General features: G+C 42.3%; 2 protein-coding genes, 1 non-coding gene and 2 pseudogenes across 7 annotated transcripts; 1 reads left to right on the top strand and 4 right to left on the bottom strand.

The window, feature by feature from the left end:
- Positions 1-4,920: 4,920 nt before the first annotated feature.
- Positions 4,921-20,588, bottom strand: AMACR (alpha-methylacyl-CoA racemase). Of its 2 annotated transcripts, XM_069555941.1 has the most exons (5): positions 20,093-20,588; positions 17,267-17,410; positions 13,190-13,350; positions 9,664-9,850; positions 4,921-5,673 (listed from the first exon to the last, which is right to left on the bottom strand). In XM_069555941.1, the coding sequence occupies exons 1-5, from the start codon at positions 20,337-20,339 to the stop codon at positions 5,264-5,266; spliced, it is 1,149 nt and encodes a 382-aa protein (XP_069412042.1). In that variant the 5' UTR covers positions 20,340-20,588; the 3' UTR covers positions 4,921-5,263. The 2 variants fall into 2 exon arrangements, with proteins under 2 accessions (XP_069412042.1, XP_069412043.1); XM_069555942.1 differs by lacking the exon at positions 13,190-13,350 and having other exon boundaries at positions 20,093-20,458.
- Positions 16,648-16,791, bottom strand: LOC138422046 (U2 spliceosomal RNA; annotated as a pseudogene).
- Positions 20,589-24,654: 4,066 nt separating the features above from the next.
- On the bottom strand, positions 24,655-57,277 carry C1QTNF3 (C1q and TNF related 3). Of its 4 annotated transcripts, none has more exons than XM_069555943.1 (6): positions 56,736-57,277; positions 49,018-49,129; positions 46,513-46,667; positions 40,908-41,037; positions 28,322-28,421; positions 24,655-26,776 (listed from the first exon to the last, which is right to left on the bottom strand). In XM_069555943.1, exons 1-6 carry the CDS (start codon positions 57,036-57,038, stop codon positions 26,617-26,619), a joined length of 960 nt encoding a protein of 319 aa, XP_069412044.1. In that variant the 5' UTR covers positions 57,039-57,277; the 3' UTR covers positions 24,655-26,616. The 4 variants fall into 4 exon arrangements, with proteins under 4 accessions (XP_069412044.1, XP_069412047.1, XP_069412046.1 ...); XM_069555946.1 differs by having other exon boundaries at positions 56,955-57,275; XM_069555945.1 differs by having other exon boundaries at positions 56,775-57,252.
- Positions 29,111-31,687, bottom strand: LOC138421627 (zinc finger CCCH domain-containing protein 14 pseudogene; annotated as a pseudogene).
- Positions 34,789-34,895, top strand: LOC138422061 (U6 spliceosomal RNA). The gene has a single exon (XR_011249733.1). It is a non-coding gene; the product is annotated as a U6 spliceosomal RNA (small nuclear RNA).
- Positions 57,278-59,151: the final 1,874 nt, after the last annotated feature.

The following is a 59,151-nucleotide window of genomic DNA, read 5'->3' as shown; positions in this document are numbered from 1 at the left end:
GATACTGACATCCAATCTGATTCCAAGGTATGAGAAGCTGCACAGAGTACAACAGGCACTTATGACCCATTAGTGATTAAAAATGATATAAAGAGGAAGATCAAGATGATGGGGTAGGAGGATGTGGAGCCTAACTCCCTTCACAAACACAACAGAAATGCAATTTACTAAAACTGAGTCAAGAAGAAACAGGTAATGTGAACAGACTGGTCACTAGAAGTGAAATAGAACCTATACTTAAAAAAAAACCAAAAACCATCTTGCAAACAAAAGTCCAAGACTGGATGGCTTCACTGGGAAATTCTGCCAAACATACAAATAAGAACTTACACCTATCCTTCTCAAACTGCTCCCAAATATTAAAAAGGAGGAAACATTCCCAAAGTCATTCTATGAAGCCACCATCACCCTGATACCAAATCAGACAAAAAATATTACCAATAAAGAAAATTACAGGACAATATCTTTAACGAAAAGCAAAAATCCTCAACAAAATATTGGCAAATTGCATCCAAAAATACATAAAAAGGATCATATACTATGATCAAGTGGTATTTATTCCAGGGTCAAAAGGATGGTTCAGTTCAGTTCAGTCGCTCAGTCGTGTCCGACTCTTTGCGACCCCATGAATTGCAGCACGCCAGGCCTCCCTGTCCATCACCAACTCCGGAGTTCACTCAGACTCATGTCCACTGAGTCGGTGATGCCATCCAGCCATCTCATCCTCTGTCGTCCCCTTCTCCTCCTGGCCCCAATCCCTCCCAGCATCAGAGTCTTTTCCAATGAGTCAACTCTTCTCATGAGGCGGCCAAATTAAACAAGCACAAATCAGTGGGAAGCATTACGTTAAGAAAAAAGGAAAAACAAAAACCACATGATCATTTCAATAGACACAGAAAAAGAACTTGACGAAATTCAACATCCATTCATGACAAAGCCTCTCATCAAAATGAGTATAGAAGGAACATATCTCAACATAATAAAAAGCACTTACCACAAACCCACAGCCAACATAATACTCAACAGTGAAAAACTAAACCTTTCCTGCTAAACCCATAAATAAAACAAGGATGCCCACTCTTACCACTTCCATTCAACATAGCATTGGAAGTCCTAGCCATAACAATCAAACAAGAAAATGAAATCAAAGGTACTAAATTTGGAAGGGAAGAGTAAAATTGTCATTATTTGGATATGACATGATACTCTGTACAGAGAACCCTAAAGACTTCACACCAAAACTATTAGAACAAATGAATTCAGCAAGGTAGCAGGATACATGATTAACACAGAACTCTGTTGCATTTCTTTATGCTAACAATGAACTATCAGAAAGAGAAAGTGAAAGTGAAGTTGCTCAGTCATGTCCGACTCTTTGCGACCCCATGGACTGTAGCCCACCAGGCTCCTCTGTCCATGGAATTCTCCAGGCAAGAATAATGAAATGGGTTGCCATTTCCTTCTCCAGGGGATCTTCCGGACCCAGGGATCAAACCTGGGTCTCCCGCATCATAGGCAGACACTTTTACCATCTGAGCCACCAGGGAATGCAAAGAGAAAGAGAAAGTTCTCAGAAAGAGAAAGTTTTCTCAGAAAGTTAAAAAATCATTTTGTTTACAATTACATTTAGAAAGATGGTAACGATAACCCTGTGTGCGAGACAGCAAAAGAGACACAGATGTATAGAACAGTCTTTTGGACTCTGTGGGAGAGGGAGAGGGTGGGATGATTTGGGAGAATGGCACTGAAACATGTATAATATCATATAAGAAACGAATCGCCAGACTAGGTTCGATGCAGGATACAGGATGCCTGTGGCTGGTGCACTGGGATGACCCAGAGAGATGGTATGGGGAGAGAGGTGGGAGGGGGGTTCAGGATTGAGAACACGTGTACACCCGTGGTGGATTCGTGTTGATGTATGGCAAAACCAATACAATATTGTAAAGTTTAAAAAAAAAAATACCTGGGAATAAACTTAACCAAGGTGGTGAGCTACCATGTGAACCAGTAATCTCATTTCTGAGGACATAGGCAGAAAAGATAAAAACTCTAATTTGAAAAGATGCATGCACCTCAATGTTCATAGCATCACTATTTACAATAGCCAAAACATGGAAACAACCTAACTGCCCATCAGCAGACAATTAGATTAAGAAGATGTGGTATATATATACACAATAGAATACAACAGAATACTACTCAGCAATAAAAAAGCATGAAATACTGTCATTTGCAGCAATATGGATTGACATAGAGAATATGATACTTAATGTCAGAGAAAGACAAATATTATATAGTTTCACTAATATGTGGAATCTAAACAATAATACAAATGAACCTATATACAAAACAGAAACATACTCATAGAAAACAAACTTATGGTTAACAAAAGAGAAAGGTGATAAAGGGGTAGAGAAAGGATAAACTAGGAGCATGGGATTAACAGATACAAACTACTATATGTAAATAAGTAAACAAAGATTTACAATCCTTGCATAACACAGGGAACTATATTCAATATCTTGTAATAACTGATAAAGGAAAATAGTCTGAGAAGTATATATACATAAATGAATCACATTGCTATATTTGAAACACAATGTTGTAAATCAACTATAATTTTTTTAAAAAGAATGAAAAAATTAAGAATTTTAAAAAAGAATGAAAAATAAATGTCTTCTTTCAAGTGTGTCCACTATATTTTTCAATCAGCTAATAAGCTGTTAGGACAAAAATACTTAAGTTGTTGCTGCTGCTGCTGCTAAGTTGCTTCAGTCGTGTGCGACTCTGTGTGACCCCATAGACGGCAGCCCACCAGGCTCTCCCGTCCCTGGGATTCTCCAGGCAAGAACACTGGAGTGGGTTGCCATTTCCTTCTCCAATGCATGAAAGTGAAAAGTGAAAGTGAAGTCGCTCAGTCGTGTCTGACTTCGCTACCCCATGGACTACAGCCTACCAGGCTCCTCCGTCCACGGGATTTTCCAGGCAAGAGTACTGGAGTGGGGTGCCATTGCCTTGTTGGGACCTAATTATTTACAAATGGAATGATTATGTATTTCTTTTGGCTTATAAGGGACATGTGAACTAAGGTTTAGGACCATCTGAGCCTTGTGTCCACATCTATAAAGTGTAGAAACCTACACTGTCTACCTCTTGTGATTGGTAAAGAGCAACTGAGATACTGTATGTCAGAGATGTTAACATAAATTCTCCACTCCTTCATCCTGATGGAATCTGGACCAGCTTCCAGAATCTACCCCTCCCTCAAACATCCACATGCTTCCAGGAAGTTGAGTCCAGGGGAACTCCAGGAGCAAGTTGGTTTTCTCTAAGGATAATCCTACCTTCTCCACCAAAGACCAGTATGGGGATGGCTTGTGATTTAACTTGACCCAAGGAGACACGCTTGCTCCTTGGAAGAAAAGCTATGACCAACCTAGACAGCATATTAAAAAGCAGAGACATTACTTGGCCAATGGTCCGTGTAGTCAAAGCTATGGTTTTTCCAGTGGTCATGTATGGATGTGAGAGGTGGACCGTAAAGAAGGCTGAGTGCTGAAGAATTGATGCTTTTGAACTGTGGTGTTGGAGAAGACTCTTGAGAGTCCCTTGGACTGCAAGGAGATCCAACTGGTTGATCCTAAAGGAAATCAGTCCTGAGTGTTCATTGGAAGGACTGCTGCTGAAGCTGAAGCTCCAATACTTTGGCCACCTCATGGGAAGAACTGACTCACTTGAAAAGACCCTGATGCTGGGAAAGATTGAAGGCAGGAGGAGAAGGGGATGACAGAGAATGAGATGGTTGGATGGCATCATCGACTGAATGGACATGAGTTTGAGCAAGCTCCAGGAGATGGTGAAGGACAGGGAAGTCTGGCCTGCTGCAGTCCACGGGGTGGAAAAGAGTCGAACACGACTGAGTAATTGAACAACAAAAGGAAACACGAGATAAGATTTGCAGAGGGCAGCTGAGACCCTCTCTTCTTTTGGATGTTGTGCTGTGTGGAAATGAGATTCCAGACCTTGCTGAGGATGGGGGGCAGGGAAATTGAAGGCAATGATACTAGGGGTGTAAAGCTGGGTAGGGAAGTTGAACAGTAGTCCAAGGAAGAAGTGATAGTGTCTGGATGAAAGAAGCAATGGGAGATGGGGAGAGGGAAGGAGATGGGAGTTCTGAAAGTGGAACTGATAGCACTTCACTATTGAGATTCATCACTTTAATAAATATTCACAAAATTTCCCATATGGGCCAGGCACTATTCCAGGAACTGGGAACTGAGCAATGAATGAAACCTACAAAGTCCTTCATAAAGTTTCCATTTTAGCACTCCCTAATTTAGAAGGAATGAGGCAGGGGTTAATCCATACAATGTCAGCAGTGATAGGCAGTATGAAGGAAAATGAAAAGGGTTCCCGGAGAGTGAGTGAGTGCTATTTTAGACAGGGATCAGGAAAGGACTCTCTGGAAGGGACATTTGAACAGTGGCCAAATGGAGTGATAGGTAAACTGTGGGGTCTATTGAGATAGAGGTAGACATACTGGGAGTGGAAGCTGGAGACTAGTAATAGGAAGGAAAGTCTAGTAAGACTTTCAAATGGATGATGGTACAGTTTATTGATAAAGAGACACACGTGGATGATGCTAATAACAGGCAGTTATACACAGGAGCTGGTCTAGATGGAGAGGTGGCAGTTATCTGAAGGAAACCTCAAGGACATTTTCTAAAATTTCAATTCAGAGACACCAGCTGAATGGTTTCCTTACCAAATTAAAAGGATCAGACTTTTCCACCTAAGGACATTCATTCTGGTTAACAGCAGAGCCTAAAATATTTCAATGAGCAACAAAAGGCTATGTTAGTACTACTGAAAGAACTTTCTTGAAAGCTTTTCACAAATTTAGAAGCAGGAGTAAACTTTATGGGGAATAAAGCTTTATTTAATAAAAAGCATTATATTAATGTATTTCAAGTATTTTATAAATATATAAGCATTTTAAATTGACAAATATAACCTATCAAGTAAATTGAAAGGCAGAAAAACTGCCACAATTTAGTACAGGCAAACTAAAAATATTCCCAAATCAAAAGCCACAATAACCATTTTCACAATTCCATCATTACTCTATAATCAGTCCTGTTTCCTGATTAGAATAGTTAGACCACTGTGATACTGTTTTTTCATGTTTCCATGCACACAATTTTTTGTATTATACTGTAAATGCAATGTTCAAATTCATTTGCATTATGGGGCTTGGAACTTAGAGATTAACACTAAGTTTATGAATTTCAACAATATTATCTAACTTAAGCTGAATGATCTCTTTCTGGCTGAACCCAAGTTCTTTAAGAATCTGTTCAGTGTGTTCTCCTACAAAAGGATCCCTTTTAGTTGAAGGGAGAGCTGGGGTGTTGGACAGCAGAGGAGCAGGGCGGGGACTCACACGCTGCTCTGTATCAGTAATAAACGAGCCCCGATCTTTGTTGTGACCATGATGGATAACCTCTTCAAAAGTCAGCACAGGAGTCACGCATGCATCAGTGCCGTCAAAGATCTGACACCACTCTGCCTTTGTCTTCTTTGCAAAGATATCTGCAAATTTCTTCTTCATTTCTGGCCAATCCTTTATACTCATCTGATTGGGAAGTTCATCAGACTTTAGCCCAAGTCCTGAGAGAAAAAACAGAATTTCTTAAATCAGCATGCTTTGGGTATAGTAAATATAATCAGTGCAAATGAGTTTTGAACTCATCATACTTGCCCCAAATGGGATATTTTATAAGAATTCTCAAGTGAGTCAAGAGAAGAAATTTAAACTCAACTTGAAGTTGGAGCCAAAGCTGGAGAAGGCAGTAGTATAACGGGACTCAAAACAGACTTTCTAAGTCTTTGCGAGATCTTACTATTTACATTTCATCAAAAGCAGTCTATTTTTAATTGTCTAGTTTCCAGAAATCAACTTCTTCCCTCTGAGAAGTTTTTCCAAAAGAGACTTCCTCATGAAGTTATTATCTGCCATGTGTGTGCTAAGTCGCTAAGCTGTGTCTGACTCTTTTGTGACCCCCTGTAGCCCAGCAGGCTTCTCTGTCCATGGGATTTCCCAGGCAAGAACACTGGAGTGGATTGTCATTTTCTTCTCCAGGGGATCTTCCTGACCCAGGAATTAAACCCAAGTCTCCTGCATTGGCAGGCAGATTCTTTACCACTGAGCCACCTGGGAAGCCCAAAGACACATGCAAATTGTTCCGATAGTGCACATGAGAGCAAGTTATCAGCCAGCCAGTCAACAGGGGACACAGAGACCTTTTCTCTCTCAAGTACAAAGAGCTCTGAAGGGCCCCTTAACACAAGGGGCAGAGAAGATGAAAGGATTTGCCAGGGAATATCACAAGAAGGATGGCTTCTCCAGTCCATGACTTCATCTGTGCTCCCTTTATTGACTATAGGAACCCACCCCTGTAGACACACCCCAACTCCAGTGCTGATTAAATTATACCCAAAGGGCAACTTTGCCTTTGGGGTTTGGTGTAACTGTCATTTTTATTCTCTCTTGTATAAGAGGGTTTCTCAATTTAAATTATGCATAATATTTTGCATAAGTTTAGCCAAGTTAATCAAGCAGTTCTCATTTTTTATCATCCTTTCCTTATCTACCATGTTGAAAAACAATGACCAATAATTGTAAGCTGCTCTGAAGATGCAGAAGTGCCTACAGAGGTAAGAAGACAGGAATACTGTAGGCTCTTCTTAGAGTTTTGAGGGATATAAGGCTATAAGAACTCACATAATTCTGAACAGCTGTGAAAAAACATCTGTGCAAATAAATTGTTCTCTGTAGCCACCTGTCCCATTCAAAACCAGGAAAGAGATAAAGCCATAGTTTCAGATTTACCACAGTAATCTATGAAGAAATATTTCTAAGGATGTCTTTCACTTTGCTTTCTTCTTCTTGACTGTCCCAAACTCTATGATTAAGAAGCATATAAAAATGAGCAGTTAGCCAAAGCACTTAAGTAGACCACAGCTAACTGCTGGAAACATATACGCATGCTTTTATGAAGTTTCCTTTTTTTTTAATCAGAATGTGATCAGAATCACCAACTAAAACTGGAGCCAATAGTTCTCCAAGAAACACTAAACTTAAGGTTACACAGGTTTTGTTAAGGTACACAGGTTTGTACACTGGAATCAGTTCAGTTCAGTTCAGTCACTCAGTCATGTCCGACTCTTTCTAGAAATCAGGACACTTCCACCCCTGACTGTGACACACCAGCTGTGTCAACACGGCTGCTATTTAAAAGGGTGAGGAGGAAGATATTTGGTACTGACAAAAAAGGATGTCTTTGCTATATTTTTTAATTAAAAAATTATTAATTATAAACTTATATGATTATGTATTTTACAAATTATATAATGTATATAGTTATATATACATTATAAAAATTATATAATACAAATACATATATAAATTATAATATATTTATATTATATAGATTATTTTAAAAATTTAATTGTGTCTGTATGTGTACAGGGAAAATTCGTAAAGGCCACATTCCAAACTTTCCTAAAGTAGAAGGACATGGGAGAATTTTTACCTCTTACCTTATAAATTCTGTGTTGTTTACACTTTTTTCATAAAAAATACATTATTTTGAATTCTTTCATTTTTTAAAATTGTGGTAAAATATACAAAATATAAAATTGCCCATTTTAGCCACTATTAAGAATACAGTACTATGTTATTAGGTACATTCATATTGTTCTGGAACCATTACCACCATTCATCTCCAGAACTTTTCATCTTTCCAAATTGAAACTGTACCGGCTTCCCTGGTGGCTCAGATGGTAAAATATCTGCCTGCAATGCAGGAGACCCAGGTTCAATTCCTGAGTTGGGAAGATCCCCTGGCGAAGGGAATGACAACCCACTCCAATATTCTTGCATGAAGAAATCCATGGACAGAGGAGCCTGGCGGGCTACAGTCCATGGGGTTGCAAAGAGTTGGACACAACTGAGCAACTAACACTTTTACCCATTAAACACTAACACTCTATTCTCTGCTTCCCCCAGTCCTTGTTCAAATATCTGTTCAAGTTCCCACTTTTAATTCTTTTGGATATATAACCAGAAGTAGAATTGCTGGATCATATGGTAATTCTATGTTTAATTTTTTGAGGAGTCACTATATCATTTTCCACAATGGTTGTACAATTTTACATTCTTACCAGTAATGCATGGGGTTCCAATCTCTCCACATCCTCACCAACACTTATTTCCTGGCTTTCTTTTAATAAGTATTTTGAAATTTTAAAGCAACTTAAAAAAATTCTCTATTGCCTTTACTACAAGAATGTTATGTCACGAGAGTCTCAGTATCTTCAGATTTCTTTGCCCTGGAAAGCATTAGGAACATAGCACAGAGGAGTCTGAGCCTTACAAAAACCTTGTGTATTTATGCTCAGACACTGAGAGCTAAATGAAGCTATGGTCTCAAAGATCTCAAAATGTACGGTGAAATAATAAATTAACACTAACAAAAAAATCATTACAGATGTGGGAGTTTGTCCAAACCACTCTGTTCTATCGTTCTTCTAACTTATGGTTAAGTTAGTGAAGTTAATATAGTTGGTCACAGAATGCATTCTGATGCTTATAAAAACCATCATTCCAGCTATATACAGACTACTCTGAGCAGCATTTTGCATCTGAAAAGCTATCAAACATAGAACTCCAGACTTAAAACTGGAAGATAAATGTGCTGCAACACATGTGCTTGTCACACTGCTTCAGCATATATTCTAAAACTTCTTAGAAACCAAATGATCTGAAGTAAACTTTAAATTCACATTTCACAGGGACAAAATAAGTGCAGTCCAATTATCAGTCAGGGCAGAAGGGATCCCAAATTTTTCTGCTAACCTGTGGCAACATATCAGTAAGACAAGAATCTGCAAGAAAGGTGAACCGCAGAAGCATCAAGTGATGGTGACATATCCCAACAAACTCTCACTTGCCAAAGCCTCTCTGTGCTCTGGTGACCCCATTATTAAGAACCAGGAGGGGCAACTATCCATCAAGGAATAAAAACTGGTAGAACCAGCAGATCATTTCTAGGCAAGAACAGACTGTGGCCATGCAACGGGCAAGATAAATATCCAACACTACTGAGTATGGGCTTCCCAGGTGGCACCAGTGGTAAAGACCCTGCCTGCCAGTGCAGGAGACGTAAGAGATCTGAGTTCGATCCCTGGGTTGGGAGGGTCCCCTGGAGAAGGGCATGGCAACCCACTCCAGGATTCTTGCCTGGAGAATCCCAGGGACAGAGGAGCCTGGCGGGCTACGGTCCATAGCGTCGCACAGAGTTGGACACAACTGAAGAGACTTAGCACAGCACTGAGTATGAAATGTAATAAAAACACTGAACCCCCACAAAAAGGACTATGATCTGTTTAATCTGACCTATTTTATAGACCTTTTTAATAAAACTACTTGTCAATTTAAAAGATGGGGGAAGTGCCTCACAATATAATGATGACCATCATTAGGCTAATTATAAACTGGGTATATACACATAATAAAAGACATCATGAACTTCACAAGACCCCAAAATAGAGGCTGGAAAACATCCACAGAAAAGAAGTTCCTGAAAAGTTACTCACCCTTGATCAGCAGCTCGTAGAACTGGGGCTCTAATGCTCCGACAGCCATGAACCCCCCGTCGGCTGTCCGGTAGGTTGTGTAGAACGGTGCTCCGCCATCTAACACGTTCTGTCCACGGGGCTGGTCCCACAATCCTGCTTCTTGGGTTTTCCACAGAAAAGAACTTAGATATGCTGTTCCTTCCACCTTTGAAGAAACAGAATGCAATGTGAATCCAGGTAATGCAACTATACAAATTATGACTATTTCCTACTTGGGTTTTTAAAAAAATGTTTGTATAAAAATGTTTATCTTCTAATAAGAAGGATTATACCTAATAATACAACTTCTTTGATATTTTGAGAAAGTGAATTAGGGCAGGTTTATGATAGAGCTCCTGCACTATTCAGATCAGGGAATATTGTTCAGAAAAGACTTCAAGGAACTACTTCTGCTCTTCCTTTCAAATAAGATTGGCAGAATGTTGACAATTTTTGAAGCTAAGTGAGGCTAGCTTCACTAGTAAGCTTACTTCACCATTAGGAAGCTAATTATATATTCTCTTTACGTTTATATATGTTCAGGATAAAAAAGCTGAAAATAAAAAGGTTTTTTAAAAATCTATCATCTGATCTCAATACTTATAAACACATACACACAAACACATGAAGCAGATCACATTTTAAAGGTAAATCACATGACAGTTATATTTAGTTGATTCTAGTTTTGATACCAAGCACAAGAAAAACAAATTTGAATATTTAACATATTTTAACTTTAATTATCACTAGAAAGTTACAGAATAAACATAACAACATGGGTGGCAGGTGATAAGGGTTTTCTGAGTACAGACAAACTAGTTTGGGAATGCCAGCTTCCCACTAGTCCTGAAATAAAAAGGACTCACATCTCCGGTATGATTGTCATGAGACTGGATGCACTGAGCTAACTAAAGCACACTTCCCTACGCTGCTGGCAGTCCAGGAAGAGGGCCAGCAAAGTATCCTTGTCTCTGAGGTTACTAATAGAAAGGCCCCATTCCAACCGTGAGCATGGGATTTCTCACAGATTCTGGCTACGAAACAAACACAAAATTTAACAGGCAAGAAGACTGCAGTGGGTTGCCGTTTCCTCCTCCAGGGGATCTTCCCAACCCAGGCATCAAACCCTTGTCTCCAGGGTCCGCAGGTGGATTCTTTACCACTGAGCCAGTTGGGAGCCCATCTTTAGATACGTCTCAGTTTTCTCTTTTAGCTTGAAGAAGCTCATGAACACTTGAATCCATGGATCTGACATTTGCTGTCACCAAGTAGTGGAGTTTGCATAAGTGGCCTTTGGTGGTGCTGTTTTTTGAAATGAGGTTACACAGATTTTACAGTCCCCACATTTATACATACACACACAAACACACATATAGAAACATCTCACACACACACACATATATACATTTAATCTCTTTTATACACTGGATGTACTGATGAGTATTGAAAAAAGACGTCCTGTCAGTGTTATGGGTCTATTTTGGGTCACTCAGGATACAAACAGGCTCTAATCTAACTCCACCTTTACTGGGCGCCATAGAAGGACACAGGACAAGACACAGCAATTATAATCCTTATCTCATCAAGAGGCTGCCGAGCACACACCTTTCTTCCCCCTTCATCCACACGCAGCGTATGCTGCCACGGATGACAGCCCTTGACACAGGGAAATTGCAGCCTCAATTTCCCAACTTTTTATATTATTCTCATCACATAGGCAATGGCCTGCATGCCAACATGCAGTCCCCCAGGTCAGAAGTGTTCCCTTAGGTCAGGAGTAAACACAGTAAAACAGACCCCACATGCCATGTGCATGCATGCTGTTGCTTCAGTCCTGTCTGATATCCAGACTCTTTGTAACCCAATGGATTAGAGCCCAGCAGGCTCCTTTGCCCATGAGGATTCTCCAGGCAAGCATACTGGAGTGTCATGCCATGCCCTCCCCAAGGGGATCCCTGCAACCCAGGGATCGAACCCAAGTCTCAGGCATCTCCTGTATTGGCACATGGGTTCTTTACCACTAGCACCCCCTGGGAAGCCCTAACTCTAGTTTCTAAGGGAACAGTCTGATGAAGAGATGACTCCAGGTCATCATGGGCAGGCCTAGGTCATAGACTCTGCTGCTAAAGTCATTTGGAAACTATCCGTCTAAAAGAATAAGATGTATGTCCCCTCCAATCAGCCTCCTCCTTCAGTGGTTCTCCCCAGGGTACCAGAGCCACCATCCACTGGGTCTTCTAAGTCAGAGATCAGGGAGCAATCCTTGATTCCTTCCTCTCCCTCCACTGCCAAATAGGAATCGTTAAATTCAGACCTATTCTATCACTGACCATTTTAGTACTTGCCTTTATCTCTTAGTCTTGTCTTCATCAGATCCACTCTATAGCCTACCAGCAAAGATAGGTCCAAATGTAACCTGTATAGTGGTACTAGCCTGGGCTCTCATCAACTAGCTGTGAGAACTCAGACAAAGTTCTGAATGCACTGATGAGTCTGATGAAGAAAGATGTCCTAACAGCTTTATGGATCTGTGCTTAGTTGCTCATTCATGTCCGACTCTTTGCAACCCCACGGACGGTAGCCCACCAGGCTCCTCTGGCCATGGGATTTTTCAGACAAGAATACTGGAGTGAGTTGCCATTTCCTCCTCCAGGGGATCTTCCTGACCCAGGGATCAAACCCACGTCTCCTGTGTTTCCTGTACTATAGGTGAATTCTTTACCTGCTGAGCCATCAGGGAAGCCCTGTTACGGGTCTAACTGGGTTCAGTACCAATGTATCTCAGGAGAAGGGAATGGCAACCCACTCCAGTATTCTTGCCTGGAAAGTCCGTGGACAAAAAAGCCTCATGGGCTGCAGCCCATGGGGGTCACACAACTGAGTGCACATGTGTGAGGGGTCTGGAGGGAGATGGGTTGGTAGCAATAAACAGGTAGAACTGGAAAAAAACAAACAAACAATGTATTCCAAGTGAAATTGTTGTTTGGGGGATTAGGAGAGATCACACAGGAGAAGTGCCTAGGAGAACATGAAGCAAGTGCTCCGTGCGTGAGAGTGAAGACACTGAAGCATCCTGACATTCGAATCTCCACTACACAGAGCAGCAGGAAGGTCTAGACGGTCCATTTTATTTGAGCATCATCAAGAATCTCTTCCTCCTGCTAAAGGAGACCTCCTGAGCCCAGTTTTGAATGAAGATCTCTTAAAAATCATATTCAAAGCGCGAAACACAAGATGGGGAAAATTGCTGAAACACAGTGTAGTAATCAGGTGAGTCATGAACAGTTTAGAAAACTGACTCCACAAACAGACGATCAAAATATGACACTGGGACACATGTCAAACATAGGAAGCTATTTTAAAGAGAAGGCTATCTTTGCTAACTTGGATTCAAATTTCAAATCTCAATTTATCTCCTGTCTTGTTCAAAAGAGGATTTGAGGCAGCCATGTATAAACCTTAGGAAAAAACGCTAGGTTTATCATTTCCCCCAGTTATCACTTACCATGCTTGCATCGATGACCTGACCTTTGCCAGAGCGTGTGCGTTCAAACAACGCCATAATGATGCCCATTGTGCACATGAGGCCACCACCACCAAAATCAGCCAGGAGATTCAACGGGGCATATGGATTCTCACCACTTCTGCCAATTCTTGATAAAACACCTATACCATGGGGGAAAAAATGGAGGACCATTAAGGGTAAATTTAATGTGTCTTTTAAATTTGTATTTATTTATTTTTGGCTGTGCAGGATCTTCGTTGCTCTCTCTGGTTGCACTGAGTGGAGGCTGCTCTCTAATTGCAGTGTGTGGGCTTCTCATTACAGTGGCTTCTCTTTTTGCAGAGCACAGGCTCCAGGACACACAGGCTTCAGTAGCTGTGGCACGTGGGCTCTGTCATTGCGGCTCCGGGGCTATAGAACAACAGGCTCAACAGTAAGCCTGTACTTTACAGGCTTAGTTGCTCCACGGCATATGGGATCTTCCCGGACCTGGGAGCAAACCCTGTGTCTCCTGCATTAGCAGGCAGATTCTTTACCAACAAGCCATCCAGTGGTAAATGGGTTATAAATCCCATTTAATGTGTACTTTAAATAAATACCTGAACATCTTAGAAGGAAAACCAATCTCTTTAGGCCTTTCTAAATCTAAACTTGTTCGGTATAAGATGGTTTTCCTTTTTTTTTTTTGTCTTTATTTTCCTTAAAACTTTATTCCTACAAACATTTTCAGAATTCTACTGCTAAGTTTTTATTCACTGAGTTGTGGAGGGGAGGGGAATGGTTGCTATCCACTTAGTTTATGACTTAACAATGGTATAAGGCACTTCCATTCTTATTAGAAAGAGATGCAAGAAAATAAACACAAAAAAGAAAAGGAATTGCATTTTTAAATAGATGTGAAAAATCAACTCTCCACTCACTCTTTTACTCAACCTTTAAATGTGTACACACAGACTATTTGAGACTTCTTTTACTCAGCAATATGATTCTTAGAAATCTAGAATTAGGTCATTCTAAGAGCTCCTTATTGCCAAATTCAGACTTAAATTGAAGAAAGTAGGGAAAACCACTAAACCATTCAGGTATGACCTAAATTAAATCCCTTATGATTATACAGTGGAAGTGAGAAATAGATTTAAGGGACTAGATCTGATAGATAGAGTGCCTGATGAACTATGGACGGAGGTTTGTGACATTGTACAGTAGACAGGGATCAAGACCATCCCCATGGAAAAGAAATGAAAAAAGCAAAATGGCTGTCTGAAGAGGCCTTACAAATATGTATGAAAAGAAGAGAAGTGAAAAGCAAAGGAGAAAAGCAAAGATATAAGCATCTGAATGAAGAGTTCCAAAGAATAGCAAGGAGAGAGAAGAAAGCCTTCCTCAGTGATCAGTGCAAAGAAATAGAGGAAAACAACAGAATGGGAAAGACTAGAGATCTCTTCAAGAAAATTAGAGATACCAAGGGAACATTTCATGCAAAGATGGGCTCGATAAAGGACAGAAATGGTATAGACCTAACAGAAGCAGAAGATATTAAGAAGAGGTGGCAAGAATACACAGAAGAACTGTATAAAAAAGATCTTCAAGACCAGATAATCACAATGGTGTGATCACACACCTAGAGCCAGACATCCTGGAATGTGAAGTCAAGTGGGCCTTAGAAAGCATCACTAAAAACAAAGCAAGTGGAGGTGATGGAATTCCAGTTGAGCTGTTTCAAATCCTGAAAGATGATGCTGTGAAAGTGCCGCACTCAATATGCCAGCAAATTTGGAAAACTCAGCAGTGGCCACAGGACTGGAAAAGGTCAGTTTTCATTCCAGTTCCAAAGAAAGGCAATGCTAAAGAATGCTCAAACTACCACCCAATTGCACTCATCTCACATGCTAGTAAAGCAATGCTCAAAATTCTCCAAGCCAGGCTTCAGCAATACGTGAACCGTGAACTTCCAGATGTTCAAGCTGGTTTTAGAAAAGCCAGAGGAACGAGAGATCAAATTGCCAACATCTGCTGGATCATCGAAAAAGCAAGAGAGTTTCAGAAAAACATCTATTTCTGCTTTATTGACTATGCCAAAGCCTTTGACTGGGTGGATCACAATAAACTGTGGAAAATTCTGAAAGAGATGGGAATACCAGACCACCTGACCTGCCTCTTGAGAAACCTGTATACAGGTCAGGAAGCAACAGTTAGAACTGGACATTGAACAACAGACTGGTTGGTTCCAAATAGGAAAAGGAGTACGTCAAGGCTGTATATTGTCACCCTGCTCACTTAACTTCTATGCAGAGTACATCATGAGAAACGCTGGGCTGGAAGAAGCACAAGCTGGAATCAAGATTGCCGGGCGAAATATCAATAACTTCAGATATGCAGATGACTCCACCCTTATGGCAGAAAGTGAAGAGCAACTAAAAAGCTTCTTGATGAAAGTGAAAGAGGAGAGTGAAAAAGTTGGCTTAAAGCTCAACATTTGGAAAACTAAGATCATGGCATCTGGTCCCATCACTTCGTGGGAAATAGTTGGGGAAACAGTGTCAGACTTTATTTTTCGGGGCTCCAAAATCACTGCAGATGGTGATTGCAGCCATGAAATTAAAAGATGATTACTCCTTGGAAGGAAAGTTATGACCAATCTAGAGAGCATATTCAAAAGCAGAGACATAACTTTGCCAACAAAGGTCCGTCTAGTCAAGGCTATGGTTTTTCCAGTGGTCATGTATGGATGTGAGAGTTGGACTGTGAAGAAAGCTGAGCACCAAAGAATTGATGCTTTTGAACTGTGGTGTTGGAGAAGACTCTTGAGAGTCCCTTGGACTGCAAGGAGATGCAACCAGTCCATCCTAAAGGAGATCAGTCCTGGGATTTCTTTGGAAGGACTGATGCTGAAGCTGAAACTCCAATACTTTGGCCACCTCATGTGAAGAGTTGACTCACTGGAAGACTCTGATGCTGGGAGGGGTTGGGGGCAGGAAGAGAAGGGGATGACAGAGAATGAGATGGTTGGATGGCATCACCGACTCAACAGACATGAGTTTGGGTAAACTCTGGGAGTTGGTGATGAACAGGGAGGCCTGGCGTGCTGCGATTCATGGGGTCGCAAAGAGTCGGACACGACTGAGCGACTGAGCGACAGAACTGAACTGAACTGAAGCGCTTCCCTGGTGGCTCAGAGGGTAAAGAACCTGCCTGTCATGCAGGAGACTCAGATTCTATCCCTGAGTCAGGAAGATCCCCTGGAGAAGGGAATGGCAACCTACTCCAGTATTCTTGCCTGGAAAAATCCATGGACAGAAGAGCCTGGTGGGATACAGTCCATGGGGTCACGAAGAGCTGGACATGACTGAGTGGTTAACACTTTCAAGATATGTTCGTACAGGTGAAAACCATGGGCTTTTTCTAGTATTCATAGAATTTCTAAAATCATGCCTCAGTCAACAATTCACAATAAAGTAAGGGGGTACCAGAATCAAACTATTAATATATCTTTGCAAACCACAGAGCAACCATTTCTGCTATCAATAAGTCTCTTACTTCTTAGCAGGGGCCTGTTTGAACAAATACTACACTTGATCTTAGCCAAAAGGCCGAGAAGCGATGCAGCAGGGGCCTGTTTGAGAATTCACTCCACAAACATAGTCAGTAAATGTTACTACTGAGTGTATTACCCCTCCCTGTGTGTTAAGGCAGGGGAAAGTGAAAGTGTTAGTTGCTCGGCTCTTTGCGACGCCAGGAAGTGTAGACTGCCAGGCTCCTCTGTCCATGTATTCTCCAGGCAAGAATACTGGAGTGGGTGGCCATGCTCTCCTCCAAGGGATGTTCCTGACCCAGGCATCAAACCCATGTCTCCTGCTTTGCAGGCAGATTCCTTACGATCTGAGTCACCAGAGGGAGGCTGACAGTGATTGTTCCAAGACAAACCAATCTTTTTTAAAGAAGTACACGCTCTTTATTAATTCCAATAAATATTCCAAACTTCACCTTTAAAACATTCTTTCTAATAAGTGTAACTGTAGATCTTGACTGGGGGAAAAAAGAGTGTAGAGAAATTGCTTTTTTTTTTCCCCAACATACCTGACAAAGCCAAATAGTTGATGTCATGTCCGGCTGCCTTGGAGAACCTTCCTGACTGGCCGAATCCACTCAACCTGCCATAGATAAGCCTTGGGTTCTTCTTCTGCAGAATCTCTGGACCGAGCTGGAGTCTTTCCATTACCCCTTAAGAGAAAAGTTACATTTTTTTTGAAGACAGCATGAACTGAAGATGGGTATAATCCCTTCTTTGTGGCAAATATAAAATAGCACTTTTTTGCAAGGAAAATTGGTAACATTTGTTGTGAGTTTATAGTGAACGTATTGCCAGTAATTAAGAACCCAGACAGTGAAGCCCCCATTTCTGGAATGTGTGGCAGATCCCCCCACCCCAAGAATGCTATTTCCCTTCAGCACTGCCCTACATCCCTGCAGGCATACCCAAACATCTTCAGAGTGGATATGCCATCCCTTCAGTCAGCCCCTTCAGAGTTTCCCCAGTTTGCTCCTAAGTAATTTATTAGAAGTGGTCTGTTCTTTTGGAAGTTACTCTGGGTCTTTAGTTGATCAAAAATTCACTTTGGAAGCTGCTTTTCCTTTCAGGACCTCTTTTATGTCTATGCCTGCATGGGTGCCTGCTATGCTTATGCATGTATATATTCCATCTTCCCAAACAGCTCAGATGCTCCTCTGGCAGGATTCATGCCTCATCTGTTCCCACAGGCCTTTAACATGCCCAGCAGTTCCTCTACAAAAAGACTCAGTATAAATATCTGGTGAAAGAAGGGTTAGCAACAACAGCATTTAATTGCTCTTATCAGCGAGTACAGCTGACCCTTGAACAAGGCGAGTTTGAACTGTTTGGGTCCACTGACATCCAGTTTTTCAAAAGTAAATACTACAGTATTACACAGTCTGTGGTTGATGGATGTCGAGGAACTGTGAAGAACCACTGTAACTAAAGTACAGGTTAGCCCTGGTTTGTTCAAGGGTCAATCAATATTTATTCTGCTAAAGCCAGGGAACCTAAGGAGTCCTGGGGTTAAAGACATAAAATTAGATAGTAAAACTCACTGACTTTGTCTCCACAAAGCTATGACAAGTTACAAAAGGATTCTATTCCTAGACTGGTGGTTACCAAGGGGGAAGGATAGGAGAGGGATGAATTGGGAGCTTGGGATTAGCAGATGCAAACAAGTATATACAGAATGGATAAACAATAAGGTTCTACCATATAGCACAGGAAGCTCTATTCAATATCCTGTGATAAACCTGTGATAAATGAAAAATATGAAAAAGAATATATATGTAACTCAGTGGCTCTGCTGTACAGTAGTAATTAACACAACATTGTAAATCAACCATACTTCAATAAAAAATAGAACTCTATTTCTCTAACTAGAAAAACATCAGCCTCAAACCACCCCAACACCCCCTGCAACTAGCTCCACCTCTCCCCTAATTCTGCAACAAATTATTTACCCATATGGAGTCTCCTTCAATTTCAAGTTGTGTATTATTAAATTATAACATAATCCTAATTACTAAATTATTATTGTTGTAATCTCAGATCTGAGGGTGGATTCATTCACATATTTAAATACACCTGGTGCCCCACATAGCAGATTCATTCCCCATTTACTGACTTCCAGCTATATACCAAAGCTTGGGATTTGTACTTGAGCAACAGCAGGTGTCTGAGCAAAGATCAAAGTGGTGCTAGACCCAAACATCAGCTTTAAAAAGGCTGTTACAACTGTTATCAAGGAAACTGCAGCAGGCATGCAAAGAATCCAGAAGTCACAGAAAGGAAGAAGAATGATGGGACTGATGATAACTGAAAGCTGGTGGTGGAAAAGGAAGATTTGGGAGCCTAGACAAAGGTACGAGTTTTTCATTCAGGCAACTGGGTGGACATTGGTTCTATTCACTGAAATGATACAGAAAGAGAAGAGGACATTTTAGTAGGGAAAACGTGGGACTGTTTGGAATATGTGGAAGCTGCAGTGCCTAGGAGACAGTCAGATAGAAGTGGGCAGAACTTGCCTATTCTGGAAGTCTGTGGCTCTAAAAGAAGGGGGCACAGTTATAGACTTGGCCATCACCTGCCTATAAAAAATAAAAACAGCAGAAATGGATAAGGGCTGCAAGAAGCAGAGTGTAAAGGAAATTGAGCAGAAGCTGGAACCTGAACCCCAGCATTTAAGGAAGCAGGTGTTAGCCTGGCTTTACCCCGGTAAACCAAGCTCCAAAATTTGTCAAAGTTTGACTATGAACCTACATGCAGTTTTCCAGGGAGAGAATCTATGGCTTTCGTTTGTTTCTCATAGGGTTCATGACCTTCACGTAATTAAGAAACGCAAATGGGAAAGAGTAACTAAAAAAAAGGGGGGAACTTGGGAAGGAGTCAGAGGTATAGGGAAAGTGGGGACAACAGCATTATCTCGGACTCCAAGAGTGGAAGATCGTCTCAGGGGGCGAACGATCAGCAACATCAAATGCAACAGCAAGGTCTAGAAAGGGACGGAAAGGTTTCAGGTGGCAACAGGGCAAAGGTATGCCGGTAGGCTGCAGTCCATGGGGTCCCTAGGAGTCGGACACGACTGAGCGACTTCACTTTCACTTTCATGCATTGGAGAAGGAAATGGCAACCCACTCCAGTGCTCTTGCCTGGAGAATCCCAGGGACGGAGGAGCCTGGTGGGCTGCAGTCTATGAGGTCGCACAGAGTTGGACACAACTGAAGCGACTTAGCAGCAGCAGCAGCAGCAGCAGCATGCGGGGTGCAGCCCCAAGCGGCCGGGCGCGGCGACCTCCCTTCTGCGGGGACCATCCCCTCTCTGGCCCCGCGTAGAGGCAGGAGGCTCACCGGGGCGGAAAGGTTCCAACAGCACGTCCGCCTGGGCGCACAGGCGCCGCAGCACCGCGGCTCCCCGCGGCCGCTTCAGGTCCACCACCAGCGAGCGCTTGCCTCGGGCCAACACGCTCGGGTCGCTGCGGGTGCCGGGTCGGTCCACACGCACCACGTGAGCCCCGAAGTCCGCCAGGACCATACCGCAGAAGGGAACCGGGGCCAGGCCGCCGAGTTCCACGACTGTGATGCCCCTAAGCGCCATGGGCCCCGCGTCTCCTTCCCAAACCGAAGAAGCAGCAGCTGCCTGAACTTTGACCTCTACAGCCTAGCGTCCGCCCCGGTGGCACATTTCCTGCCTCGTGGCCCCGCCCCCACGCGCCTGCGCGCAGCCGTAGAGCCTGCGAGCTAGTGCGTCTTCGGACCGCCTCCAGATCTGGGCGGCTGTTAGTGGACTCAGGTGGCTTAGATTTTAAAATTCTGCTGCTGCTGCTGCTGCTAAATCGCAAACTCTAGGGGATCCTAAATTGTGCCCTAGGGGTTGACCTGGGGGGATGGGGGATGGGAGTGGGGGGTGGGACACATGGCTGGCCCTGGATGTCTCAGGATGGTTTTCCTTTCCTTGCAGTCCCAGCCGCTGTGCTCTATGGACCCGTTTATTACCTCTCTGGCCTTGAAAAACATGAAAAATACATAAATATTTAAGAGTAATATTAAAGTGTTGTTTTTAGCTTCTCAGCTATCTGGGGTTAGTATCCTGTGTTTTTACAGCCTGAGTTTCCTCCCTTTCACACCGAGGGAGTGACTATAGTCCCATGACTGTCAGAAGGAAGGTACTCTTTTCTTTCCTGAGCTGGTTAGGCTCACCAGCTCACCTTTGGCAATAACTACAATGGACCCTTCGTTTAGTGACATGGCAGGCAATGTGCCAGTTATGATTATTCACCACCCACAAAAAGCTTGTGTGCTATCATGGAATATAAAAAGCACATGTTGAGCAGGTGGTGCTCATGAGAGACAAATCTGAGAAGTTTAAAAATATTTTTAATTTGTCACCTGCCATCTCTACAATTATAGTTTGGAGTTTTTAATTTCAGTGCATTTTAAAAGTACAATAAAATAACAAATAGCCCCACTCCTTGCAGTTTGGAGTCTCCAAGAGCTAGGGAGAGAGTTTAATAGAGAAAAGTTGAGGCAAGGAAATTATTCATTGACTAGATGTAATTGCCTCGTTGACTGCATTTGTTTCGTACTTTGATTTCTGGACTCTCAGACCAGGTTAGATTCCGCTTGCTTACAGAGGATGCCAGGGCATGAGAGCCACATCACTCTAATGGCTTCCTTGTTTAGTTAGCACCTATTTGTTCCCTCTAGCCCTTTGTTCAAGCATAAATTTTCTAACCCAGCCCTCTTTTATTTTGATTTTGAGAAACTTAAAAGGGAAATGTCTAAAAAATACTCTAGCAAACACCCATAGATGGAGGTACTATTATTTCATGGTGACCCCCAGTCTAAAAAATAAGCAGTACAGATATTGCTTAAGCTAACACCCATGATTAGATTCACATGAATCAGATATCTTACCAGAATTACGCTTTACTAATAAGATCAAAGATGCAGATCGTAGAGATATTCTCAGACAAAGCTGAGGTCCTGGAAATCTCACTTGACACTGCAGGCCCTTCCTTCCTGCATGGGCAACATACTCTCTGTTACTGATCTCGAGAGGCAGCAGTGAACGGTCCTGAAGAGAGATCTTAGCTGCCTGCCTAGGAATTGAATGTGGGTAGTCTGGCAATGGTGCCCCACTCCAGTACTCTTGCCTAGAAAATCCCATGGACGGAGGAGCCTGGAGGGCTGCAGTCTATGGGGTCGCTGAGGGTCAGACACGACTGAAGTGACTTAGCAGCAGCAGTCTGGATGAAAACCAGGACTCCTAGCCACCAGATCATCAAGGTGTTAGAGGCCAGAAGCAGCGGCCCTGACTCGTTCTCCCATTTGAAAGCGAGAATGCTTCAAAAGAGACAAAAACTGTGAAAACAGGTACAAAGTTTATTATAAGAGACACAGCATAGCATGTGGGAGAACGTTCAGAGAAACAGTTTATTTATTTAAGACTGAAGCCAGGTGGCGCAGAGGTAAAGGATCTGCCTGCCAATGCAGGAGACACGAGAGAGATGTGGGTTTGATCCATGAGCCAGGAAGATCCCCTGTAGTAGGAAATGGCAACCCACTCCAGTATTCTTTGAAAAATCCCATGCTCAGAGGAGCCTGGAGGGCTACAGCTCACAGGGTTGCAAAGAGTTGGAGGGAAATGAGCACACACACAGGCAGAGATACAGACCCAGAGAGAAAGGGTGTGGGCCTCCTCTCTCATGATGCATGCAGTAGTGAAATGATTGAAATCAATTATAGAGGACAGGTCTTCCAGGTCTTTGTTTACCTTTGGCCGGTTATCTCATTTCTTTTTTCACACTTGACTGCTCCTAGGACCCTCTCCAAAATGGGTGCACAACTCTTTGTTAAGATGGATCCCATCATGTAGGACTGTGGGTGCATGTCTACTCATTATGGGGTAGGAGCCCCTCCCTTGTTGACCTCCAAGGAGCCTTCCTGTGCATGTGCAGACAGGGAAGTTCTCCTTGACCTCAAGAGTGGTCATCTTATCTCTTTACTTCTGCAGAGCTCAGCTTCTGCCATTAGCTTTTTCCTTGGACAAAAATTCAATTTTACTCCATTTGACAAATAGCAGCTATCCAACCTTAGGGCCCATCAGTCTCCTACCTTAATACAAGCTGAATTGTGTCTCTTTAAAATTCATATATTTTAGTCTTTACCCCAGTACTGTGACTGTATTTGGAGACAGAGCCTGTAGAGGTAATTAAGACAAAAAGAGGTCATATGTGTGGGACCTAATCCAATAGGACTGGTGTCCTTATAAGAAAAGATTAGGAAAACACAGACCAAGAGAGGACCATGTGAAGACACAGCAGAAGGCAGCCCTCTGCAAGCCAAGAAAAGAAGCTTCGAAAGAAAGCCGTCCCGCTGACCCATGAGCTTGGACTTTTAGCTAACAAAACTGTGAGAAATTAAATTTCTGTTGTTTAAGCCACCCAGTCTATTAATTTTTTCTGGAATTCCTTGCAAATTAATATATTCTCAGATCCACGGTTACAGATGAGGATCTAATGAGGTCTCTAATGAGGTTCTCAGATCACCAAACAGACTATTTTCTATTCCAGAAAGTTACTTAGCCATGGAACCATGTTTCCTAAATTCTGGGCTTATTTAGCATAATCAAAGGAGATCCAACCAGTCCATCCTAAAGGAGACCAGTCCTGGGTGTTCATTGGAAGGACTGATGCTGAGGCTGAAACTCCAATACTTTGGCCTTCTCATGAGAAGAGCTGACTCATTGGAAAAGACTCTGATGCTGGTGGGGATTGGGGGCAGGAGGAGAAGGGGACAACAGAGGATGAGATGGCTGGATGGCATCACGGACTCAATGCACATGAGTTTGGGTGAACTCCGGGAGTTGGTGATGGACAGGGAAGCCTGGCATGCTGCAGTTCTTGGGGTTGCAAAGAGTCGGACACAACTGAGCGACTGAACTGAACTGAACTGAATCAGTCTTGTGACCAGGGATAACCATTAAGTCTATTCAATATGTAAATTCTCTTAAGCCTGGCATGTTGCAGTTTGTGAGGTTGGAAAGAGTCGACCACAACTTAGCGTCTGAATAACGAACTTCTTCTTAGCAAATATGATTAATTTATTAACCTACAGTCCAGTGGAGTCATGTGCCCTTTTCTTTGGCCTCCAGGGCTTCCCTGTACTAAAGAGAGTAAATAGATCAAAAGTCAGCTGCTTTCAACTCTTTCCAAAGCTTCAGTTCAGTTCAGTTCAGTCGTTCAGTCGTGTCCGACTCTTTGCGACCCCATGAATCGCAGCATGCCAGGCCTCCCTCTCCATCACCATCTCCCAGAGCTCACTCAGATTCACGTCCATTGAGTCAGAGATGCCATCCAGCCATCTCATCCTCTGTCGTCCCCTTCTCCTGCCCCCAATCCCTCCCAGCATCAGAGTCTTTTCCAATGAGTCAACTCTTCGCATCAGGTGGCCAAAGTACTGGAGTTTCAGCTTCAGCATCATTCCTTCCAAAGAAATCCCTGGGTTGATCTCCTTCAGAATGAACTGGTTGGATCTCCTTGCAGTCCAAGGGACTCTCAAGAGTCTTCTCCAATACCACAGCTCAAAAGCATCAATTCTTTGGCGCTCAGCCTTCTTCACAGTCCAACTGACATCCACACATGACCACTGGAAAAACCATAGCCTTGACTAGACGGACCTTAGTTGGCAAAGCAATGTCTCTGCTTTTGAATATGCTATCTAGGTTGGTCATAACTTTTCTTCCAAGGAGTAAGCGTCTTTTAATTTCATGGCTGCAGTCACCATCTGCAGTAATTTTGGAGTCCCCCCAAAATAAAGTCTGACACTGTTTCCACTGTTTCCCCATCTATTTCCCATAGTGACTTATAATTACATGATTATTCAACTTAATTAAAAACATTCTAAAATAGTACATTTAACAAAAGTGGGTTTATTTCCATGTAATGCTTATTACATTTTTCTCATCTCAGTTTTATTTAAAGCCAGGTCAATATCTTACTCTAAATCACTTTATTAGTAATGCATGCTCTTTAGATATAAAGTCCTTCTGGGAAACATGCAACATTCAGTTATCTATTGGCAATGCACTTCAAGGAAAGTTTTGAAATTTGGTAAAAATAAACTTCAACCCATGACCCCATACTAAGGTGAGGTGGGAGAGGGAAAATATACACAAAAATCACAAAGATATTACAGTCAAGCACCTTAGAGCTAATATCCATTTCACTTTAAAATAGTATTGCGTATGGATTCAGGAAGAATTTCAAAATATTTGAAGATCAAAAGAAAAGAGTCAAAGACTGACATGAATTTGGAATACATTAAATTAGCTAACAGGGTAGCTCTCATTCATTATTTCCATTTCTAGCTATAGAGGTAATCAAATACAAGTAAATTTACAGTTAAAAGGCTTTTGTGAATATTCAAATTATAACGGAAAATAAATTTAAGGGTTTATTACTTCTAAGGGAATTCATTATGTAATATTTGTTAGATGGACATCTCTGTAGCGCATTTTAAATATGATTCAACATCAAGATAAATTCATATTCCAATAATTCTTTGCTTAAAGTTAATTCTTTGGGGTTCTATCATCAGAATTTATGGCACATTCTCATGAGCATAGTTTTCGTGGAAAATTTAATCCTTTGAGAATTGATTTTGGGGGAGGAATAGGCAAAAGTCTAGCTGTATGGATGCTCCATGAAAATGGATTAAATATGGTAATCAAAGAAGTCATATAACTTTTTAAAATACACAGATTTAAAAAAATTTTTGGCCCCACTATGCAGCTTGTGGGATCTTAGTTCCTTGACCAGGGATTGAACCCAGGCCTGGCAATAAAAGCACTGAGTCCTAACCACTGGACCACCAGGGAATTCCCATATAATCTTCTATTTTTAAAAAAGCTTAAGCAATTTTATTATATGTCTGCTGAGCGAAATGCCCTTATATTTTGTACGCATCAGTTTGACTGCATATGACTGGGTTTACAATTCCTTAAATACTCCATGCCAGTGTGTAAAGAATATTAGGCTAATTTCTAAGCTGACAGAAAAGTAGGTGATTACATTTGCACAATATGAACCTGCCCTCACTGCAGGCCAGAGTCAACAGAGCTCTATCGTAATGTAAAAAATGCAATGGAAAAAGAGTCCATCTGATAATCTCGACCTGATAAGCTCAATTTTGGATCATAGGAAAATTCTATTTCCAAAAATAAATGCCATTAGAAGTCAAGATTTAATTATAGCAGTATCCTTATGAAAAAGGAGTCAATTATTTGTGAGCATTGTGAATACTTCTGCTATCTAAAAGCTATCTGGAATTACTAAAATATATCTACTTTATTCATGAATATTGACCCACTGGATCAAAGTGTTACTCCCCAGTTTAGACTTTACAAATATTTCTGGTACCTTGATCCAGGCAAGTGCCCCTTATTCTTTTGTTGTCCCCATCATAATCACTGCACCCTATTCTCTGAAATGCTCCAAAGAATAAGGAACCCCAAACCTTACAGCTTCCTGAAAGCTGTTATTAGAGCACCCAAAACTGACTTTTCTGATGGGAACAATCATTTCTAACCTGTATGAAGAGGGGAATTCTCTTTTAGGTGCCTGGAAAAGAGCAATAAATGTTGCTGGGTATATTAGTCAAGGTCTCTTGGTAAGACTGTTTTGTGGTTTATTCTTCTGAGCCCCTGAGTCATCCCACATTATTGATGTAACTGTACTGTGATTAGCAATGTAACCAATAAAAATGTTTTTAAATACAACATGTAGAGCCATCAACTCTAAAATCCCTTGGATCGTGACAACACCATCTCAGCTATAAGTCTTTCCCAAAGTGGAGCTGGTCTATTCATAGTTTTACTTAGTTTCGAAGAGCAGGAAGCCTGCAAAGGTAGAGAAGCGCTGGTGGTCCCCATGAAGAGCACCATTGCCCATTCTCAGCCACACCTCATCCCCTTTGGCCAGCTTCAGCACTGCATGGTTGCTGGATGTATCTGATTTCCCCTTTGTTTCATAGCTAGAAGGAAAAAGAACAAGCACCAACTACTTAGTCTTTGAAGAGAACAGTCGGCTCTTAACCAAAATCTATCCCCCTTCTCTCCCAGAGTCCCATACATTTAGGTATAATCTGGATTAAATTCTCTAAATGACACGTGAGCAGAAATTACATGTGCCACTTATAGAACTGGCCAGTAAAACTCCCACAAACAATCCCCCTTGATCTTTCCTCATTACGACTGTGTGGAATGCTAATAACAATGACCAGAACGAACTTGGAAACCTTTTGTTGAAGCCTGAGTGCTTGAAGACTGTGGCACGAAAAGGAATTTCTATCATGTTCAAGCCCTTGGGTCAATGTTAGAGCAATTCAATCCACCTTAACTAACAATAGAATTTGTATCTAAAGAAGTGTGCTGCCCTAACCCAAACTAAAACATGTTGCATCAGCTAATGGTCAGGGATGGAGCAATGAGGAAATAGATATTGTGGGCTTCAAAGCTGGACATCCTTGTCATGTTAGAGAAAACCATTTGGGAAAATGTGGTGACTTGGAGTAGAATGTCTGATGCATCAAAGCTTGTTCTTCTTTCCACCTTCTGACTGTGGCAATGATAATGACCAGTGCAAATTTGGGAGTCAGTTTCACAGATGGCAGAAAAGCTTTTACCAGCCCACATCCCTCAGAAACCTGTTGGAGCAATCCTCCATCCAACTTCCATACATTCCCCTCCTCTCTTTCTATCCCATTGTTCCCCAACCTGGAACCAACCAAGAAAAATAGAATTCTAATACGTTCAAGCCACAATCTTCTAGATCTCTTTGTTGTAGCAGTTTCACCTATCTAACTCATCTTTTCTCTTTTGGCTTTTTGAATACCCCATCTTACTAGAGGCCAGGTTCCAAAAGAAAAAAAAAAGATGGCAATCCCCACAAATCATCAAAAAAAAAAAAATAGATAGCAAACAAAAAGTTTTTCACAGTTTCTCAACACCCATTTATTTAATTATGGGAAAGGTGTTGGCTCTCTGCCTCTTTTCTACATCTTAGGCTTACATCAGAGCAAAGTGCATTTTTTCTTTTTTGTATGGACTTTTCTCCAAGGAGCCTTAGGGCCAGGTTGCTAAGATAAACATCAGAGTTGCAGCACAGCCTAAAGAGGGAGACTGGTTCCCAGCTCTTAATTTGCCAGCTCCAGGGATGATGAAGGTCATCAAGAGAGCTAAACTCTAGGCAAAGGGAGCGGAGAGTAGGAAAGGAGAAGGAAAATCTGAGAGAGAAGGAAAGAAAGAAAGAGTTAAGAAAAGAATGCAAATAATTAGTTATGATGAGCGTTGCTAGTAATTAGCTCAAGACCTCTTATCAACCTGTGTATGTTCAAGTTTATCAGATTCACTGCCCCACAAAGAGTAATGGTAATCTGACCATATACTGGTGTGTGGGAGCTCTGGATGACAACAAAGTTTGTGCTGATCTCTGTTGAATCCTATTCACGTCCTGACATTGGCCATCCTTTGAGCAAACAATGGCAGCATGGATACCTACGATAGGAAAGACCACTTACCTGTACATGCTGAAGACCGTGTTGCCATTGTGCATGAGGTATACATACACTTCCTCAACATCCTCATGCTTCATCATGCTGAAGGTGAAGAAGTACACACCTGGAAGAGGCAGATATGCATCCACATTTTTGTTAACTATTGAACACTGAGGACTGGGACTTCACATTCATGTCACTGGACTTCACATTTCATTTGTTGCTATTCTAAGTGGTATGTAGGTTCTTTTTAAAAAAAAAATTTTTTGAAAGTGTAAATGTTACTCGCTCAGTTCTGTCTGACTCTTTGCAACCACATGGACTGTAGCTTACCAGGCTCCACTGTCCATGGAATTCTCCAGGCCATTTCCTTCTCCAGGGAATCTTCCTTTCCCAGCAATTGAAACTGGGTCTGTTGTATTGAAAGGAGATTCTTTACCATCTGAGCCACCAGGTAAGCTCATTTTTTGTGTGTTTTGGTTTTTTTTTTTTTTTTTCCTGCTGTCCTTGGTCTTAGTTATGGCACTCAGGATTTTCAATCTTCATTGCGGCACGTGAAATCTTTAGTTTCAGCATGAGAACTCCTAGTTGTGCCATGCGGGATCTAGTTCCCTGACCAGGGATTGGACCTCAGGTCCCTGCACAGAGTCTTAGCCACTGGACCACTGGGGAATTCCCGATATCCCATGGACGGAGGAGCCTGGTAGGCTGCAGTCCATGGGGTCGCTAAGAGTCGGACACGACTGAGCAACTTCACTTTGACTTTTCATTTGCATGCATTGGAGAAGGAAATGGCAACCCACTCCAGTATTCTTTTTTTTTTTTTTTTTGCCTCAAGTGTTTTAATAGAGTTCAGCTTTTCCTTAAACTGTCTTTCCACAGTCAAAACAAAACAACAAAAAAAGACCCAATGTTAAAATCACTTAAAAAACTTACAAACTTGAAAAATTAGACACTTCAGATAGGCAATAAACTTCATATCATGAAAGCAATATATTCCAAGTTTCAAAGACCTGACAAATTCTGCAGAGCGTCTTTCATCAGTAGACGGAAACTCTCAAACGCCACCGTCTTCTGTCAGGTAGGACTGGGTGTCACTCACTGGTCTGAGGTCGAATCCATTTCAAGGCATGTCGTGGTGGTACCACAATGGTGGGATGGTAGAACGTGCAGTCAGGCCGTGTACACTGAGTGTTAAATCTACAGTGTTTCGGATGATAGAAGGGACACTCCATTTTCTTACAAGCTGGGAAGTAGCGGCACAGCTGACTACTGGAAGGCGGTGCTGCTGCTGTGACTGGTTTTGGAGGCAGTCCTGGAGTTCTTCGGCTCATGTGAGTGAAGGGACAGTCTGGTTTAGTACATTTTGCATCATATTTACAATTTGGATGAACAAACAGACACTTCTCAGCAAATTTACAATTGGGAAAGGCTTTGCAAGGCGACACGGGGTGATGGTAAGCGCACTCGTCCCCGTTCTTGCAGGCAGGCCAGTACTTGCAGCGCTCCAGCAGCTTCTCCGGCTTCTGCGCCACGCTCAGCTCGCTCAGCTCAGCGTTTGCAAAGCTACCATCGGGGTCCTCAAGCTGCCTGCTCAGCACGTGCAACTGCTGCGGGGGGAGGAGGCCCGCGAGTCCCCCGTGTGAGGCTGCAGGGTGCTGTGCGGGTCTCACTCCTTCAGAGCACATGTCCTCCTCTTGATCTGACATGTATCCTGGGGGGCTGGGGACACCGTCCAGCGTCACTATAAACTTGGGACTCGCAGGTTTATCTGGTTGTACAAGATCTCGTGTCTGCACAAGGTGTCCTGAAAGGGCCCGAAAGGCATCTGCCGTCTTCATCCCCGCCTCCTGGTTTGCTGCCACTACTAGCTCCTCAGACAGCTTTGGCTTCTTCAGAATAAATGATCTCGTGTCTGCATGGACCATGGATTCCATGTCATAGTAATCTTGACTGATCTGCAGAGTTTCTGCCATTACGGGATCAATTTGCAATCGGGATAACAACTGCCTCTGTTGAGTTCCTTGACTTTTGTCTATATTATCTCCTTTTGCTTCCTCTTCTTTAATAGGAGAACTTATCCTGGGGACTCTGCCTTGTCCCTGGACCATTTCTGCTAGCAATTCTTCCTGAGAAGTTCGAGTTCTGGGAGCAACTGGAAGTGTCTGTTTCTGTGAGACTGTAGAATAGTTAGTTGTTTTTGTTACAGATTCTTGAGCTTCAGATATAGCCTTTAAAATTAGATTCTTGTTAGCTTGTTTAGAAGGTGGAAGTGAAGGTCTCCGCTCAGGCTTCGCAGGCACTGACACACTGCTGGAGATGCTTCCTGTGCGGGACCCACAATCGTCGTCTTCCTCCTCTTCTCCGTCGTGACTGAACTTTTTCACTTTAACAACTGAACTTACCACAGGCAACTTTCTCTTCCGAAAGTTTTCTTCCTCAATACTCATCTTTTCTGCGTTGCTTCTGAAGAAGGGACTGTAAGTCTCTTGTAAGCTGTTAAGCACTTCTGGCTCACACAAGCGTCCTGTTTCATACACCCGGCTGCTCTGAACATCAAGCTGCTTGGCAGCATGAACACTGTTTTGCTGCTGCTGAAACTGCAGCCTGTTTAGATGAGCACCACCGTCTGTGTTTCGAGTTGCAGGTGGTCGATAGATTTCAATAGAAGGGCGAGAAGAACCGTATGTAAGTGTCACTGTAGTTTTTTTCTGAGATAAGGGATTCTCCTGCACAAAATTGAGGTCTTCATCAATGAGATCATCTGGTTCTGGCTTAATATCAATCACATCTTCAGAGGGTGCTAGCTCCCTCAAAGGTTTCACTGTGGACATTAGTCTGGTTGCAGCTCCATCATCGTAACTCTGTCTGACATTAGTGGCTTTCTGCTCCTGAGAACTTGTAGAAACTCTGGACTCTCTTTTTTCAGGTCTAGTACTAGAAACTGCAAGAGGCGGCACTGCAGCTTCGTGCCTTCTCTCATCTCCTCGACTGAAACTGCTCTTGTTTGAAGGTACGGTACCATCAAAGAGGTTGGTATCAGAAGACTTCAGACTAGAGGGGTCGGTTGTTACAGAACGAAGTTTATCTAATACACCGTGAAGCCATACGGTGAATCGAATTGTGTTGTTCCCTAGAAACAGGGACAGGTCCTCTGTCATTTGGTCCTGACTTTTCTTGTTGGCCACCATCACCATAATGTAATCAGGAAGTTCTTCATCGACGTACGCTCCTAATTCTTGCAATTTCCCCTTAATGGCACTGGCTGATCTCCGTGCCGATCTCCATGGCTCCGCGGCGGGAAGCGGTGGGCACTGCGCGGCGTCCCGCGGACCAGGGGCCCGGCGCCGGCTTCCTCGCCCGCAGCCAGACCGCCACCGCCGCTCCCGGCCGCGCCCACTCCAGTATTCTTGCCTGCAGAATCTCAGGGATGGGGGAGCCTGGTGGGCTGCCTTCTATGGGGTCGCACAGAGTCGGACACGACTGAAGCGACTTAGCAGCAACAGCAGCAGCAGCAGGTTCTTCTTGGCCTTTATTCCTATGAGTATCCGTTTATCTGCTTGCACCTTCAAACTCCTTTAAATTTTTATGAGACTTTCTCAGTGCATAGAATAAAGTATAAAAGCCTATCCTTTAGGTTTAGAGTAACCATCAGCAGCGCCTTCCTCAAAACATATACGGACACAGTAGAGAGCCCAGCATGGAGGCACCCATGGGCTTCTGTGGCCTGACAAAATGACCCAAGGACAACACTGCTATTAACCAAAGATAAGGAAGTCATATAGCACAGAGAAATGTTCATCACTTCTGATGGCTACAGCAATTTCTCATGTTATTCACTGTAAGTAGGTGAAATTATGTACAATAAATAGATTGAACTTTGAGCAGCATGACCTTGCTACTAAAAATATGAACACTTTTCATTGAAAAAAAAGACCAACACACTTTAAAATATGTTAGTTTTCCTGTAAGGGCCTAGGGTTGCTAATTGAAAGCAACTTAATATACCTGATTCACTTTAAATACCAGTTTAGGAAATACTTTTACTGAAAGATTAAGAGGAATCCAATAGTAGAGAGATGAATGAAAGGGAAAATCTTCCTAACTTCAAATGATCTTGGTTTTGAGAGTGCATTTTAGAAAGATGAATGAACATAAAGTATCACATTCTTATTGATTTCCATGTTACATGTTTAAACTAATGGCCTTGCCTTAATGCATTTGAGCTGCTGTAACCAAATACAACCGACTGCTCGTGCTCAGTTGCTCAGACATGTCTGACTCTTTGTGACTCCATGGACTGTAGCCTGCCAGGGTCCTCTGTCCGTGGGATTCCCCAAGCAAGAATATTGGAGTGGGTTGCCATTTCCTCCTCCAGAGGGTCTTCCCAACCCAAGGACTGAACCCGGGTCTCTTGCATCTCCTGCACAGGCAGGCAGATTCTGCCACTGTACCACTTGGGAAGCTTAGAAATAGCTTAGTAGCTTAGAAATAGCAACAGATTTATTTCTCACAGCTCTGGAGGCTGGAATTCTAAGACCAGGTTAGGGCCCTCTTACAGGTCACTGAGTTCTGGTTGTGTCCTCTCATAGCAGAATGGGTTAGGGAGCTTTGTGGGGTCTCTTCTCTGAGGGCACTAATTCCATTTATGAGAGTTCATTGTGATGCCTAACACCATCACCTTGGGCATCAGATTTTCAGTGTGTGGGTTTTGGGGGAACACAATCAGACCATAGTATACTTTGTGAAAGAAAGGCCCAGAAACATCTGGAAGGAAAAAAAAAAAAGCACCACACACAGTTCTATGCTGTTTTCCAAAGGTGCAATCAAGTGAAAGAGAAGCTGTAAGGCTACCATGTTGATCCATCTGCCTCTGAGTCAAGTTGAACCACATACAGATGTATCAGTTCAGTTCAGTTCAGTTCAGTTCAGTTTAGTCGCTCAGTCGTGTCTGACTCTTTGTGAAACCATGGACTGCAGCACACCAGGCCTCCCTGTCCATCACCAACTCCCGGAGTTTACCCAAACTCATGTCCATTGAGATGTATGATTTTTCTTAATTTAGAGCCAGGCTTGCATTTTCAATGAGCTGAGAATAAAAGATACAGTATAAAAATAAGCCATGCCCATTCATATGCCTAAAGATGGATCTACAGATGAAACATAAAGGCAGCTAGAAATCAGAGACTCAAATAAAATAATTTCTATATGTGCAGTTTTTTGCATTTTATAAAAGTTCTTATTACACAATTTTCAATGCTTCAAGAAGATAAAGTGGGAATCAAAATGACAGAAAAAAAATATTACTTTTCCTGAAGAAAAATGATGACTGCTATTAAAAAAATAGATGTAGGGGTATTTTAGAAACACTAAGAAACCAGATGGTGAATAAATGAAATGACTAGAATTGGAAATTTAAAAGTGCATCTGTCTTACATCCACACATGGCTTTTCTCCACAAGGGAACATACTGAAACCAGAGACAATATATTTTCACTCTGGTTTTCACATCTTCATGTGAAATTCAACCTTCTCTGTCCCTTAGCTCTCAAATGGTCATTTATAATTAACTCAAAGTTTAAACAGTAAAGTGGGAATCTAATGATGGCTGTTATTGTCCAAATTATGTCCAGCCCAAGAAAATTCTTAAAACCAACTAAATCCTTGAGCTTCAATTATAACATCATTGAAAGCAATGGAACTACTCATTGGGCATATCTAGAAGTGTTTGACAAAACAGTTATAGGAAAATTTAACATAAATTTTCAGAGCAGAAAATCACATAAAAAGGCTTAAAGCTGACTGAAGGGTGATGAAAGATTGCTTCTTTCACTTCATATGTCAGTTCATTTCCGACTTCAACTGGGTAGAAAAATAAATCAAAGCACACATTAAAAGTATTTGTGACAATCTAACATGACCACTGCCTCCATCAGAATTTTCTTCTTTTCCTTCTCAATGCCATAGACAGAGACAAAGAAAATTGAAAACAAGCACCCAAAATATCCATTCTCTGCAAAACTAGGAGACCGGAAAGAAAATCAATCAACTTAAAGTATCAGTTAAGTGCTGTCATATGTCAGTGATAGCAGGCAGAGTCACATGGAGACGACATGGACGTTGGGCAAGGAATTTTGCGGAGGCCAAGTGGTAGCAGATCTCAAACAATTCCCAGAAAAGTGCCCTCCCCCCACCCCCAGGACAGAAGGGTCACTCTGAAGTACTGATGCTGAAAAGAAGCTCCCTTGAGCAGAGCTGAGATAAAGCAAAAGTTATGTTTGGGAGGAAGTTTGCCAGATAAAGTACAGAGAGTATGAAAAGTCCTTCTGCAGTGGTGGATCCTGGAATCTGCCAACAAATAGGAGGCAAAGGAAATGGCAAGTGCAAGGCTGGCTTCATGTGTTTCTAGACCCGGTGTAGTCTGGGAAGGCAGAGAAGTGTACCCACACAGAGAAAACACACAGAGCTGCTATAGTTAAAAGAAATGGAGAGTGCTTGCTTCAGCAGCACATATATTAAAATTGGAACAATATAGAGAAGATTAACAGGGACCCTGTGCAAGGATTACATACACATTTATGAAGCATTTTATATTTTTAAAAAAGAGAGAGAGATGAGGAGTCCCCTGGCAGCAAGGGAGGAACCATTGAATTACCAAGCCAGGAAGTAGGGTGGGGTCCCTTCCCTTCTTCAAGAAACTATGGCATAGTGCTGATCTAGGAAATCCATCAACCATCAGTTAATTTTAGAAAGTAGAAAAGAACAAAAATCATCAATAGATAAGGACTACTCAACAAGAAGAAATGTCATGTGGGAGATGAAAAATAAAACCAAAGATTCCATCATGGGTTTAAAAGTATATTAATGAATGAAATCCCTCTATGAAAGAACATTGTAAGACAGAACGTGGAAACCCATGGTAGAAATGATCAGACAAGAGGAAGAACTGAAAATCAGGATGACGAGACTAATGTAAAACACAGAACAGGTCAAAACAGTACCGCAGAAACAAGGCAGAAGAGAGAAGGAACTGGGAGAAGCAAAAGGAGAATTAATCCTAGGAAGAAGCAATTAAGCATGTGTAAGATGTGTGTGCAGAGAAGGCGATGACAACCCCACTCCAGCACTCTTGCCTGGAAAATCCCATGGACGGAGGAGCCTGGTGGGCTGCAGTCCATGGGGTTGCTAAGAGCTGGACATGGCTGAGCAACTTCACTTTCACTTTTCACTTTCATGCTTTGGAGAAGGAAATGGCAACCCACTCCAGTGTTCTTTCCTGGAGAATCCCAGGGATGGGGGAGCCTGGTGGGCTGCCATCTATGGGGTCGCACAGAGCTGGACATGACTGAAGCGACTTAGCGGCAGCAGCAGCAGCAGCAGGCTGTGTGTGTGTTGGCCGCTCAGTCGTGTCTGACTCTTTGCAACCCCATGGACTGTAGCCCATTAGGCTCCTCTATCCATGGAATTCTCCAGGCAAGAATACTGGAGTGGGTTGTCGGGACCTCCTCCAAGGGCTCTTCCCAACCCAGAGATGGAACCTGCATCTCTTGTGTCTGCTGCATTGGCAGGTGGGTTCTTCACCACTCGTGCCACCAAGGGAAGAAAGCAAACATGAAATGGAACTTATTCTGTCTTTATTCTACAAAAAAATTAGAGAAAATAATACATGTAGAAGACAAACTAAAGAAAGTTAAAAACAACACAAAGTGTAATCAGAGTTCTTAAAAAAGTTAACAAGTGTTGTACTAAGATGGACGGGGTACTGTTTGTGAGCATATAAGAATATTTTATATCTGACATTGTTCAGAACTGCTAGTCTATGATGATAAAAATCTAGTTGACTTTTAATTGGGTTTATTATAACTGAAATATGCTATAGACAATACACCCCATTATTGTCTGATTTCCTAACAGAAGACAAACTACTCCCAATGCCACCTCACCTTAGTACCACAATGAGAAGAAAAAACTGTATTTATATTTTAAGATATAATTCAAAGAAACTTTCCTGGACAAAAAGAAGGGTTCCATACACATAATGAAAGGACACAGCAGGAAAATTTGATCCAGAATGATTAACATTTCTTCTAGAAAAATCACTAAACTTTGAAGATAAAGAATTCTTCGGGAAGTCAAGCAAAAAGATTAAGTCATTTATAAAAGGAAAAAGCTCAGATTTATGTCTGAGTTCTCCAAGCCAAATGCCAGAAAACAGGACCATAAAAAATATATAAACTAAGGTTTTTATTTGCAGCCAAAGTTATAAAGCATGTAAGTTATAGAGCATGTAAAGTCTTAGAGAATACTGATGTCATAAGCTTTTTTGAGAAAATAATTAAAGGACAAGAATATTTGAGTGGGTAGCCTATTCCTTCTCCAGGGGATCTTCCCAACTCAGGAATCAAGCTGGGGTCTTCTGCATTGCAGGCAGATTCTTTACCAACTGAGCTATTAGGGAATCTCTAATTAATAGGACAAAGTTTAGCTAATAAAGAGATGTTTGGGAAACTCTGGCAAAATGACCAATGGTGAACAATGAATATATATAACTATAGGATAAGTTCAAATTGTAGAAGAGGATAATATTGATAAACGAAAATGCAATTATTTTATACCTTGACAATGTACAAATGATTCAACCAGCAAAAGTTAAAAATTAAGAAAGCGAGAAAGAATAAGTTCATTGACTGGCTTATTTGTAATAATATATTTAACATTACATATTATATATATAAACACACATAATACTATCCAAAAGAAAACTGAAGAAGCTACAATGTATTAAACAAAATAGTTTTTGTTTTTTAGTCCCAAAGTTGTGTCCAACTCTTTGGAGACCTCATGGAGGGTAGCCTGCCAGGCTCTTCTATGGAATTTCCCGGGCAAGAATACTGGGTAGCTATCCCCTTCTTCAAGGAATCTTCCTGACCCAGGGATCAAACCTATGTCTCCTGCTTGGCAGGCATTGGCAGGTGGATTCTTTAACGCTGAGCCACCAGGGAGCAAACAAAGTAGGCCTCAGAAATATTATTAAGGGCAAATAGAAACATTATATGATGATAAAGGGTCAATTCACCAATAGTCTAAATTGCTTTTTAACTCATGAATGGATAAACTAATATCATCACTCAGTGAAATACATAACAAGAAAAAGGAACACACTGCTGATTCATACATAGACTTGGATAAATATTAATTTTGTTAAGTGACTTATATTCTACTATTTAATACCAAAAGACTGTATGACAATTCCATTTATATGATATTTTAGAGCTCTAGGAATGGAAAATCAATCAGTCATTGTCAGGGGTTGTAGTTCACAGAGATTGACTACAAAGAGATAGCACAAGGGAATTGGGGAGACGAAAGCTTGTTGTGTTTGAAACTATAGTGATGGAGACATACCTCTATGTACTTGTCAAAACCCATAGAACTGTACATCACAAAGAATACATTTTGCTGCATGCTGAATTTTAAAGGCTCAAGTACAATATCAGAGAATTTCAAAATAAGATTATGACAAATGAATCTAACCGTGTTATAAAATCAATGAAGTAACAGAACTAAAGGGCATGAGGAAAAAAGATGATCGGTTTTAAGGGCTTCCCGGGTGGCTCAGCTCCGCCTGCCAGTGCAGGAGATGCGGGTTGCATCCCTAAGTCAGGAAGATCCCCTGGAGAAGGAAATGGCAACCCACTCCAGTATTCTTGCCTGGGAAATCCCGTGGACAGAGGAGCCTGGTGGGCTACCGTCCATGGGGTTGCAAAAGAGTTGGAGACAACTTAGCCACTAAACAACAACAGCAAGGGTTTTAAAGGTGGCATTCTGAATAGATACCATAAAAAGAAAAAAAAATGTACACAAACATTACACCTCAGCTGGTAAATTTATTTTTCATGGGACGTGGGTGTGCAATTTTTTAACTACTTTATTTTTATACCGCTGCTGCTAAGTTGCTTCAGTCACGTCCGACTCTGTGCGATCCCATAGACAGCGGTTCAACAAATAAGTAAATATATTACAGATTAAGAGAGTTGGGGTTCTCCTTGTCAAAGAAAAATTTACAAAGAAATAAAGAGGATGCTAGGATGAACCCAGTGGATTTGAGTTAGAGGTATCAGGATTAACTCATGGGTTGTTTTTTTTTTGTTTGTTTTTTAACACACAAGATAGATAGATAGAAAAATATAGTTATGTATGCACTCATGATTAGTAATATGTATATTTCTCAGCCCTGCCCATGGATAGGACCCAGAAGAGGTGAAATCTTCAGAGCAATGGGTATGTTTAGCATGGGTCTTTGTTTCTAAATACTGCTCCTCAACAAAAGGAACCAGGGCACCTTGGAAAAGTGAGTATTGCCAGAGCTGGGACAGAAGAAAATGGAATATGAGCTTGAAGCAGCTTGTGGCACAAGAAGTAAGAAAGTTGTTGGGGACTGAATAATAGATTCCACATGTGCTCATGTCTGGGCTTCCCAGGTGGAGAGAGTGATAAAGAATCTTCCTGCCCATGTAGAAGGTAGACATAAGAGACCTGGGTTTGATCCCTGGGTTGGGAAGATCCCCTGGAGGAGGGTATGGCAACCTACTCCTTATTCTTGCCTGGGAAATCCCACGGACAGAGGAGTTTGGTGGGCTGCAGTTCATGGGGTGGTAAAGAGTTGGAAAAACTGAAGGGACTTAGCATGCATGCATGCATACTCACGTCCTAAAATCACAGGATCTGTGACTGTTGCCTTATATGGCAAAAGAGATTTTGCAGGTATGATTAAATTTAAGGTTTTATGATGGGGAGCTTATCCTGGATTGTCCAGGTAGACCCAAGGTAATCACACCATCTCTATGAAAGAGCCAAGGAGGTCAGAATCTGAGAAAACAAAGTGATGTAACAATGGAAGCAGAGCCTGAGATGATGTGGGGCTGGTGACAGCCTCTGGGAGTTGGAAGAGGCAAGGCGCTAGAGCTTCCAGAGGAACCGGCTCTGGCCACCCCTTGACTTTAGCCCAGGTGAACTGATTCTGAACTACCTATCTCTAGAACTGTAAGAGGATAATTTTGTGTTGTTTTAAACATCAGTTCAGTTCAGTTCAGTCGCTCAGTCGTGTCCGACTCTTTGCGACCCCATGAATCGCAGCACGCCAGGCCTCCCTGTCCATCACCAACTCCCGGAGTTCACTCAGACTCGCGTCCATCGAGTCAGTGATGCCATTCAGCCATCTCATCCTCTGTTGGCCCCTTCTCCTGCCCCCAATACCTCCCAGCATCAGAGTCTTTTCCATTGAGTCAATTCTTTGCATGAGGTGGCCAAAGTACTGGAGTTTCAGCTTTAGCATCATTCCTTCCAAAGAAATCCCAGGGCTGATCTCCTTCAGAATGGACTGGTTGGATCTCCTTGCAGTCCAAGGGACTCTCAAGAGTCTTCTCCAACACCGCAGTTCAAAAGCATCAATTCTTCAGCGCTCAGCCTTCTTCACAGTCCAACTCTCACAGTTTGTGGTAATTTGTTTCAGCATCAATAGGAATTGAGTACAGAAGTACTCAAATAAAAGTTTTAATGTTTTTAAAAAATGATGTGACCTTCCTTGGGGGGGTCAAGGCGAAGGGATAAACACAGCTATGACATGTTTAAATTGCAATGAACTCAGTTATACCATATTTAAATTGTGAGAATATAATCTAAAGGGTTTTTCAAGTCGGAGATAACTGTGCCCTCTCATTGAACTCTCAGTTCAAATGAGAGTTAAGAATGTACCTTCTCCAATATACACACTGTATTGTATTTACATATACATATACATATGTGTATGTATGAAAGTGAAAGTGTCAGTTTCTTAGTAATGTCCGACTGTTTGCGAGCCCATGAACTATAGCCTGCCAGGCTACTCTATCCATGCAGTTCACCAGGCAAGAATACTAGAGAGTTCCCGTGCTCTCCTCCAGGGGATCTTCCTGACCCAGGGATCAAACCCGCATCTCCTATGTCTCCTGCGCTGGCAGGCAGGTTCTTTACCACTAGCGTCACCTGGGAAACCAGGAACTGAAGATTAACTGTACCTACAGCAATCAAGATGATGTTGGTCAGATGACTAAAGATGACTGTCAAAGCTGACTGTGCTGTTTCTGCAGGTAACCTCCTCTCTGTGTATATAAAAGCTCTTGCCCCACTGGTTGCCTGGGCTGGGGGCGGGGATGAGCAGTTGCTGGCATCTGAAATAAAGCTTATTTTCCTTTCCACCCCTGACCTGTTTATTGGTGGCAAGCAGCCAGACTCCCCCACCCCCCATCCTTTCAGTAACAGGTTGACATTTCCTTCTCCAGAGGATCTTCCTGACCTAGGGATCAAACCTGAGTCTCGTGCATGGCAGGCAGACTCTTCATTGTCTAAGCCCCATGTATGTGTATATATGTGTATATTTATGTGTGTGTATATACATATGTGTGTATGTGTGTGTATAAATGTGTGTATGTGTTATATATATATATATGTATGTTTTAACCAGAATTACAGAGAACTCATTCCCTTCCTCCCTCTCTTCCTCCCTTCCCTCCTTCCTTCCCCTTTTTGGTTGCTAGATTAATTAATACACTCATTCATTTTTACCTCTCACCTGATACTGGGGCCCCAAATCTCCCGGTCATGACATCAAAGAAGTTCCCGATGTTGGTTTCAACACTGCTGAAAATGATCCCACTGTTCTGATTGGTGAAGTGAGTTGCCAGGGAAGCCATGAACGCAATCTAAGGAAAGAGTTAGAGGTTAATTAAAAGGCAATTTATCTTAGAGAAACAACATTTCAGGACAAGTATTATTTCAGCAATATTTGTAACAGCAAGAGTGGGAATAATATGAACATTAATCTATGGAGAAAAATTGAATCATGGTGATTTTTAACATTTTAATGCTATGCAGCCACTGGAATGACAGTATATATCAATAGTTGTGAGCATGGGTTTCAGTGAACATTAGACTTTAAAAGGCTTTTTGAGATATTAAAATTCTATTAGCAAATAATACTGGAAAATTTTGACGAAATATTCTATGTACAGTTATTAAATGCCCATTGGCATATACTAAAGGATCTGAAAAGTCCTTCAGACAAACAACTTTTTAATTTTATTTACCCTGTGTTTTTTCCATAAAAGACATCTGTGACATTATGATTTATGATAAATATATATTTAATATTTGTCCCTCAGTTTTGACAGAGACCTCCTAAAATCCTCAGAATTTCCTAAGTATTAAGGGCAATCAATGTGTATTTTGTTATGTCAATGAGGTAACTTTGGAAAAGCCCCTCAGGAGGGTCTGGTTGCCTATAGAGCCAACTGAAAGTTTTGAACTCTCAGTGCCTCCTGATGAAAGTGAAAGAGGAGAGTGACAAAGTTGGCTTAAAACTCAACATTCAGAAAACTAAGATTAGAGCATCTGATCCCATCACTTCATGGCAAATAGATGGGGAAACAGTGGAAACAGTGAGAGACTTTATTTTCTCAGGCTCCAAAATCACTGCAGATGCTGACTGCAGCCATGAAATTAAAGGACACTTGCTCCTTGGAAGAAAAATTATGACAAACCTAGATAGCACATTAAAAAGCAGAGACATTACTTTGCCAACAAAGGTCTGTCTAGTCAAAGCTATGGTTTTTCCAGTAGTCAGGTATGGATGTGAAAGTTGGACTATAAAGAAAGCTGAGAGCTGAAGAATTGATGCTTTTGAATTGTGGTGTTGGAGAAGATGCTTGAGAGTCACTTGGACCGCAAGGAGATCCAACCAGTCCATCATAAAGGAAATCAGTCCTGAATATTCGTTGGAAGGACTAATGCTGAAGCTGAAACTCCAGTACTTTGGCCACCTGATGCAAAGAACTGACTCATGGAAAAGACCCTGATGCCAGGAAAGATTGAAGGTGGGAGAAGGGGATGACAGAAGATGAGATGGTTGGATGGCATCACCACCTCAATGGACATGAGTTTCAGTAAGCTCTGGGAGTTGGTGATAGACAGGGAAACCTGGCGTGCTGCAGTCCTTGGGGTCACAAAGAATCGGACACGACTGAGCGACTGAACTGAATGGAACTGAGCTGTGCCTCCCATCCCCCATACCTCTCTGCTCCCAGCCCTTCCCTGACAGATCTCTGTGGAGAAGATAGGGCCTGGACAGAGAATCCAGTTACTAGAGATTTAATCATTTATGCCTGAAAAATGAAGCCTCCATAAAAACCCAAAAGACAAGTTTTGGAGAGTTTCCAGGTTGGTGAACACATAGAGATTTGGGGAGAGTGCCTCTCAGCCCCCTTTCTCCATACCTTGCCTTATGCATCTCTTCTATCTGGCTGCTCTTCAGTTACATCCTTTTATAATAAATGGGTGAGAAAGTAAGTAAAATGTTTCTCTGAGTTCTTCTGTGAGCCTCTTTAGTACATTAATCAAACCCAATGAGGGGCTCATTTGGAACCTTTGATCTATAGCCAGACAGAAGCACAGGTGACAACCTGAACTTGGATTGGTGCCAAAAGTAGAGGAAGGGTGGAGCAGTCCCAAAGGGCTGAGGCCTTAAGGGTCAGAATTGAGCTGAACTGTAAGACATCGGCTTCCTAGGTGGCGCTACTGGTAAAGCATTCACCTGCCAATGCAGGAGACGTGGGTCCAATTCCTAAGTCAGGAAGATCCCCTGGAGAAGGGAATGGCAACCCACTCCAGTATTCTTGCCTGGAGAATCCCATGGACAGAAGAGCCTGGTGGACTACAGTACATGGGGTCACAAAGAGTCACAATTGAGTGACTTAGCACACACACGCACATAGGACATCTAGGTGGTGTTGGAGAATTGCTCACTGATGTGGGAATAACCCACACATGGAAATTGTACCACCCCTGGAGAGTCACATTTGAAAGTCAATGCCAATCCCCTGTCCAAAGGAGTCATTGAGACTGAGTGTGAATTAAATCAATAATTTCTTAAAAAAAAACAAATCGTTATGTCTTGGCTGTGCTGGTTCCTCGTTGCTGCATGTTCTTTTCTCTAGCTCCAAGGATTGGGGTGTACTCTCTAGTGTGACGCATGGGCTTCATGTTGCACTGTCTTCTCTTGTTGCAGAGTATGGGCTCTTGAGTGCACAGGCTTCAGTAGTTGATAAAGGGGGCTTGGTAGTTGCAGCGTGGGCTCTACAGTGCTGGCTCAGTAGTTGTGGAACACAGGCTTAGTTACTCCATCACATGTAGGATCTTCCCAGGCCAGGGATCGAACCTTCATCTCCTGCATTGGCAGGCAGATTTTTTTAATCACTGAGCCACCAGAGAAACCCCTAGATCAGTAAGTTCTTTAATTTGGTGGGGGGCGGTTAACTTCTTGAATGAATGGAAGTTTTAAGGGAGAAGAGTGAGAGAAGAAAGAGCAAATAACGTGAAGTTCTGGAAGACTTGGGGTAGAGTGGGAAGGCAGACCTGGGAGAATCAACACAGAAAGGATTTGGACAGTCAGAAGAACCACATGAGGGCACGGAATGCAGAAAGATGAAGGGGTGACATGAGACGAAAGATTTAGGAATGGGGATGAAGGGGCCAGAAGTTACCCTCCTTTACAATCTGTCTAAGACCAATCTTCTATCCTCTTTAAGGCTTCCTTCAAAATGTGTGACTGTAGTTCTCCCAAATGATCATATTATGGTTTTAGGGTTAAGAAGCGACAGAGCAAAGGTAACAGTTGCCAAGGTGTTCTCCCTTAAACTGGCTACTACAGGGCCCCTTAACTAGAATATAACCATTCACAGATTTGGGTTAATTCTAGCCTTGAGAATGTTTATCATCCATCTTATTAGGTACCTATAACCCAGACAGGGAAGCCTGGTGTGCAGCAGTCCATGGGGTCACAAAGAGTCAGATACAACTGAGCAACTGAATAACAACAATAACCTGGGCGGCTGTATCTGTCTCCTTTTCTTTCTAAATTTATACTGGCACACAGACCCCAGGTTATTGCAGTTATTAAACAGCGTTCATTACAAAGTTACGAAAACACAGACACTGGTTGAATAACACACAGGACATCTTAGTTTACCCTTTAAAAAAACCTGAGACCCAGAAAAATGATGGACTTTATCCAAGGGTAATCAACTACCACATGTGCTCAAATAAAGGGCAGTTTTTCCCCCATTGATCTTTCAGATAGAGTTATTGTACTTTCTAGTTCTTTAAAAGTTTCTCGTGTTATAGTATTGTCCATGAAAACATTACTAATCTATGAAAGAAACTGGAAACTTTTATTAGAGCCAACCTGAGGATTCTAACCCAGGAGACAGTCTTTCAGAAAGCCCTGAGGACTGTCGTGAAGAGGTAAGGGGGTCAGGGGAGAGACCAGCGTGTGTGTGGTTTTGGTGAAGAAGTGCATGCCGTCACGCGCGCATCTCGGTGGAAGGTGACTGCTATTCTCGAGGACCAGACGTCTTAGTCACTGGTTTCAGTGCTTTTCTAAGTGTGGGAAGATGCAGGAAACTGGATCCCTAAGATTCTCTCCTGAAAAGGTTTCACTGTCTGAGGGCCAATTCTGCCAGTTTTCCCAGAGCACAAAGGGCTTCATCCTGATCTTCACCTTGAATTCCTTTCAGGGTATATTGTAGGTCGGCGACTGCAATGGCTAACAACTTGGTTCTTACAGAACTGGCTGGTGGGCAACACTCTTTATTTTACAGTCCTTTCCCTTTTGCCCTTAATTTCAACCAAGGTTTGGGAGGCATTTTGTGACCAACTGTCCCATTGCCGTAGGGATGCTCATTCCAAGACCAAGCCAAGACTTCCTTGATAAGACACTCCATGTACTGTTACTGGATGAGGCCCACTTAACAGTAGCCAACAGCCTCTGGACCACCTGCCTTACTAGTCTACAACGGTCCAGGAAATGGTTCCTCCTTGTTGCTTCTTCCTGTATCTATTACAATCATTGATCATACAGAACTATTTGGTCAATTGTTTCAAGTTCCCTAGTCATCACTATTTTTATGAGAGACTCAGTCACACACTGGTAATGCAAGAAACAATAATCTTATATAATAGGCAGAATACAAGTAACATAGCTAGTGACTTTAATAAGGTTGTAAATAAGTAGTGTTATCTTCTAAGGAGTTACATGTCTTCTGTCAAAAGAAGAGAAGTTGAGCTTTATGGTCGAGTAGGTATTTCTGCCACTGGAGGGGTCTGGCTAATGCATAATGCAGACGTGCAACGCACACTAGAGGGGAGAGAGGAGGCCCAAATGGGCAGAGAAAATATTATGTATAAATTTTCCTTGACTTGCTTTAAAATATAAATTTTACTTCATCAGTATATTCTCTCAATTAACTAATTTTAATCACAAGTTACTATTTCAGAAAGACATTTCAGCCAGAAACAAGCAATATAAAATGCTAGTTTTCAGTGTTGATAGGTGTTTCTTGGAAGAATCCATTTTTAAAATATTAACCAAATAAATACATAAGCAACTCAGACTTAGTAATTTTCTTAGTGTGACCTAATCTCACATTTGCAAGTTTTAGGTGTTACTGACAACAAGAATTTCAGAAGATCACTTAAAAGAGAAATAACAGATAAATGGGTAGTTGGGCTTGAGATTAAAATGTCCAATGATAGCCTCATAAATGAATTTTTTAAACTGTAAGCTGAAGTGAATATGGTCTGTTCTGGAAATCTGTAGGTGAAGGGCTCAGAATGTCTTTAGTGATAAAGAATATACTGATGAGAAAATTTAAATAAAAATTACTGGCACAAAAACTGGTTTGATAGAAAGCAATATTTGTACATTAATATCTATCTGTGTGACCTAAACATGCAAATGTAACAAAATTTATAAATAAATGGGATAGTCAAATGTCTAATAATATTTCATGCATCTAAAAGTTTATATATTCAAGTTGCCAAAAATCTTTTTATTGCACATATGTTTTCATTTGGAAAACGGAAATTAGCTGACGTTCAGGGTTACTCTGTATTTGGTCTAAAGAGGGTGCTGAACTTCACCCTTCATACATCTCTCTTCTCCCTAAGAATGATCTCAAAACACTCTGACGGCATTGGTCTTAGGCCAATATCCCGTGGTGAAAAGATTGAGATGAACAAATTGAGACAGGGTTTGTTTACTCAACAGTGAGGATGAAAAAACACTCAAGCCTTCTGACTCCTGGACCCTAAGGGTCACTTGGAGACATGCCAAGATGGTTTACCTGCAGTTCTGGTGGAATCCCCGGGTAGCCCTTCTCTCCTTTGGGGCCATGCTGCCCACGCTCCCCTCGTGGTCCCAGATCACCTTTGTCTCCTTTCTCACCTTTGGCCCCTTCGTGGCCAGTGGCTCCGTTGTTGCCATTGTTCCCGTGGTTTCCTTAAACAACCAGACATCATCGCATGAGAAAGCCTAGTCACTCATACTCACTGTCTATTTCTATAGAAACATAGTTCCTTTCTTCAAAAATATAGATTCAATGGCATAAGGGGACCATTTGAAACAAGCCTAAACACAGCCATGAGGTCATCATGGAATAGGATCTCTCTTAAATGGAACAATGAAGACAGACTTAGATACTCTTAAGTCTCCAGATTCTAAAGCCTATTTTTCCTATAAAGCAAGACTTGGAAGAATAGTTGCATAGAAGACTGATTATCAAAGGATCCTTTATAATAGCAAAGATTAGAAACCACCTAAAGGTCCATCAATACTGAAAGGGTAAAATTTTTAAATGGTAGGGAATTCCCTGGTGATCTAGTGGTTAAAACTCTGTGTTTTCACTGCAGGGGGCATGAGTTCTATCCCTGGTCAGGGAACTATAATCCTGCAAGCTGCATGGCACAGCCAAAATAATAATAATAATAAAGGATTTGTAAACAGAATTGTTTTAAAATGGTATATATGTATCCCAGTAAATAATGTTATATAGTCACAAAAAAAATGATGAAGAAAAATATTTAATAGTATATGTTTTAGATAAAAGAGGCTACAAATCAACAGGGTTCGCATGATACTACATGTAGGTTATGTATATTACATATACGTATATATATGTATATGTATATGTATATATATATATATACATGCTTTATCCAAAGGGGAAAAAGACTATAACAAATTACATAAAAATATTTCACAGTGGTTCATTTTGCCTGGGAAATCCCACGGACAGAGGAGCCTGGCGGGCTATAGTCCATGGGGTCGCAAAGAGTCGGACACGACTTAGCGACTAAACAATAGCAATGTTTTTTCTAAGTGAATGGGACACAAGTGATTTTTGTATCATCCTATATAACTTTCTGCCTTTTTAAAAATTTCTACAATAATATACACCACTTTTATAACTGAAGGAAAAGTAAAATCATCGATAAAAATTATAACAATAATCTTGAAAGCAAGATTTGGATAATGATTTCAACTCTTTACTCAGTGGGAATTTCTATATCTCTTCCTTTATTTTTACACTTGTTGAATTCCAGGCCCTTCTGCCATTTATTTTGCGTGCCACCTTTGGTCAGGTTTCATAACAAGCTTGCGATTCTTCCATACTGATGAACTTTGACTGTATTTGCAGGTTAATGTGCTGATGACAAAACTGTTTCTGATAGGAAATGTGTAGTCAAAGCCAGTCCATCCTCTGGCCTCAGAAGAGTGTAGAACTAAGAATATTTTAGGAGGGTCTGAATGTTCCCTACCCCTAATCACTGCACCTGCTGCCTGCTGCCCGTGATGGTCAGTGACATAGGTTCCAAGCTACTAATCATAAAGTCTAACAGAGCAGTTGCTGGTTCTATATTTGGTTTTGTTTGAGAAGCCTCTCAAAGGTATTAAGAAAAATTAAGTCTCATTGTTTTTAACTACTAACATCAATGGGAGTAAGAGAAGAGTAAGAGGACTTTTGCCGAACCTTGAGAAAAAGTTGTACTCCCAGGAACTGACCTGGAGACAACAGAGTCAGATAGGCCCTCAGATTTGGAGGTCGTGGACAGAGGGGACCTGGCTGCCTACTCCTTGCCTGACCCAGGAGGCTAGCAAGTTCCGCAAATGATCCATCCCTGGGGCTCCACTCAGTAGAGTAGAGATGGCTGAGCGGTGGCTCTAGAGGGACCCAGTGGAGCTCGACAGCACACCCCGTGCCACCATATGGTGCTGGAGCCCAGAAATGTTCCCATGAGTCCAAGAGAAGTACAAGGGTCAACTGAGAGACAGCTGAGCATGGAGCACCTAGAGGCTAGAGGAAGACAAACTCAGCTAGACCTAGAATCAAACAGAAGGATGCGCCATTCAGTGAAAAGGACTGTGAAGATGACTATAACCCAGACCAGCAGTCTCTCCTCCCCCCTCTCAATCCCCAGAAGGCTAGATCTAGAGTGCCCTATGGAGCACACAGTGGCAGAAACACAGAAACCAAAGTATGAACCTGTTAAGCTCCAGTGATTCCACACTCCACGCTGGTGAAGGGCCTCCTGGCATGTAGGCTGAGGTCCCAGTATGCCTAATGCCTGTTGGATTCTGCGAGTGGTATGGATAATAAATACTCTATCTTATATACATCTTCCTCATGAACTCAGTAAGCTCAGTTGCCTACCCCACTCTCTTTCGGATTTTCCATGCGCGAGCTCTGGGTCATACACAAGCGATGCCAGATCACTGAGGTTCACCCCTGGCTCCTAATTTGGTATGGTCTGCAAGTAGGCTGGAAATAACGCATCTCTCTCATCCTTACCTGGGATGCCAGGGGGTCCAGGAGGTCCAGGGGGGCCTTGGTAGCCTCGGAAGCTGTAGTCTCCATGGCAACACTTGCTGCAGTCTGGGGGCAGTCCTCCGGTTTGTGGAGACTTAAAAAAAAAAAAAGACACAAAGAGAAACTTCAAAGAAAGGTACATGTGAGTGATTAGAACTTTTGAATTTCTTCTGGCTTTGGTCCCTAGGTAAGTTTAATTCCAAACAATCCACAACAACATCAGAAAAGAAGGTGTGGGGTGGGTATGTCAATGGCAAAGGAGTCAGGGAATAGCTCAGGTGAGGCGATGATCAGAAGGCAAAGGAAAGAATAGAGTGGGTAGAATAGGCTCCTTGGAAAGTGGGAGTGGAGGATCGGGGCAGTGTTTCTAGAAAGTATGTTCCAGAAGCTATGAGAAAAGAGAAATCTCCTTCAGAAGTAGACTTGGAAACATTCCTTTTCTTTTCCAACTGTCTATAGTCTCAGACATAGCTAGACTGAGTAGATGACCCACAAATGATAAAACTACCAGCATCAAATACAGTAATTAAGACTATGTATATTCATAAACTACTGCATTAAAAGTTCTTAGAAATTCTAAATTGCAACTCTAGTTTTTCCAACAGTCGCAGCACACAAAAATTGCCTTAGAAAATTAAGATTCATGACTCCAAAAAGTTATTATTAATTATTTACAACTTGAAACAATTTCACCTTTTTAAACTTCTGCCCTTAACATGCAGGTCTGTTTTATATTCCACTTGAAAATTTAAGCGATTATTGCATTATTTGAATCAGGATAGAATGTCCATTGAGTCAGTGATGTCATTCAACCATCTCATCCTCTGTCATCCCCTTCACTTCCTACCTTCAATCCTTCCCAGCATCAGGGTCTTTTCCATGAGTCAGTTATTTGCATCAGATGGCCAAAGTATTGGAGCTTCAGCATCAGTCCTTCCAATGAATATTCAGGGTTGACTTCCTTTAGGATTGACTGGTTGGATCTCCTTGCAGTCCAAGGGACTCTCAAGAGTCTTCTCCAACACCATAGTTCAAAAGAATCAATTCTTTGGTGCTCAGCTTTCTTTATGGTCCACCTCTCATATCCATACATGACTGCTGGAAAAACCACAGCTTTGACTAGATGAACCTTTGTTGGCAAAGTAATGTCTCTGCTCTTTAATATGCTGTCTAGGTTTGTCATAGCTTTTCTTCCAAGGAGCAAGCATCTTTTAATTTCATGGCTGCAGTCATCATCTGCAGTGATTTTGGAACCCAAAACGATAAAGTCTGTCACTATTTCCATTGTTTCCCCATTTCTATTTGCCTTGAAGCGATGGGACCGGATACCATGATCTTAGTTGTCTGAATGTTGAGTTTTAAGCCAGCTTTTTCACTCCACTCTTTCACTTTCATCAAGAGGCTCTTTAGTTCTTCTTCACTTTCTGCCATAAGGGTGGTGTCATCTGCATATCTGAGGTGATTGATATTTCTCCCAGCAATCTTGATTCTAGCTTGTGCTTCCTCTAGCCTGGCATTTCATATGATGTACTCTGCATATAAGTTAAATAATCAGGGTGACAATATACAGCCTTGACGTACTCCTTTCCTGATTTGGAACCAGTCTGTTGTTCCATGTTCAGTTCTAACTGTTTCTTCATGACCTGCATACAGATTTCTCAGGAAGCAGGTCAGGTGGTCTGGTATTCCTATCTCTTGAAGAATTTTCCACAGTTTCTTGTGATCAACACAGTCAAAGGCTTTGGTGTAGTCAATGAAACAGAAGTAGATGTTTTTCTGGAACTCTCTTGCTTTTTCTATGATCCAACAGATGTTGGCAATCTGATCTCTGGTTCCTCTGCCTTTTCTAAATCCAGCTTGAACATCTGAAAGTTCTCGGTTCACGTACTGTTGAAGCCTTGCTTAATGAATATTAAATGTATTCAAATATGATTCTGAGTTCAACTATTACTTATTCAATGATAAATGTCTAAAATTTGGGCTTACTGTCAAGGAGGTAGAGATTTGATAGAAGTTGAACAGCAGAAGAGTTAGTCATTCACAAAACTTTGAGTCTTCTAAATGGACAACTTTTAATTATAGATAGCATACAAAAAACTTGTGGAAACTTTCCTTGACACCAATTAAAAAATCAAAGGGTTTTTTTGAAAATAGCATATTGTTGCTAAGGGATTCATTTTTTAAAAGAAAGGGATGGGAGGAGAGAGGAAGGAAGGAAGAGAGAGAAAGGAAGAAAAGGAGGGAGGAAGAAGTCATTTAAAATTCAAGTTTTCTCTGTCATTAGAAATCAAAGCGAAAAAAAAAGAAAGAAAAAATAAAGAAATCCAAGCAGAACAATGGATCAGTGCTTCACATTGTTGCACCTCTAGATATTTATAGCACAGCAAATTCTACTCAATACTCTGTAATAGCCTATATGGGAAAAGAATCTAAAAAAGAATGGATAGAACATCCCTTGTGGTCCAGTGGTGAAGAATCTGCCTGCTAATGCTAGAGACCAGTTTGATCCCTGGTCAGGGAAGATTCCATGTGCTGTGGGGCAACTAAGTCTGTGAGCCACAACCACTGGGCCCATGTGCCCTAGAGCTGATGCTCTGCAACAAGAGAAACCACCACAATGAGAAGCTCAAACACCACAGCTAGAGAGTAGTCCCCACTCACAGCAACTAGCTAAAGCCTGTGCATGGCAATGAAGACCCAGTGGGGCCAAAAATAAAATAAATAAATAAATAAAATTTAAAGAAAGAGTGTATGTGTGCTAAGTTGCTTCAGTTATGGCCTACTCTTTGCAACCCTACGAGCCTTCCAGGCTCCTCTGTCCATTGGATTCTCCAGGCAAGAATACTGGAGTGGGTTGCCATTTCGTCCTCCGGAGGACCTTCCCAACCGAGGGATTGAACCAGAGTCTCCTATGTCTCTTGTACTAGTAGGCAGGTTCTTTACCATCATCACCACCTGGGAAACCCCATGTATATGTGTATGTATAACTGATTTACTTTGCTGTACATCTGCAACTAACACAACATTGCAAATCAACTATACTCTGATAAAAATTATTTTAAAAAACTAAATTTGCATAAACAAAACAGAAAACAAGCTAGAATTTTTCCCTGACTCTTATTTCTTTTTTATTTAAACAGGTTCCCATCTAGTTATAATATTAAGAAACAAACGCCTCATCTGTAGTCCAGCAAAAGCTGCAACAGCTGAGAGCCCAAACTCAAGGTTTCAGGAGCTAGGATTTGGATCAATCTCCTGGTTTAGTCTTCAGTTCCTCAGACCCAACCCTGGACAGGTATGGGAGTCTAGGAAAACCTTCTACAAAACTAGTGGAGGAAAAGAAAATTAGCCAAAGCAATTGGTTGGAAACAAGGGATTTCAGACACTTGGAAAGTCAGACACTGCAGCACTGCCCCACCTTCTAATCCAAAGATGAAATCGGAGGAGTAAGTATTCTGTAATTTCCTGGTATGATTTTGCTAATATGAAATACAGATTTTTAAGCTCCAAGAAATTCTAAGCTCTGCCAATAATGAATTTAAGGGAAGGAGATGGGTGGGGATGAGGGAAAATCCTGAAGTGGAACCATTTATTTAAAAATAGAATTGAAAAACTGAGACAACCAAGAATGTCAGAAAGAGAACTGGACTGGAACCAGAACTCCCATTACAGGTCTGTGTGACTTGCATGAAGTCATTTTCTCCCAGACATCATTTTTCTTGTCCACTAAATTAGAGGACAGGGTAAAAATGGTCATGAAATTTCCTTCCAGCTCTATAACACAGACAATGATACTGAAGTCTTTCCCAAAGCCTCAGATGGTGACTAGAAAGCTTTTGTTTTGAAGTCTAGTGTCTGGGCACAGGAAATTAGCAAGAGATGAGGTGCACACCCAAGCACTTTGAGAGCACAGTTGTTTAGTCGCTAAGTTGCGTCTGATTCTTTTACGGCTCCATGGACTGTAGCCCGCCAGGCTCCTCTGTCTGTGGGATTTCCCAGGCAAGAATACTGGAGTGGGTTGCCATTTCTCAAGGGGATCTTCCCGACTCAGGGATTGAATCTGTGTCTCCTGCATCTCCTGCATTGCTAGGCAGATTCTTTACCACTGAGCGAGCCATCAGGGAAGTTGAGAGCACAGAGCTGCCACCAAAACAGGGAGAGATTTCTGGTCACTAGAAGGCAATGGCACCCCACTCCAGTACTCTTGCTTGGAAAATCCCATGGACAGAGGAGCCTGGTGGGCTGCAATCCATGGGATCGCTGAGTCGGAAACAACTTTACTTTCACTTTTCACTTTCATGCACTGGAGAAGCAAATGGCAAGCAACTCCGGTGTTCTTGCCTGGAGAATCCCAGGGACGGGGGAGCCTGGTGGGCCACCGTCTATGGGGTCGCACAGACTCGGACATGACTGAGGCGACTTAGCAGCAGCAGCAGCAGCAGCATCATGTGGGCCCCATCCTAAGAACCCTCTTGCAACATTTCACAACATGGTCCTCCCTCTGGCCTGGTCTTTCAAAAATCAATCAAATGCAACAATGTCTGTGACCCTTAAAACAAGTTGGACAGGATGTGTTAGTTGAGAAGTTTTCTCCCAGGTAAGGGAGATTCATATACTAGCTAGTTCTACAGGTCAACTTGCTATCGACTCTTTTCCCAAAATTAGGTCAAATTTGAGCACAAAGTTCATGCAAATATGTGGTATGGGAGGAAGAAGGTCACTAAGACAAGTTCCATCTATTCTGTAGCTGTAGGCCTAGGAGCAGCTACCGAGAATGAAGCTCTACTATTGGGAAATGACTTCAGGAAAAAGGGTCTACGGCTCCTTCTGTGGAAAGGGAAAAGGGAAGAGAAACAAAGTGAAGGGAAGTGGAGGAGGGAGAGACAGGCGCCAAGAAAGAGCAGAGAAGTTGATAAAGATGGAAATGCTGAAGAGCTTCACAGAAGAAAATGCCAGGAAAAGGGAGTGCAGGTCTCCCTGGGAGAGTGGTCCCCCACCTCTACACATCTTTGCACAAACTCTATGGCCAGAGTCCTCTTTTTAGAACACAACCCTGACTTCACTGCCCCGCTATGCACAAACAAAACTTCTGCTTGCAAAATAAGGTCTAAGCTTTTTAACCAGTCAACAGAATCCATCAAATGGCACTGAAATCATGGGTGTCTTCCTCCCGCAGCCCAGGCACGCCACCAACACCCACTCCTCCAGGCTCTCTCAAGGCTCTTCCCGTCACACAAATTTATCTTTTCTGTGAATAGCCATCCTTTTTGTCTCATCCTTTGAGATCCAACTCAACAGCCACCACCATTCTGACCCTTTCCTCCCAACAGTCTTTTGTGTGTGATCTTTATCACATGGTATTGAATTATCTGTTAATTTAGCCCCATGAGAGCCCTTCAGAACTGTTCAGCAATAGAAGCTTGAGTGTATCTATCCCCATCCTAAAATGTGACTCACAGGAGAAGCACAGGGAAAAGATTGGTGAAGGGAAAAAAAAAAAGATTGGTAAAGGAGTGAATGAGGATTAACAGAAGAGGCGGGAAGTGGGGGGAGTGAGGAAAGAAGGAAGCATACAGAAAAATCCTAAGTTCAACATGGGGCTCCATATCCATGGGCAGAGAATTGTACTAAAACTTTAGGGTATCAGTGGCTAAATCTCCACAGTCACTCCTGTTGGGGGCTGATTTGCAAATACTGCAGGACTCCAAGGGAGCTTAAAAGCACCCCCCTTCAAAAGAAAAAATAAAAAGGAAACTCCCAAGTGGCTTCTTACCAACCTCATCTGATTTTAATATGCTAGATGCCTAGGGCCACTAGCAGGCAGCATGGAACAGAAATGTAATTTGAATTTCAGTGGCCTGCTGGGTGCCAAGAAATAATGACCCATGACAGCCCACATCTGCCTTCTGCTGCCTCTGGGGCCTCACACTGCCATGGCCAAGAAGGATCCAGCAGAGAGCCCATTTACTGCAGTGGAAAGTCCAAATCAAGGCTCAGACAAAAGCACAGACATCTTCACCACTGATAAACACAAATCAGTATTAATCACTCTCCAGCCAAAAGACTGTCAGATGAAAGGACAATCTCTAAAAGTGGCTTTCAAAGAGCAGGACTGGGGATTTCCCTGGTGGTCCAGCGGTTAGGGCTTCTCACTTCCACTGCAGGGGACACGGATTCATCCCTGGTTGGGACACTAAGATCTCACTTGCCACACAGCATGGCCAAAAAAAAATTAATAAACAAACAGGATTGTGTATAGAGTTTATCTTTTCTCCCGCAGCTCCACAAATTCAACCAGGCCCCACAGAATGGTTTGAACAACTGTATCTGTGGTCAAGTTAGAAGTCCAGGTTTGTCTCAGATCCACAACTGCTTCTGCCTGTGATCTTGGTGTGATCATTCTACCGGTCTCAACCCACACGTTCAGTTTGTGGTTGGAAAGGTTGAGGTTTCAACTGCATGGACGTTTTCAGGGCCTATCCATTGCATGTGTGTGTGCATGCTCAATTGCTTTGCACGCTCAGTCACTTCAGTCATGTCCCACTCTGACCCCGTGGACTGGAGCCCACCAGACTCCTCTGTTCATGGGATTCTTCTGGCCAGAAAACTGGAGTGGGTTGCCATTCCCTTCTCCAGGGGATCTTCCCAACCCAGGAATTGAACTGGGGTCTCACACATTTCAGGCAGGTTCTTTACCAGCTGAGCTACCAGAAGCAGTTAATTCTTACAGTAAAATTTACCTGTTCAAAAATCATATAATTCAGAGTAACTCTCCTTGCCCTCTCATCTGATTTCATCATGCTGATTCCTGGAAGGCAAATCAAAATCTGCTTCTTCCTTATGTTGTACACCTGAGACTAATATCATGTTATATATACCTCAATTAAATTTTTTAAATTAAAAATGTTAGACCTTTAAAAACCTGTTTCTTCCTGTTCTTAATGTTTTCAATGAAATTGAGTTTCATCAATTTGCTATTCACTACACTAAAACATTAACTCACTCCCACACCACCCTGAAAGAGTTAAAGATGCCTCCTTAGATGCTGAGCTTATACTCAGCATTTTACACAGATCCTCTGATTATTAGGCACTCGGTCATACAATAGCATGAGGTCTGCATTTTAAATACAGATAGATATATGTTTTTGTTTTAACTCTTTGGTCCTTTTCAAAACAAATTGAAAGTAGAGTCTTAGTAACCTAGAGTGCTATTAAATCAAATAATCAAGCCTGGCATGAAATGCCACAGTAAACTCGCAAATCAAATGAAAAACTCAAAGGGCAGCTTCTCTCTGCCAGGAAGAATTAAGAAAATCCAATTTATGATCTGTAAATGATTATCTCCAGCAACCCGTCTATCGGCAAAGGTCAGCTCTCCTCCTCCTTTCCACACCAGCAGAGCAAGAAACAAAACCAGAGCAGCGCAGGGCTGATGCTCCACTCCCCTTTCTGATGGGGCGTCTATGGCTTCTCTTTATCTCAGTATATCAGTGCTACCTCTGCTGAGTGTCTAACGCACACTGCCAGCGCCCCTAGCATCCCACAGCAAGCCAGAGAGAGAGACCCTCAAGCAGTTCAGCCAGCTTCTAGAAAGCACTGCTCCCGGGAATCACAGCTGAGAAAAAAAAAAAAAAAAGAGCAAAGACAACAGAACTCATGAAGCTTTGACAGTAACCCTTAAAAGAGAATTCCGAGTACCTGGCCCCAGAATGGGATGGTCTGGGCTAGGTCATCTACCTCGGGGGGCGGTAGCTCATCCGGCCTCAGGGATTTTAGGTCTGTAGAAGTGTTATTATCCACAGTCCCAGCTCTAGGATGGCTCCGCTCTCTCACTTTCTCCCTTCTGGAGCCGCTACGGCCAGTCTGCTGATGGCTTTGCACTATTCGCGCCACCACTTTATTAGCTCTTCCGCTCACCTCCATGTATTCATCTTGACACAGGCAAAAAGGGAGGAAAAGCAAAGCCAGAAGGTGCCAATAGACGAGCTGCCTCCCCAGCATGGTTCTCAACAGAGCCACAGAGCTCCCCGGGGCAGACGGCTGGGGCTCTGGGCGCCGTGGTCTCCTCGGGCAAGCGCCAGGGGCTGGAGATCAGAGCTCCCTCTGGCCGGGCGGTTTTTATAGTTCAGTGTGTAATAAATAAGGCAGCAGGCAAGCCAGAGGGAGAGCGGTCCTCCTCCGCGGGCAGAAGGGGCCCCATTCATCACTTTCCCACACCACAGGCAAAACGATTTGTGTGCACAGCTCCCAGTTGGTGGGGTTCATAAATGTCACACCTTGGCACGTTTTTTTGTGAAAGTGTGAAGGGAACATACACAACCAGCTGGAAACAGGCAGCATGTGTCCAGCGGTTTGTTTTTGCGATTAGACACGGAATGGCTGCGCTTTTGCGGTCTAAGATGCCTTTTGGAAAAAACTCCTCCCGGGCTTGCCAGGAAATTCGGGCTTAACTGCATCAGTTCCGTCTGAAATGGCAGTGGGAACGTGTTCAGGGCCATCGAGAGAGCTATGCGCTCTCATTATACAGTTCATATTTCCCTCACTTAAAGGAACTCATTTCCCGTTCTGGCTCCGGCAGCAAAAGGCAGTTGGGTGACTCCAGAACGCTGAGCTGGATTCAGGTTCATAGTCTCTGGGTTTAGCAAAAGCATCTCCCCATCCTAGGTTTCATTTCCTTTTCCCTGGAGTTTTCAAAAGCCAGAGTTAGATCAAAGCAGATGAAGTCGCTTCTGGCCAGATGAATATCTGACATCCTGCTTCATATTAAAAGAAAATTGTCTCTGGCTTCTCTTCCTTCTGACACATTCTTGATTAAAATGAAAGAAATGCAAAGATTCCAACCAAACACCCTCCTCCAAGTAGATCAGGCTGGAGAAGACTGTCATTGCCTTTAGGATGCTTGCCACATTTTAATGAATTCAGCCAAAGAGAAGGTAGACTTTCCTAACTCTTTCTTTTTTTTTCTCTTGGCCTGCTGGGTCTTCCTTGCGGTGAGCTGGCTTCTTGAGTTGTGGCACCAGCTTAGTTGCCCTGCATCGTGTGGGATCTTAGTTCCCCAACCAGCAATTGAACTCATGTCCTCTTCGTTGTGGATTCTTAACCACTGGACCACCAGGGAAGTCTCGCTAAGCTCTTTGTGATAATAAAGAGAACTCACATAGTTTTGCCGTTAAAAACTGCCTCTATTTCCATATCATTTTATTTAATAGTGCTCATTCACTCACATAACACAAAGTCACTGTCCTCCCCCATGAGAAGAGACCCTGGGCCTTAAAGGCAGTGAGTGGCCAGTATGTGTGATGCTGAGAGGACAAGGGCAGCACTGTAGGAAGCCGCAGTGGGGGAAGCCAGGCCTGAGGAGGAGGTGACAGCCCCTGGAGAGAGGGGGGAAGCTGCTCACAGCTGTCCTCCTCACTCAGCGAAAGGGGCCTGGGAACCAAAAGCCATCTCTCGCTGCAGGACGCCTCATTCCTGCCTCTGCCAAAACAGCGGCTTCTAGAGCCCACACTTCGGCATAGAAAGGATTCGGTGTGGAGGATGGAGCAAGAGAGGGAGTCAGTTAAATAAAAGTTCTCTGGTTCACAAACACGGCGGTCTTGGGAGTAATGCTTCTTCCAAGCAGGCAGCTCCCCCCTCAGTCAGTTCAGTCACTCAGTCATGTCCGACTCTTTGTGACCCCATGGACTGCAGCACGCCAGGCTTCCCTGTCCATCACCAACTCCTGGAGCTTGCTCAAACTCATGTCCATCTAGTAGGTGATGCCATTCAACCATCTCACCCTCTGTCATCCCCTTCTCCTCCTGCCTTCAGTCTTTCCCAGCATCAGGGTCTCTTCCAGTGAGTCAGTTCTTCACATCAAGTGGCCAAAGTATTGGAGCTTCAGCTTCAGCATCAGTCCTTCCAATGAATATTCAGGACTGATTTCCTTCAGGACTGACTGGTATGATCTCCTTGCAGTCCAAGGGACTCTCAAGAGTCTTCCCCAACACCACAGTTCAAAAGCATCAATTCTTCAGCACTCAGCTTTCTTTAGAGTCCAACTCTCACATCCATACCTGACTACTGGAAAAACCATAGCTTTGACTAGATGGACATTTGTCAGAAAGATAATGTC

Source organism: Ovis canadensis, chromosome 16 (assembly GCF_042477335.2).
Source record: "Ovis canadensis isolate MfBH-ARS-UI-01 breed Bighorn chromosome 16, ARS-UI_OviCan_v2, whole genome shotgun sequence".
Taxonomy (NCBI): Eukaryota; Metazoa; Chordata; class Mammalia; order Artiodactyla; family Bovidae; genus Ovis; species Ovis canadensis.
Note: the sequence above shows the minus strand (reverse complement) of the source record. Positions and strands in the feature narration are given on the sequence as shown.

Bases quoted from the DNA above. Each gene is read 5' to 3' on its own strand.
- AMACR (XM_069555941.1), bottom strand. From the start codon at position 20,339: ATGGCGCTTAGGGGCATCACAGTCGTGGAACTCGGCGGCCTGGCCCCG. The intron at 9,851-13,189 runs GTAAGTGATAAC...GTTTCTTCAAAG, and splicing joins AGGTCATCGATGCAAGCATG to GTGGAAGGAACAGCATATCT. The intron at 5,674-9,663 runs GTGAGTAACTTT...TTTTTCTCTCAG, and splicing joins CTACGAGCTGCTGATCAAGG to GACTTGGGCTAAAGTCTGAT.
- C1QTNF3 (XM_069555943.1), bottom strand. From the start codon at position 57,038: ATGCTGGGGAGGCAGCTCGTCTATTGGCACCTTCTGGCTTTGCTTTTC. The intron at 41,038-46,512 runs GTAAACCATCTT...CTCTTTCCTTAG, and splicing joins GGATTCCACCAGAACTGCAG to ATTGCGTTCATGGCTTCCCT. The intron at 28,422-40,907 runs GTGAGAGGTAAA...TGCCTCTTCCAG, and splicing joins ATTTGGGGCCCCAGTATCAG to GTGTGTACTTCTTCACCTTC.